This window comes from Nicotiana tabacum, chromosome 20 (genome assembly GCF_000715075.1).
Source record: "Nicotiana tabacum cultivar K326 chromosome 20, ASM71507v2, whole genome shotgun sequence".
Lineage (NCBI taxonomy): Eukaryota > Viridiplantae > Streptophyta > Magnoliopsida > Solanales > Solanaceae > Nicotiana > Nicotiana tabacum.
Window position 1 is genome coordinate 158260348 of NC_134099.1, and position 72089 is coordinate 158332436.

At 39.4% G+C, this 72089-nt stretch overlaps 3 protein-coding genes across 4 annotated transcripts in view; 2 read left to right on the forward strand and 1 right to left on the reverse strand.

The window, feature by feature from the left end:
• Window positions 1-34603: 34603 nt before the first annotated feature.
• LOC107805817 (uncharacterized) lies at window positions 34604-39176 on the reverse strand. The gene is made up of 9 exons (XM_075240840.1): window positions 38504-39176; window positions 38237-38386; window positions 38095-38139; window positions 37746-37781; window positions 37407-37451; window positions 36858-36962; window positions 36111-36362; window positions 35639-35898; window positions 34604-34958 (listed from the first exon to the last, which is right to left on the reverse strand). The coding sequence occupies exons 1-9, from the start codon at window positions 39129-39131 to the stop codon at window positions 34938-34940; spliced, it is 1542 nt and encodes a 513-aa protein (XP_075096941.1). The 5' UTR covers window positions 39132-39176; the 3' UTR covers window positions 34604-34937.
• An 11213-nt stretch (window positions 39177-50389) lies between these two features.
• On the forward strand, window positions 50390-55800 carry LOC107820471 (O-fucosyltransferase 16-like). Of its 2 annotated transcripts, none has more exons than XM_016646759.2 (10): window positions 50390-50729; window positions 51178-51228; window positions 51321-51420; window positions 51571-51647; window positions 51990-52078; window positions 52224-52407; window positions 52929-53110; window positions 53557-53659; window positions 54576-55009; window positions 55147-55800. In XM_016646759.2, the coding sequence occupies exons 1-10, from the start codon at window positions 50562-50564 to the stop codon at window positions 55475-55477; spliced, it is 1719 nt and encodes a 572-aa protein (XP_016502245.2). In that variant the 5' UTR covers window positions 50390-50561; the 3' UTR covers window positions 55478-55800. The 2 variants fall into 2 exon arrangements, with proteins under 2 accessions (XP_016502245.2, XP_016502247.2); XM_016646761.2 differs by having other exon boundaries at window positions 54576-54907; window positions 55147-55612.
• Window positions 55801-69505: 13705 nt separating this feature from the next.
• LOC107820470 (glucan endo-1,3-beta-glucosidase 4-like) overlaps window positions 69506-72089 on the forward strand; it is a 2586-nt gene continuing 2 nt past the window's right edge. The window contains exons 1-3 of the mRNA XM_016646758.2: window positions 69506-70060; window positions 70734-70767; window positions 71655-72089. The exon at window positions 71655-72089 is cut by the window's right edge and continues 2 nt beyond it. Coding sequence (XP_016502244.1) covers window positions 69742-70060; window positions 70734-70767; window positions 71655-71886 — 585 coding nt within the window. The 5' untranslated portion in view covers window positions 69506-69741 and the 3' untranslated portion in view covers window positions 71887-72089. The remainder of the gene's footprint in view (window positions 70061-70733; window positions 70768-71654) is intronic.

A 72089-nucleotide genomic window follows, 5' to 3' on the forward strand; every position in this document is an offset into this window, starting at 1 on the left:
CTGTTCATGGATCTCAGAATAATACACAGTTGAAAAATGTTATCCGGTTGGAATATTAAGATTATTACATATTTTTCATGCATTTCATCCATTTATACATATGCATTGACCCATGACCAGATGGCATTATATACGCGTATATATGTATATTATATTATACTGGATACGAGAAAAAGGTTACGGCATTATATACGCACCACCGCCTGATCAGCTGGTATATGATGATGATGTTGCCCACAGTGGCTGAAATATGATTCAAACGACGTTATATATGCGTATATGATTCAAACGGTTTTATATATATATGTATGTATAAATATGTATATGGGATATGGGAAAGGTTATGGCGTTATATACGCACCACCACCTGATCAGCTGGTATACGATGATGATTTTGCCCACAATGGCCGATATGATATGATGGGATGCCCTCAGAGGCTGATGATGTTATGAAATATGTACCTATGCACGACATGACATTCATACGCATATACATGACGCTAAAAGTAATTTATGATTTACAAAGTTATTCAGACTTACAGGTTGAGTCATGTACTCTATATTTCTTCCATGTCTCTTATGTACTTATTTATGTGCCTTACATACTCGGTACATTATTCGTACTGACGTCCCTTTTGCCTGGGGACGCTGCATTTCATGCCCGCAGGTCCCGATAGACAGGTCGAGAGCCCTCCAAGTAAGCTATCAGCTCAGCGGAAGATGTTGGTGCGCTTCATTTGCTTCGGAGTTGCTTGTTTGGTTAGTATGATTTAGACGTGTATTGTTTGGTATGGAGGGACTCTATCCCGACCTTTATGACATTTATGTAGTCTTAGAGGCTTGTAGACATATGTTGTATACGTGAAAGATTGTACGGCCTTGTCGGCCTATGTTTTGAGTTTATAAATGATTATGTTGGCCTGTTAGGCCCGTATGTCACGTGTATATGATAATGTAATAAGAAAGATATGTTACGTTGGTACTTGGTCGAGTAAGGTACCGTGTGCCCGTCGTGGCCTATTGGTTTGGGTCGTGACAGAAACACCAGAAAACTAGCAAAACACAATAGTGCCAAATGAAGGAAAAATAGCCCGAAACACGCCCGAGCCCCTCGGGACCCCGTCCTAACCTACCAACAAGTCACATAACATAACACGGACCTACTTGAGGCCTCTAAACACACATAACAATATTGAAACAATGAATCACATCTCAATTCGAAATCATTGAACTTTGAAACTTCAACTTCCACAACCGATGTCGAAACCTATCAAATCACGCCTGATTGACCTCAAATTTTACACACAAGTCCCATTTCACATTACGGACATGCTCCAACTTCCGAAATCGGAATCCGACCCCGATATCAAAAAGTCCATTCCCGGTCAAACTTTCCAAAAATTCCAACTTTCGCCATTTCAAGCCAAATTCCACTACGGACTTCCAAATCACAATCCAGACGCGCTTCTAAGTCCAAAATCACCCCACGGAGCTGACAGAACCATCATAAATCCTATCTGAGAACATGTTTTAAAAAGGGAAACTTGGTCAAACTTTTCAAATTTAAAGCTTCAAGCTGAGAATCATTCTTCCAAATCAACTCCGAATAACCTGAAAAATCAAAACCGACGATTAACATAAGTCATAATACATCATACAGAGCTATTCATGCCCTCAAAAAACTAAGCGAAGTGCAAATGCTCAAAATGACCGGTCGGATCATTACATCCTCCCCCTCTTAAACATATGTTCATCCTCGAACGTGCCCAGAGTAGTTCCAAAAGCCAACAAATCGCTGTATAACCTTACCATGCACATACCCGGGGGTGATCCCACGTCACCCTATCCCATATAGGTCTGATAACAAAGCATGATTGAAATTCATTAACACAACCTAGCCCATAAGTCTTAGAATCCAATTTCCACATCCGAAATTTTCTATAAGACCAGAATCTCACATCTTCACATTGTATAAGTCTGAAAGAGCTATGACAAGCCATAGTAATAACCCAAGATGGAATCACATGATATACCACATAGCTCAAACACTCATAGCGATAAGTTCTAATCACAGCAGCTGCTCAAAATAGCCCAATGCCAGTAATAAACCTCTTATCAAACAAAATCTTATTCTAATACCTTCATATACTGCCAATGATGAAAGAAATGTGTAGAAACTCATAACCATTCGTCAGATGAACAAGTTATGGATCTCTCTCTTCTCCGACAGGAGATATAGTAGATTTCTAAGCTAACTTTCGATATTATCCTTCCAACCATGCTGTAATAAATTCTGATAGTATTCATTCTAGGTCCAATGACCTCATCTCATCCAACACGACCACTCTGGTGATATGACACATCAATACAATCCAAAGCCATAACCTATGCAATTCGTGCACCTGATAGCAACATCCCAAATGTACTCAATCAAGAAAATGACTCAAACGAGAGAACTATCCCGCCATCCTATCAAGTACCATCACAACACCATGATAAGAGTGTAGCACACATCGTAGAAACAAAACACATGAATTCGACACCAAGGATCATATCTCAACATAACTTCACTGCAATGCGTGACCCCATTCAAACGCTGGTCCATTTTATCTTCCTCGAGCCTCCCTACTCAAAATCAATAACCGCATGAAATTCGACATCAAGTACCAAAAGTGCATTACCATATCCATGGAGAGAAAATGACATAATGCCACCATCTGAAAAGAACATAGCCAATACGTAACCAATCACACAATACCCGAATACTAATCTTGTTCAAATTTCCGCTATAAGCCCAAATAGAACCGCACCATGTATGCATATAACCAATGTTCACAACTCCTCGTAACATAGAAGGGTAACTCACAGATCATTTCAGAACATGGATAAGCTCAACAACAACAACTGAATGGCACATTCCACAACAATAGTAGTTCAGAGTCAAAAAATCCGACCGGTGCAGAACACACACCCATATTGGCCTACTAATGAACCCCAAATCAACTCTGGTCACCCACAATAGATAAATAACCCTCTGAAAGTCCACAATGACTGAATCACAACACATACTATCCTCTGCCCAACCTTGGCTACATTTTCATAGTCCAGAACTACGAAACAATCTACTCATGAGAATTCCCAGTCTCCAAATCCATAGAGCATATAAATCACCATATCTGATCTCAACTCCATCGCCAGAATGCCTAACACTTCTCCAATATGCGATCATCCCACAAGCAATACTTCTATAACTCTTCTGCGCCACAAAGCAAAATTCGAACATCAGCAGTCGATCAAACAAGAGAATGCCACAATACCAATAAAGTGTTCATAAACCAAAACACATTACCCCTTCTGAAATGTATAATCTCATCACTCTATGCCAAATAGTAATCCCATTTACCTAGTCATCTCAAACTGTCCATGATGCCTAAAGACTCATGACCTTCCCTTCAAAACCGAACTGCGACCTTACACATGTAAATATCAATCCTACACAACACACCACATATACCATTCCATCATACAAAAAGTACGAGAACTTCGTATTCTATTCTGAGTCACAAACAACTACATACTTAATTATCCAAGAACTTTTCCATTTGATCTCATCCAGGAGAAAATCACTATTCATCACATGCTCTTTACACCAGTAGCAAAAATATACATCTCTAACCATGGTAGAAACCATTAAGAACTCTTCGAATCTCATTTGCACAAAACTCAACCGTCAGAACTGAATCCTTCTAACTCAACCAAGCTACGCAGGTCACCAAAACCCAAGAGCATTACCACGAAACACCTGTAGAAACTCATTCCTCATAAGCACCCAAAGAACTAATCATATCCATTACCATGCCGATCCAACCTACTACCAAACTATCCTATTTATCTGAGTTCCTTCTGAATTACCTTCAAATTGATACTTCTCCTTACCATAATACCACAATCATCGACTCATCACACGAGACCCTAACATTAAACCACACCGCCCTAAGGCTCATAAGTCGCTGAATACTCTCGTAAGCACCACAAAAGCACCACAACCAAGATACCCACTTTGAAGAGACCTTTTGTGAATTTCAAGCCGTTCATCTCACCTTCTTGATACTGAAATGTAGAATCCACAACGATGTAGAAATACTATGAGCCTCGACGCCATCCAATGAAACTCTCAGCTCCTAGCCACATACAAATCCGCAAAAATTCTCAATTGACACATATAAATCTTCAATTCATTAGAACCATTCTCAAGAGTCATCCACTAAGCTCAAATCTCAATTAGACTGATCAAACGGGTCGAACAACATGTGCCCCATTAGCACTCCAACACCCAAGGATGTAACCTCATCTTAATGCAACCAGATATATTTCTGCTCCACGCACATTACGTTCTTCACCAATAACAACTCAAATCATTTCATGATTGTCATATACTCATAAAGCCTAATACAACTCGTATCCAGAAATCCCCTCACTTGAGTCATCCTCGATCTCAACCTCTGCACGTCATAACTAGTTCACCAGTATATGTTAAACTGAAACTAATACGACACATAGCCGTGCAATTAACTTATCAATAGCAGACTTACCCACTTGGCTCAAAGCCATAGATCAAAACACACAAAAACTCATAATGCCCATACTTTATTACTACCATAATACCATAGTGAGATTTAACTAAATCCTTCATCAGCTCATGCAACAGAATCCATCTAGTATTTCAAATCATCTGCAAAACTCGCATTCACCTTGTATCAGTCAAGCCCACACTCATCAGCGATCTAAACTCAAATTGCAACACATATAATTCACTGGTAAAAGAGAACTCCCAACAATCAACATAGGGATCACACAAACCTTCGGACACCCCACAGGAGATAACCCACCTACTTTTTCTTAAGCCGACCTCTCTCTATACCCTTCCACAGTCATAAACATTACGCAATCACTAATCTTCCGGAGTCTGAACTCATATCACAACATGAAAAAATCTACTTCACTCCTCAAATAAACAACATGAAAAGGTCCTTCAACATACCCATACCTTGAGACTATACGTCAAATCAAGCACTAAATAGTTCTTTCTACACCTCAAGTAGACTCTTCTCGTCACATTCAAATTATATGAACACATCTCGCAGTCACATCACACTCATCACGTGGCCATCTAGCCACTAATTCCACTAATGGGGATACTACCGGACATATAAGTCCAAAAGTACATGCTCACACAATCAACACCTTTGTGCTCAAACCACAGTCAAAACCCAGCCTCAAGTTCTCCAGACTGGCCCATCATCAGCATACCAAAATCACATCTCGCGCCTCTTCCATGGAATCACAAGTCGTCGATGCACAGCTGATACCAAGAGCTCATATATGCGCATATGAATACGTGGAAGGAATTCAAAGGATTACGCTTCAAGCTAAATCAATGTCGCACGATAAGGAAAGAAAGATGGGAAGTATATCCTAAATGTCCTGTAGCCTCTCGAAGATAGGTATGGACGTCATCATACCGATCCGCAAGACTTTACTAGACACTTGCTCATGACTTATAGAACCTATGAACCTAGAGCTCTGATACCAATCTGTCACGGCCCAAAATCCACTAGTCGTGATGGAACCTAATCCTAACCCGCTAGGTAAGCCAACTACTAACTATCAAATTTCAATATTTCTAATAAGTCAATTAAACGAAATGAATTATCTGGATCTATTACATTTTTCAAGGACTGTTAGTACAAATTATGAGCTTCTAAGAATAGACTTTACAAAGCAGACATGAAAAGAATACATCTTCTGTTTGAGCAGTACATAAACAGAGTTTTATAATCTAAGGCTACCATGAATAAAAGGAAGCTACAGCAGGAATGCAGGTATGCCTTCAAATCCAGTAACCATCGAATGCAGCAACGTCGGCATCTAGGATCTGCACGCACTGTGCCGGAAGTGCAGTATGAGTACAACCGACCTCATGTAATCAAAAAGTAACAAGCCTAAACTTAGGTTGAAAGCACTGATGAGCTGGAACATAGGTTGGGTCCAACACCAATATCCAATAACAATTCATAACAATGTAAAACATATAAATAAGGAAGTAACTCAGAGATAAAGTGTTTAACTTTTTCAGAGTTTTCCCAAAACAGTTCCGCCTTTCAAGAGTATCCGTGAAAACCAAATTCTTTACCGAAAATGTCATGAATTATGAGATAGTTTGAAAACTGTATTTTTCTGTTTCCAAAACTCCTCTTCACAAAAAATAAGATGTTTCATTTTCTTTCCAAATAGCAAGTGTGAGATACCTCTCTATGACCACATATCAATGTGTGAAAAAAATGTCATGAATGATGTGATACCGCACAACTTGAGGAAAATGTGTCTCTATGCATGTATGCCATATGTGCATGCCAATGTCATGTACCTCAAAGATGAATCATGTACGCATACTCTAAAAATACTCAACCTCACTATATCACACCTTCTACTCATCACAATCAACCACTCAGTACTGTATATGGCCCATACAGCCCAGGGAAGATCCATCCCAGAATATATACATCACTGACTATAAGTCACCCAGTACCCAAAAAATAGGCCAATTCAGTCTCATGGAGAAGATCCATCTCCATACCAAGGGAAGATCCATCCCTGAATATAATTAACCACGCTCACTAGGGGTGTGCAGACTCCGGAGGGGCTCCTTCATCCCAAGCAATAACAAGCCAATTATGGCATAAATCAATCAGGCCCTCAGCCTTACTCATCACCAAAACATGTTATGGCGTGCAACCCGATCCCATTATTGTCTCTTATAATTAGGCTCTCGACCTCACTCAGTCATCAATCTCTCCAATCTCACCCACGAACTCACAATGTCATGAAAACTGACCCGGAATAATGATATGATGTATCAATAAGTAACAACTGAGACTGAGATATGATATGAATGCATAAATGTGACTGAGTACGAAATATCAATGAATTCAATGAGATGACAGCAAGAAACGACCACTATGGGTCCCAACAATATCCGCATACAACCTAAGCAAGATATCTAGCATGATGTACAACTCATTTATTTCATCACATGGTGAAAATACAGATATCAATAAAATAGGGCCACTATTCAGTGCCCTGGAAACAACAGAGTCACAATTAACAAAGTACATGCGCACACGCCTGTCACCTAGCATGTGCGTTAACTCAACATCAATGGGGTTTCATACCCTCAAAACTAAGTTTAAAAGAGTTACTTATCTTAAGCAAGTCAATTCTGGCACCGAGCAAGCCAAGCGATGCTCCAAGAATGACATCACGTGCATAGAGACCTCTGAACGGCTCAAAACTATCCAAAAGCAACTCAAATACATCAGATAAAGCCCAAGGAAGCAATTAAAATTGATAAAGATCGAATTATACATCCAATCCCAATTCCGACCAAAAATCATACCCGGGCCCATGCCTCAAAACTCAACAAACTCATAAAATCCAATAGTTCATTCAATTATGAGTCCAACCATACTAGTTTCACTCAAATTCAACTCCAAATCGGTGCTCAAACTCAAAAATTCATATTATGAAACTTTAGGCCAAAACCCTAATTTTCCTCTTTCAATTCATCAACCAAAAGCTAAAAACGAAGATAGATTCATGAAATATAACCAAGACCGAGTAGAGTACACTTACCATAATTCATATGGTGAAAATTACTTCAAGAATCGCCTAAATCCGAGCTCCGTAGCTCCAAAAAATTAAAATTGGTCGAAACCCTCGAAATAGAGTGCTTTATAAAGCTACCCAGGCCTCCTCTTTCGCGAACATGGGATAACTATCGCGTTCACAATGAACAAAGATATCAGCTCCCAATTATGCTCTACGTGAACACGGCATGAGCCTCGCGAACGTGATGAAGAAAGGTCCTCCTACTCCAGCTCCCAGCTCAATGTAAGGCCCCGTGAAAATTTCTACTCAAAAACCCGAATCGCGTGGTGCCAAAATAGGATCATATGTTAAAATTCTTCGCGGTTTGGGCCCTTTGGATTGATCTGTGCATGAAAAAGTTAAGAAATTATGTTTTCCAGAAAAGTGTGTTTCTGCGGTTCACTATGCGGTCGCATAATAGATATGCGGACCGCATAGTCGCCGCAGAGTCAGACAGTGTAATGGTTAATTTGAGGTCAACTCTGCGGTCAATTATGCGATCGCATAATCCCCTTGGAATTTTGTGAGAAGCAGTTCTGCAGTGCATTATGCGATCGCAGAACAGGTATACAGACCACATTTCTGTCGCATACCCAAACAGTTTGTCCAGATTTTGGGACCATTTTTGCGGCCCATTTTGCGAGCTGCATGTCAACTTTGTGATCGCATATGCGACCGTAGATCTGAGTCGGAGCTCTAGATTTCTAAATTTTAAACCCGACCCCTGTCGTTATATCCTGTGCAATAGTTCATTTTGAGCCTATTTTCCTGGTGCTTTTATAGTGAGAGGGAGGGTCTAAGAGAGGGGAAGTGCCTTTCATCAAAATTGATCCACAAATCCTTGTTAAAACATTGAAAATAATCAAGTGGGGCACCTAAACCTTCATCCCAAGAGGTAAGACTTCATCACCTCAGCTCTTAATTTTATACATAGCTATAAGGGGTAATTAGTGAGGTAATTCAAAGGGACAAGGGTGATTGCATTGCATGCATGAGTTCTTAGAAGATATGGGGAAATTATAAATAGAGAGGCATGGGGAATGGGCTAGTGTAATCTTGCATAAAAGGACCATAAGGCCTTAATGAACACTCAATGCTTGATAAAATTCTCAAGTGAGCTTAGATTATGATCTTTTCCTGATTATGGGTTCAATTGTGCTACATTGCTTAAATAGATTGAAGTGCGAACATTCCGGAAAATTATAGGATTATGGAAAGCCCAGTTGAGGTATGTATGGCTAAAACCCCGTCTTTTAGAAATTGAGCTCTGTCGGTGTTTATGTAAATACGGTAAGATTAAAGTTGAATTGTTGTATTGATTGTTGTCTCACATGAAATTGGGGTTGCGACCTTATATGCGTGAAAGATGTGTCTCAATATGATCAATGTGCTATTCTTGATAACTTGAAAGGGTGCAAGGAAAATGAATCATGTATTGAGATTCTTAGAACTTAAGGTGAGATTGAAGCTGCATATATTGTGCCATCTATGTGAAGTCTCATCTATGCTTACAATTTTATTTGCCCTTGTGTGCACATATTATCCTAGACTACAAATCTGACATTAAAAGTGGAAATGATGTGATAATTGTGGCCCTAAGTGCCAATGAGTTGATATGATATATGTGGAATAAAGATCCAAATGAGATGATTAATGAGAAAGGAACAACGCCTAGGTAAGGCGGCCTAGCCGATCGGGCCGTGATCGGACACCATGCCGCACACATGGTGGTAATGTGGTGATATTGAATTCTAGAAAAAAATGAAATGGTGATTGAAGTATATGTCTCAATTGAGGAAACCTAGCCGATCGGGTTGTGATCGGACTCCGCTCAAGATAGCGGTGGTATTGCGAACAATTATGAATAGTATGAAATGCCCCAAACTAAAGGCTATGGAAACATGATGTGAAAATTGTATGATTCTTTTACATTGATAATGTTGTGATCGTTTAAAGCTTTTGAGTTATACTTGTGATTTCCTTATTTTTGTATGAAAGTTCTTTCTAACTAGATGGTGTTTAGTTATACATACTAGTACTATTCCATGGTACTAACGTCCCTTTTTACCGGGGGCGCTACATTTTTAAATGAATGTAGGTGGCTCCATTGCGGATAGTGCCGATCGCGCGTAGAGGACTACCTTCTTCTCAAAGTCTCGGTGAGCCCCTTTTCTCCTTCAAGGGGGTTATGTTGTCCATCTTTTGGTATAGATATCCACTTTTGAGGTATAGCCGGGGCCTTGTTGCCGGCGTTGTCATCATTGTCTTTTGTATCCTTAGAGGCTCCGTAGACGTATGTGTGGGTTATGTACGGGTGTTGGATGGGTCTATGAACTATGTTGTAATTTTAACTCTTGCTTCTCTAAAGTGTAATTGTATGGAATCTTGGAAACTTAACTACGGTTTAAAGTTGTGATATAAATGAACTAACGAGGTTGAATGTGCAATACTTCCTAACGTCTAAATAAACGAATGCATGGTTTCCTTATTCATATTGAGTTGGGTAGGAAGTGTTTGATAAGGCTTGCTCAGTTGGGTTAACTCGATTGAACGCCATTCGCGCCTCCCGAGGTTGGGGTGTGACACTCAACTCTATGCGAACGCGATGCCTTATACGTGAAGAACACGTTATCAACCCATCGTGAACTCGACCGACCAAGCGCGAACGCGAAGAAAAAAACTCTACACTGGCCAAATTACCCTTTGCGTACGCGATGCTCCATCTGCAATAGCGAAGCACAGTTGAAACACCAAAAAATCGGCAAAACACAGTAGTGCAAAATGAAGGAAAAATAACCCGAAATCAACGTGAAACACGCCCGAGCCCTGCGGGACCCCATCCATACCTACCAAAAAGTCACATAACATAACACGAACCTACTCGAGGCCTCAAAACACACATAACAATATCGAAACGACGAATTACACCGCAATTTGAAATCATTGAATTTTGAAACTTCAACTTCTACAACCGATGTCGAAACCTATCAATTCACGCCCGATTGACCTCAAATTTTACACATAAATCCCATTTGACATTATGGACATGCTCCAACTTCCAGAATCAGAATCCAACCCCGATATCAAAAAGTCCATTCCCGGTTAAACTTTCCAAAAATTCCAACTTTTGTTATTTCAAGCCAAATTCCACTACGGACCTTCAAATCACAATACAGACGCGCTTTAAAGTAAAAAATTACCCCACGGAGCTAATGGAACCATCATAAATCTAGTCCGAGGTCAAATTCTAAAAAGTTAAACTTGGTCAAACTTTTCAAATTTAAAGCTTCAAGTGAGAATCATTCTTCCAAATCAATTCCGAACAACCTGAAAAACCAAAACCGATGATTCGCATAAGTCATAATACATCATACTGATCTACTCATGCCCTCAAACAACCAATCGAAGTGCAAATGCTCAAAATGACCGATCGAGTCGTTACAATTATCTTGGTTGGTCCAAAACTCCTTAACAAGATTTTTGAAAGTTGGGTGAGATAACCACTTTCAATTCTGAAGATATGATTGATGTGTTAAAATGTATGAATTGGTTTATGGGGTAGTGGTCAGAATGAATTCTTGTTAAGTGCGTGACATGAGCTTCTTTGAATAAGTTGATCCAAGTTGAGTTTGCTACGTATCTATCCATTCTTTCCATGATTAATGTTCTATCTTTTTTTCCTTTTATTTGTCCAAGTAAATTTTGAACCCTTTATACCCTAAATCAATAAGCCCGCAAAAGTCTAGACAGTTAAGGAATTTCGATGTTCTAGAGTAATTTATAGGGAGTCCTCCAAATTTTTCGTTTGCCTTAGTGACTTCGTTGAAGTCACCTGTGACTAACAAAGGTCCCTTAAAACTCCTAGATACTATTTTTAGGTTATTCCAAATGACCACTCTTTCTTCAATTAAGTTGCTAGCATAAATAACGGATAGTAGGCATGGGGTAGATGAGTTGTTTACCTTTAATCATGGCGTGGATTTCTTGATCAGTGGTTCCAATTTGGTCCACCAGAATATCTCCTGCATTCCACATCATAACAATGCCTCCTGAGTTTCCTTAAGCTGCTACCTTAGCCATGTGGGTGAATCCAAAGTCATTTATGCATGGGTCTGTTATAGTCCAGCATTGACCTAAAAGTTCTCCTAGACTCGTCATTTCCCACTCCCCTACAATTCCATAAAATCATACTCATTAGTATAGATGGGGGTGGGGTGGTCTCCTCCTCCTATGCATGGGGAGGACTTGCCACGTTCATGTTGCCATACATTGTTGGGATCATTACAGCCCCGTATTTGAAGATTGCTAGAGGGGTTAACTCCCATATATTTATCAAGCATTTTCTCAAATTCACCGAGAAACATAATATGACTCAATTTTATTTTATTTCCTTTAGCACCAGCGTTTTTTATGTTTGTAGCATGGCATACTCCAATCTTCGTGCTATTGATGACCTTTGCTCATCTTCCTCCTCGTTCGTCTGTTGCATTGGTTGATAGGGTGTTGTTGTAGTTCCACAGTTGGTTGTATGTTCGATTAGTGTATGTGTGGTGGTGGTTGGTTGTGTTGTGGATTGTTGTGGAAGAGAGGTAGGTTCATGCTTCGAAGTGGGGGTGCTCCTCTGTGTGATGACCTAAAAGGTCATCTTGAAATTTAATAATTATTTCTGTGTTTTGAGACTGCCAATAGCACTATTCATCATTCCTTGACTTGCGTGCATAGTCCGTATAATTTTCTGAAAAGTTTTTATCTGAAAAATTGATTAAAACGTGAAATAGTGCTACAAAACTCATTCGAGTTGATTTTAGTCAACGTTTTGAGCAAACGGATCCGGATAAGTATTTTGATAGTTCTGGTACGTCTGTGGTGATTTGGGACTTTGGCGTATGCCCGAAATTAAATTTGGAGGTCCCTAGCTCAAGTTGTTACTATTTATTAGAAATTAGAAATTTAAAGGCTAAAGATTGCCAAAGTTTGACCATGGATTTGACTTTATTGATATCGAGGTCGGAACCCAATTCCAAAAATTGAAATAGCATAGTTATGTCATTTATGACTTGTGTTCCAAATTCGAAGTCATTCCGGATTCATTTAATATGTTTCGGCACAAGATTTGAAAATAGAATTTTGAAACTCGTAAGTCCTAATTGAGGTGTGAATTGTAATTTCGATTTTAATTGATGTGATTTGAGATCCCAAGTAAGTCTATATAATGTTACGGGACTAGATTGTGTAATTAGAAAAGGTCATGAGTGGCTCGGATGAGTTTCGAACGTGTTTCGGATCATTTTTGTAAAAATATGCAGGCCTGGTTCTGGTGTTTCGCATATGCGAAGAAGGAACCGCAGTTGCTTTTGCGAGAAGCTGGTCACTTCTGCGACTTGGGTACTGTCCAGCTTCTTCACTCCTGTGAAGTATTGAAGCGCAGATGCGCGGCCGCTTCTGCGAAGGTTCAAGTGCTTCTGCGGAAGAGACCGTTTTTGCGGTCGTTTGATCGCTTCTACGATGTCGCAGGTGCGACATTGAAGTTCGTAGGTGCAGAATATTGTCTGGGAGCATCACTCCGCAAATGCGAGCTCGCAGCTGTGAAATTAAGTTCGCATATGCGAAAGTGCTGGACAGAATACATAAAAATCGGGAGATAGCCATATTTACTCATTTTTGAGTTTTTAGTCATTGATTTGAGCGATTTCAAAGGGATTTTTCACGAATTTGACTTGGATAAGTATTCTATATCCGAAAAAGATTACATTTCATAAATCCATGTCAATATTCATCGTTTATTTCGGATTTGGATGAAAGAAATTAGGATTTTTATAAAATCTTCCATAAATGTAAAATGAAGATTTGAAAGCCAATCCGATGTCGGAATTCGATAATTATTGTATGGTTTAATCATATAGGAACAGGTGTTTGGCTTTTGTGAGTTTTTTTGTGATTCAAAATGGTTCCCACTGTCAATTTTTTAAACGAATTTCGAATTTTAATCGGGAATATTAGTAAATTCATTTGGAATCAATTCCTACGAATTGTATTAAGTATATTGAATTGGTTATGTCTAGATTTGAAGCTTTCAGACACTAATTCACGAGGCAAGGGTGTATTGAAATCTTGAATTTTGTTGCAAAGCGAGGTAAGTTTTTGGTTAACCTTGACTTGAGGGAATAGAACCCTTGAATTATTTGTTATATGAATTCATGTTAACGACGTATAGGCGAGGTGACGAGTATCTATACGTCATCAAATTAATTTTTTGTATAATTATTTGAAATCATATTGTTTTAAGACATGAATTAATTATTATATTAATTGTTTCACTCATATTCCTTGCTCAATACCATGCCTTAAATCTATGCTATAATTGTTACATGTTATTTGACTTATGTGATTTAATTGCTACTTGACATATAGTGTATTAGAAATTAAATCGCATACTTTCTCCGTGCTTTCCACAATTAATTGCTACTTGTCATCACTTGTTCCTAAATAATTTATAAATATTGTGTGTATTGTTGTCTAATAATTTCTCCTGAATCTGGTATTTATTGGAGTATTTCTATTATATTTAAGAGTTGTTAATTTATATTGTTGGAGCGGATTGTACGTCGCAAACGCGATTGAATAACGAATATATTAGGGGATCTGGTTGCACGCCGCAACGGATTATGTTTTAAGTTTATATTGTTTGAGCGGGTTGCATGCCGCAACAAAAATTTATTGAAGAATTTTATTGTTGGAATAGGTTGCACACCACAACGGAAATTGATTGAAATAATAATTGGTTATGACTGTCGAGTTGGGTTCCACTGTTGGAATGAGTTACCTGTTTCATTTCTATTGTTGTTATTACTATTATTATTGAGTACAAGTTAATGTAAGTGACCTATCTTAGTCTCGTCACTACTTCATCGAGGTTAGTCTCGGCACTTGCAGAGTACATAGGGTTGGTTGTACTCATACGACACTCTGCAATTCTTGTGTAGATTTCGGAGTTGGTCCCAGTGGCGTACTATAGATTTGCTAGGATTCAGCTACTAGTAGAGACTTGAGGTATAGATGCACAACGTTCGTAGCTATGAAGTACCCTTCTACCTTATTTTAGTTGTGTGCGTTCTTTCAAACAACTCTATTTTATTCAGACCCTTGTTTGTAATATTCTAGAAGCTTATGCACTTGTGACTCCAGTTCTTGGATGGTATTTAGACATCGTTATTATTATGGATTATTCACTTTATTTCCGCATTTGTTTCTTAGTTATTAATTAATTTTAAAAATTTGTTTTAAAATGGCTAACATTATTCTAACGCTGCTTGCCTATAAGTGAAATGTTAGGCACCATCACGGTATCGAAGGTGGAAATTTCGGGTCGTGACAGTTGGTATTAGATCACTAGGTTACTTAGGTCTCACGAGTCACGAGCAAGATTAGTAGAGTCTGAAGGATTGATATGGAGATATCTGTACTTATCTTTCAGAGTCTATGAAGTTTAGGAACAATATCACTTCTTTCTTATTCATTCTTGCGATCTTATTCTATCATCAATGATTGAATCATTCTATTCTTGTTCTCTCATAGATGGTGAGAACACGTAATACATCAACCGATGGACAGGGACCAGAACCCCCGGTGGAAACTATGGCCAGGTTTAGAGGTCAAGGCTGAGGTCACGCTAGAGGCCGAGGCATAGACAGAGGTAGAACTCAGTCTAGAGCTTGCACAGCATCAGCTGTTGTAGAACCTCAGGTGGATCTTCAGGAGGAGGTTCCAGTCCAGACTATACCCGTCTGACCAATTCAGGTCCCGAAAGGATTGATAGCTACTCGAGTACTTCAGGACGCTCTAGTCAATTTGGTGAGTCTTATGGAAGGTGTGTCCCAAAATGATACATTTCTAGTGGCACCATCAGTCTCACAGGCTGGGGTAAGAGCATAAATTCCCACTACTCCCGATCCAGAGCAGATGGCTCCCCAGTATCAGGCTCCAACAGCCCCTCTACTTCGGGTAGTTCAGCCAGTGGTTGCGGTGTGATAGGCCCGCTATGTCTTCTAAGGCCTTATTAAAACTAGACAAGTTTACTAAGCTCTTTCCAGTGCACTTAAGTGGTACACCTTCTGAGGACCTATAAGATTATCTTGACTGTTGCCATGAGGTATTGCGGAACATGGGTATAGTTGAGACCAATAGGGTCGATTTTGTTGTATTTTAGATGAGGGTTCTACCAAGAGATGGTGGAGAGATTATATGTTGACCAAACCAGTTGGGTTTCCTGCATTAACATGGAGTATTTCTTACGGCTATTTCTAGAGAAATTCCTCCCAATAACATTGAGCGAGGATTACCGTAGGAAATTTGAGCGTCTACAACAGGGCAGTATGGTTGTTACTTAGTACGAGACCTGTTTTGTAGATTTAGCCTGTCATCCTCTTCTTTTACTTCCTACTGAGAAAGAGAGAGTGATGAGGTTTATTGATGGACTCACTCACCCTATCGGTCTTTAAATGGCAAGGAAGACCGGAAGTGAGATTTCCTTTTAGGTGGCTGCTAATGTTGCTAGGAGTATCAAGGTGATTCTTGCACAGAAGAGAGGGTAGGGGTCTGATAAGAAGCCTCGTCAGTTCGGTGGGTTCAGTGGTGCCTCGTATGGAGGAAGGGGTAATTTTGGTAGGGGTCATCCTCCCAGACTGTTTCATTCAGCACTTCAGGCATCTCACGGTGCTTTAGGGAGTTAAGGTCCTATTATGTCTTACTTTGGGCAGCCAGCATTTAGTACACATTCAACTCCTATCAGTGCACCACCACTCCAGAGTCACTACAGTGGTTATCCGGCCCATTCATGCCAACTTCAGCTTTAGCAGCCTCGACAACAGGAAGGGTGTTATGAGTGTGGGAACATTTGTCACATCAGGGGGTATTGCCCTAGGTTGTCAAGCAACAGATCTCGGCAGGATTCTCGTGCCATCATACCGGCACCGGTTGTTTCACCGCCTGCTCAGCCAGCTAGAGGTAGGGATCAGGTAGCTAGAGGTGGAGGTCAAGCCATTAGAGGTGGAGGTCAGGCCATTAGAGGTGGAGGTCAGCCAGTTAGAGGACGTCCTAGAGACGTGGTTCAGAGTGGGGGGCCCAGCCCCAATTTTATGCTTTTCCAGCTAGGGCTGAGGCCGAGTTATCTAATTTCATGATCACAGGTATTGTTCTAGTTTGCCATAGATATGCTTCAGTTTTATTTGATATATGATCTACTTATTCCTATGTGTCCTTCTATTTTGCTTCGTATTTGGTTGTGCCTATTGATTCTCTGAGTGCTTTTGTATGTGTGTCCATACCGGTGGGAGACTCTGTTGTAGTAGATCATGTCTATTATTCATGTGTGGTTACTATTGGTGGTGTTCATACTAGCCTGGATCTTCTACTTCTTGACATGGTAGATTTTGATGTTATCTTGGGTATAGATTGGATATCATCTTATCATGTTAAATTGGATTGTCATGCCAAAACAGTGACCTTAGCCATGTCAAGGTTACCTCGACTAGAGTTGAAAGGGACTCTTGGCCATTCTATAAGCAAGGTTATCTCTTATGTGAAAGATCAATGTATGGTCGAGAAGGGGTGTCTAGCTTATTTGGATTATTTTCGTGATCCCAGCACGGAAGTTCCTTCTATGGCTTCAGTCCAGTTGTCCATGATTTTTCATATGTATTTCCTGTAGATTTGTTGGAGCTGCCACCCAACAGAGATATTGACTTCTGTATTGATTTGGCTCCGGGCACCCAGCCCATTTCTATTCCACCTTACTTTATGGCCCCACCGGAGTTGAAGGAATTGAAAGAACAATTACAAGAACTGCTTGACAAGAGCTTTATTAGACCTAGTGTCTCTCCCTAGGGTATGCCCATGTTGTTCGTCAAGAATAAAGATGGGTTGATAAGAATGTGTATAGATTAGCGACTGTTAAACAAGGTCACTATCAAGAACAAGTATTTATTGCCAAGAATTGATGACTTATTCGATCAACTACAGGGTGCCAAGGTGTTTTCAAAGATCAACTTGAGGTCTGGTTACCATCAGTTGCAGATTAGGGAATCTGATATCCCTAAGACAGCTTTACAGACTCGGTACGGGCATTATGAATTCGTAGTGATGACATTTGGGCTGACAAATGCCCCAGCAGCATTTATAGGTTTGATGAATCTGGTGTTCAAGACTTATTTGGATCCTTTGTGGTTGTGTTCATTGATAATATCTTGATTTACTCCGGTAGTCGAGAGGAGCATGAGCAGCATCTACGAATTGTGCTTCAGAATTTGAAGAATAATTATTTATATGCTAAATTTTCAAAATGTGAATTTTGGTTAGGCTCAGTTGCCTTTTTGGGGCATGTTGTATCGGCTGAAGGCATAAATATGGATCCTAAGAAGATTGAGGCAGTTCAGAATTGGCCTAGACCTACTTCATCTATGGAGATCCGCAGTTTCTTGGGTTTGGCATGTTATTATCACCGGTTTGTGGAGGTGTTTTCATCTATATCATCTCCATTGACAAAATTGACCTAGAAAGGTGCCCCATTTAGATGGTCATACGAGTGTGAGTTGAGCTTTCAGAAGCTCAAGATCGCTTTGACTACGACGCTAGTGTTGGTATTACCCACATGTTCAGGATCGTATACGGTGTATTGTGATGCATCTCGCATTGCGCTTGGTGCAGTATTGATGGAAGATGGCAGGGTGATTGCATATGCTTGTGGCAGTTGAAAGTTCACGGGAAGAATTATCCTGTTCATGACTTAGAATTGGTAGCCATTATTCACACGCTGAAGATTTGGAGGAATTTCCTTTATGATGTCTCGTGTAAGGTATTTACTGATCATCGTAGCCTTCCGTATCTGTTAAAACAAAAAGATCTCAATTTGAGGCAGAGAAGATGGTTGGAGTTGGTGAAATAATGTGATATTACTATTTTGTATCACCCCAGAAAGGCCAATGTGGCGGTCGATACTTTGAGTAGAAAGGTTGTGAGTATGGGCACTCTAGCATATATTCTGGTTTTTGAGAGACTGTTAGCGTCAGATGTTCAAACTTTGGCTAATCAGTTCGTGAGGCTAGATGTTTCAGAACCCAGTCGGGTTCTAGCTTGCACAGTTGTTCGGTCCTCTTTACATGAGCGTACAAAGGAGCGACAGTATGATGATTCTCATTTTCTTGTCCTTAAGGATACAGTGCGACACGGTGATGCCAAACAGGTTGCTGTGGGGGAAGATGGAGTTCTGCGGATGCAGAGTCATATTTGTGTGCCTAATGTGGAAGGGCTTTGTGAATTAATTCTTAAAGAAGTACACAGTTCCCGATATTCTATTAATCCAGGTGCTGCCAAAATATATCAAGATTTGTGGCAGCATTGTTGGTGGATGAGAATGAAAAAGGATATAGTGGGATATGCAGCTCGGTGTCTAAATTGTCAACAAGTCAAGTACGAGCATCAAAGACCTGGTGTTTTGCTTCAGAAATTAGAAATTACTGAGTGGAAGTGGGAGCGTATCACTATGGATTTTGTTGTTGGGCTCCCACGGACTTAGAGAAAATTTGATGCAGTTTGGGTAATTGTGGATAGGTTGACCAAGTCCGTACATTTCATTCCAGTGGCAATTACCTATTCTTCATATCGGTTAGCTTAAATTTACATTCGTGAGATTGTCCGCCTTCACGGGTGCTCGTGTCTATTATTTCCGATCGAGGTACACAGTTCACCTCACACTTTTGGAGGGTTGTACAGTGTTAGTTAAGCATGCAGGTTGAGTTAAGTACATCATTTCATCCATAGACAGACGGACAGTCAAAGCGCACTATTCAGATATTAGAAGATATGCTTCGCGCTTGTGTTATAGACTTTGGAAGTTCTTGGGATCACTCCTTGCCACTTACGGAGTTTGCCTATAATAATAGCTACCGGTCGAGCATTCAGACGGCTCCATATGAGGCATTATATGGAAGGCGATGTCGTTCACCAATTGGCTGGTTTGAACCGGGAGAGGCTCAGTTGTTGGGTACCGATTTGGTACAGGATGCCTCAGATAAGGTCAAAATTATTCAGGATCGACTTTGCACAGCTCAGTCTAGACAAAAGAGTCATGCCGACCATAAAGTTTGTGATGTTACATTCATGGTTGGAGAAAGAGTATTGCTCCAGGTTCCACCCATGAAGGGTGTAGTGAGATTCAGAAAGAAGGGCAAGTTGAGCCCTAGGTATATTGGACCCTTTGAAGTTCTTGAAACGGTAGGTGAAGTAGCCTACATTCTTGTATTACAACCTAGTTTATCATAAATTCATCCGGTATTCCATGTGCCCATACTCCACAAATATCACGGTGATCTGTCCCATGTGTTAGACTTCAGCTTAGTCCAATTGGACAAAGATTTGATTTATCAGGAGGAACCGGTAGCTGTTCTAGCCCGGCAAGTCCGACACCTGAGGTCTAAGAGTTATTCTTTAGTTCGGGTGCAACTAAGGGGTCAATCAATTGAGGCAGCTACCTGAGAGTCTGAGTCGGACATGCGGAGTAAATATCCATACCTTTTCACCAGCTCACGTACTTTTCTAATTTTGTTCGAGAACGAACGTTTGTTTTAGAGGTGGTGAATATGATGATCCAAAAGGTCATCTTGAAATTTAATTATTGTTTCTATGTTCTAATACCTCCAATAGCACTATTAATCGTTACTCGCCTTGCGTGCGCAGTTCGTATAATTTTACGAAAAGTTTTAATATGAAAAATTAATTAAAATGTAAAATAGTGCTTCGAAACTCATTCGAGTTAACTTCGGCTAATGTTTTAAGAAAATAGACCCGGATTAATATTTTGATAGTTTTTGCAGGTCTGTATCGTGATTTGGGATATGGGCGTGTGCCCCGAATTTAATTTTGAGGTCCCTAGCTCAAATTGTTGCTATTTATCGGAAACTAAAAATTTAAAGGTAAAAGATTTCCAAAGTTTGACCACGAATTTGATTTTATTGATATTGGGGTCGGAACCTGATTCCAAAAATTGAAATAGCTCCGCTATGTCATTTATGACTAGTGTTCCAAATTTGAAGTCATTCTGCATTCATTTAACATTTTTCGGCACAACATTTGTAAATGGAAAAGTTTGAAACTCTTAAGTCCGAATCGAGGTAAGAATTGTAATTTTGATGTGATTTGTGTAACGACCCGGTCGGTCGTTTTGAGAATTAACGCACTGATCCCCTATTAACTGCTTTCTCCGTGTTGATTTCTGCTATTGTGAGTTGCCGGAAGGATTCGTTTGGGCTTCAGAGTGTTTTGGGACACATAGTCCCTAAATGAGAGCTTAAGCTTTAGAATTTGGACCGTAGTCAGAACAGTGTGAAGACGGCCTTGAAATAGAATTCCGTCGATTTCGTTAGCTCCGTTGAATGATTTCGCGAATAGGGGCGTGTTCGGATTGTGTTTTGGAGTTCCGTAGCTTATTTAGGCTTGAAATGCCAAAAGTTGAATTTTTGAAGTTTCCGGATCGATAGTGAAATTTTGATATCAAGTTCAGAATCCAATTCCGAAAGTTGGAATAGCTCCGTACTGCTGAATGTGACTTGTGTACAAAATTTGGGATCAATCGGACTTGGTTTTGTTGGTTTTGTCATCGGGTGTAGAATTCTTAAGATTTCAAGTTCATTAGGCTTGGATTGGAGGATGAATCGGGGTTTTAGTATTGTTTGATGTTATTTGAGGGTTGGACTAAGTTTGTATGATGTTTTATGATTGGTTGGCATGTTTTGTTGAGGTCCCGGGGGCCTCGGGTGAGTTTCAGATGCTTAACGGAAGTTGAATTTGGACTTAGGCTATTCTGAAGTTTGTTGCTTCTGGCAAGAGGTCGCATGTGCGGTATAGAGCACAAAGGCTAGTGACAGCATATGTGGCTCAAGAACAGCATAAGCGGACTACATCTGCGGAGAAGGAAGCGCAGGTGCGGTGCCTAGAGAGTTAATGAAATTCTGCAGATGCGGAGCCCAAGCTGCAGGTGCAGTCCCAAGATTGCAGAAGCGGAAATTGCTGGGCAGAAATATGAAAATCGAGGGTTTGAGTTCATAACTTGGAAAACTCAAATTTGGAGCTCGGGGTAGGGCGATTCTGTGGGGATTTTGAAGATAAGATCATTGGGTAATGATTCCTAATCCCTTTTTGGTTGTATTCCATTAATCTAAGCATAGTTTTGTCATTTAATTTCGGATTTGGGGTGAAAATTGGGAGAATTGAGGAAAAGTTCCCCAACCAAGTTTTTTGGGTTTTGATTGGGTTTTAGTTGTCGGACTAGAGTGATTTTTGGATGAGTGTTCTCGTGAGTGAATGGTGTTCTAAATTGGTAACTTTTACACGATTCCGAGATGTGGGCCCGGGGAGGGTTTTTGGGTGTTTTTCTAATTTCTCGTCGTAGCTTTAAATTCATTAGTTAAATTAGTTGCTTGTTGTTTTATTTATGTTATGTAATTAATTTGATTAGATTTGGGCCACTCGGAGTTGGATACTCGTGGCAAGAGCGTGATTTCGGATTGATTTTGAGCTGGTTGGAGGTAAGTCGCTCGCCTAACCTTGTGGGGGGGAACTCCCCTTAGGATTTGGTATTGTTGATATATGAATGTCGTGTACGTGAGGTAACGAGTCCGTACAAGTGCTAATTGTTGGAAAACCTCGTTTTTCATTAAGTAAATATCTGTGTTTCCTTTTTGTTGAACATTACTTGTATTTTAAAGCCCATTGTTTAGTTTAGAAAAGCATGCTTAAGTGAGTTAACTATTTTACCTGCTTAAATTGCTTACTTGGATCCTATGCAGCATGTTTAGAGTAGAAATTCCTATTTTCTTGGTACGAACTTGAATAAAACTGTATATCTTCTTTCTTGAGACTGTTGTGTGTTTAATTTGGGACTACGGGACGATATCCCGGAAGATCCCCTTGCATGTTTACTTTGGGACTACGTATTGGTATTCCGGGAGATCCCCCTGCACATTTATAATTGGGACTACGGGACGAGATCCCCCTATACTAGATATTTATTTTGGGACTACGGATTGATATTCCGGGAGATTCCCCTGCATATTTATGATTCGGACTACGGGACGATATACCGGGAGATCCTTTACACATTTACGTTTGGGACTACGGGACGATATCATGGGAGATCCCCTGTTGCTACCTTTGTATATTGAGTTATATTCTTTCCATGATTTTATTCTTATTCGACTGCTAGTATTTTAATTATACTGTTGCATTTCATACTATTTTACCTTGTTTTATATATATATAACCAGTAGGGCCCTAACCTTCCTCGTCACTACTCGACCGAGGCTTGGCTTGGCACTTACTGGGTATCGCTGTGGTGTACTCATGCCCTTTCCTGCACATGTTTCTCATGTGCAGATCCAAGTTCTTCTGTTCAATCGCTCTATCAGTGAGGCGGACGATATCAGAGACTTCGAAGTATATTTTCCACATCCACAGACCTAGAAGTCCCTCTCTATTCTTCCCTTTAGCTTTAGACTTCCTGTATTTTTCTTTTGATTAGACATTCAGGAGTTAGAATACTGTGTAGTTTCTATAGTTTGTGATTTCATGAGATTCCGGGTTTTGGGAGTTTTGATTCAGTTTTGAGAATGTATATTGTATATGCCGAGCAGCATTTTTAAACTCTTTTATCATGTTTTACCCTCAACTTGCTAGTTTCGTATTTCATTTCCTTTTTTCTTAATTTATTAGGCTTACCTAGTCGTAGAGACTAGGTGCCGTCCTGACAGTTCACGGAGGGAGAACTTGGGTCGTGACAAGTTGGTATCAGAGCTCTAGGTTCAAAGGAGTCATGAATCACAATCTAGTTTATTAGAGTCTTGCGGATCGGTATGGAGACATCTGTACTTATCTACGATAGGCTATGTAACTATTAGGAAAAATTCCACTTCATTTCATTTCCTTGTCGTGCGAGATTTTGATATCAAAATTCTAAACCTATGTCTTCTATTCTCTCACAGATAGTGAGGACACGTGCTACCGGAGATGACCAGGCACCCGCGCCCCTGCTAGAGCTGTTAGAGGTCGGGGCCATGGTCTGAGGACGCGCACGTGGTGCAGCCAGAGCACCCGCGGAAGTTGCCATAGAGGAGCCACTAGCCGCTCCAGCCGGAGCCCAGGCACCTGATACGCCTATTGCTGCTACTACTCCAACTCTCCATGAGACTTTTGCACAGTTCATGAGTACGTACAACACTCTAGCTCAGGAAAGGTTGTTTCCCCTTGCTGAAACTACATCTCAGGCAGGGGGAGGGGCACAAACTCCCGCCGCTCGCACTCCTGAGCAGCGAGTATAGGTCGAGCAGGTCCTAAAGGTTATACCGGTACTACCTGCAGCCCCAGCTCAGCCCGAGGATAGGGCAGTAGCTTCAGAGGAGGAGCAGAGGAGGCTTGAGAGGTTCAAGAAGTACCAGCCTCCTACATTCAGTGGTCTAACGTCAGATGATGCTCTGGGATTTCTGGAGGAGTGTTACCGTATCCTCTGTACTATGGGTATATCAAGATCGAGTGGGGTTTCTTTCATTGCCTTCTAGCTTCGAGGAGCAGCCTATCAGTGGTGGCGTACTTGTGAGTTGGACAGTCTAGCTGAGGCAGCTTCCCTGACATGTACTTAGATTTCAGATATGTTCCTGATAAATTATGTCCCTCAGAGCCTCAAGGACGCATAGCGCATAGATTTTGAGCATTTGCGCCAGGGTACTATGACTGTTTCAGAGTATGCTGCCCATTTCACTAACTTGGCTAGGCATGCACCAGCCTTGGTTTCTATGGTTCGCGAGAGAGTTCACCGGTTTATTGAGGGGCTTAGTCCCAGTATCAGATCTAGCATGGCCCGAGAGTTGGAGATGGATATCTCTTATCAGCAGGTGGTGAGTATTGCTAGGAGAGTAGAGGGCATGCACGCTCGGGATAAAGAGGAGAGAGAGGCCAAGAGGTCTTGAGAGACGTGCCATTTCTCTGGTGCCCGTGCCTTAGCTGTAGTTTGTCATGGTAGGGGTTATATGAGTTTCCCCGTTCATTCAGCTCTTCCAGCAGCCAGTGGTATTCTAGCTCCTCCTAGACCTCGGGAGCCTTATTATGTATCTCCAGTATCCAGCGCGCCTCCTACACGAGGTGCTTTCAGTGGTCAGTCCAGCAGACCTAGCCCGAGCTAGTCACAGCTGCCACGTCCTCCTAGAGCTTTTTTAAGTATGGCGACACACTCCATGTGGTGAGGGATTGCCCTAGACTTAGGAGGGATACACCTCCACAGACTTCTCAGCCACAGCGTGCTCCGTAGAGTTCCCAGGCTATGATTAACCAGTTACTACCCCACCTGCCCAACCAGCTAGAGGTGGAGGTTGGGGAGGTAGAGGTTGCCCTAGAGGGGGAGGCCAAGCCAACTATTACGCTCTTCATTCCCGTACAGAGGTTGTTGCCTCCGATTCTGTAATCACAGGTATTGTCCTGGTTTGTCATAGAGATGCATCAGTTTTACTCGATCCAGGCTCCACTTATTCTTATGTGTCCTCTTATTTTGCCCCGTATTTGGCCATATCTAAGGATTCTTTGAGTTCCCCTATTCATGTTTCTACTCCTATGGGAGATTCTCTTATTGTGGACTACGTTTATTGGTCATGTTTGATTGCTCTTAGTGGTTTTGAGACCAGAGCCGATTTATTATTGCTCAGCATGGTAGATTTTGATGTTATCTTGGGCATGGAGTGGTTGTCGCCCCATTATGCTATTCTTGATTGTCGCGCCAAAATTGTGACACTAGCCATGCTAGGTGTACTGCGAGTAGAGTGGAGGGGTACTTTAGATCACACTCCCAGTAGAGTTATTTCATTTCTTAAAGCTCACCGAATGGTTGAGAAGGGGTGTGACGCGTATCTAGCTTATGTGAGAGATGTCAGTGTTGATACCCCTATAGTTGATTCAATCCCAATAGCGTGGGACTTCCCTGATGTGTTTCCAGCTGATCTTCTGGGCATGCTGCCCAATAGAGATATTGATTTCGGCATTGATTTGTTGTCGGCCACTCAGCCCATTTCTATTCCTCCTTATCGTATGGCTCATCCTAAGTTGAAGGAGTAGAAGGAGCAATTGCAAGAATTGCTTGACAAAGGTTTTATTCGGCCTAGTGTATCACCTTGGGGTGCTCCTGTCTTGTTTGTAAAGAAAAAGGATGGTTCTATGTGTATGTGCATTGATTATCGCCAGTTGACCAAAGTTATAGTGAAGAATCGATATCCTTTGCCACGTATTGATGATCTGTTTGACCAGTTACAGGGTGCACGAGTGTTTTCTGAGATTGACTGGCATTCATGTTATCATTAGTTGAAGATTCAGTTGCTAGATATCCCGAAGACTGCTTTCAGGACTCGGTATGGTCCTTACGAGTTCCTTGTTATGTCATTTGGGTTGACCAATGCCCCAGCAACCTTTATGCATTTGATGCACAGCATGTTCCGGCTATATCTTGACTCGTTCATCATTGTCTTTATTGATACTATTCTGGTATACTCCCGGAGTCAGGAAGATCATAAGCAACACCTGAGGATAGTGCTTCAAATTTTATAAGAAAAGAAGTTATATGCAAAGTTCTCGAAATGTGAGTTATGATTGGATTCCGTGGCATTTTTGGGTCATGTGGTATCGAGTGAAGGGATAAAGGTGGATCCAAAGAAAGTGGAAGCAGTGCAGAGTTAGCCCATACCATCCTTAGCTACAGAGATCTGTAGTTTTCTTGGCTTGGCGGGTTATTACCGTCGATGAGGAGAGCTTCCAAAAGCTCAAGACAATCTTGACTGCAACCCAGTATTGATATTACCTACAGGTTTGTGGTCTTATACTGTCTATTGTGATGCCTCAAAGATTGGCCTTGGAGCAGTATTGATGCAGGATGGTAGGGTGATTGCCTATGCTTCCAGAGAGCTGAAGGTGCATGAGAAGAATTATCTGTCTATGATCTCGAGTTAGCTGCTATTTTTCACGCCTTGAAGATCTGGCGTCATTATTTGTACGGTGTTCCTTGTGAGATTTATATTGATCACCGGAGTTTGCAGCATATGTTCAAGCAGAAGGACCTAAATTTGCGCTAAAAGGAGGTGGTTAGAGTTGTTGAACGACTATGATATCACTATCTTGTATCACCCGAGCAAGGCCAATGTGGTGGCCGATGCTTTGAGTCGTTGGGCAGAGATTTTGGGAAGTTTGTCTTATCTACCAGCAGCAGAGAGGCCTATGTCAATAGATGTTCAGGCCTTAGCTATCCAGTTTGTGATATTGTACCTTTCGGAGCCTAGTCGGGTCCTTGCTTGTGTAATTTCTCGATCTTCTGTGTTTGATCATATTCGGGAACGCCAGTTTGATGACCCTTATTTGCTTGTCCTCAAGGACAAGGTTCTGCATGGCGATGCTAGAGATATGACCATTGGTGATGTTGGGGATGCATGATCGGGTTTGTGTACCCAATGTTGATAGGCTTCGGGAGTTGATTCTAGAGGAGGCCCACAGTTTGCGGTATTCCATCCATCCGGGTGCCGCGAAGATGTACCAGGATTTGAGACAGCACTATTGGTGGAGGCGGATGAAGAAAGATATAGTTGGGTTGTAGCTTGGTGCCTCAACTGTCAGCAGGTAAAGTATGAGCACTAGAGACCAGGTGGTTTGCTTCAGCAGATAGAGATTCTGGAGTGGAAGTGGGAGCGGATCACCTTGGACTCCGTAGTTGGACTCCCACGGACTTTGAGAAAATTTGATACCATTTGGGTGATGGTGGATCGGCTAACCAAGTCCGTGCATTTCATTCCTGTGTGTACTACCTATTCTTCAGAGCATTTGGCGGAGATCTATATCCGGGATATTGTTCGTCTGCATGGTATTCCAGTTTCCATAATTTCAGATAGAGGTACTCAGTTCACATCATGATTTTGGAGAGCCGTTCAGCATGAGTTGGGTACTCGGGAGGAGTTAAGTACATCATTTCACCCTCAGACGGACGGACAGTTCGAGCGCCCCATTCGGATTCTTGAGAATATCCTCCGTGCGTGTGTGATGGAGTTTGGAGGGTCTTGGGATCAGTTCTTGCCACTGGCAGAGTTTGCCTACAACAAAAGTTATCAGTCCAACATTTAGATGGCACCGTATGAGGCTTTGTATGGTAGGCGGTGTAGATCCCCGGTGGGTTGGTTCGAGCCGGGCGAGGCTAGATTATTAAGCACAGACTTCGTTCAGGATGCCTTGGAGAAGGTTAAGGTGATTCAGTATAGACTCCGTACAGCACAGTCCAAACAGAAGAGTTATGCGGACCGGAAGGTTCGTGATATTCCCTATATGGTTGGAGAGCAAGTATTGCTTCGGGTTTCTCCTATTAAGGGCGTTATGAGATTTGGGAAGAAGGGGAAATTGAGTCCGAGGTTTATTGGTCCTTTTGAGGTATTGCGACGTGTTGGGGAGGTTGCTTATGAGCTCGCCTTACCTCCCAATTTGGCAGGAGTTCATCTGGTATTTCATGTTTCGATATTTCGGAAGTATCATGGTGATCCGTCACACATGTTGGATTTCAGTTCAGTCCAGTTGGATAACGATCTATCTTATGTTGAGGAGCCAGTGGCGATATTGGACAGGCAGGTTCAAAAGCTGAGGTCAAAGAACATTGCATCAGTAAAGGTTTAGTGGTGGGGCCATCCGGTCGAGGAGGCGACTTGGGAGACCGAGCAGGATATGCGCAGCCGTTACCCTCATCTTTTCACCACTTCAGGCATGTCTCTATGCTCGTTCTAGGATGAACGGATGTTTTAAAAGGGGGAGAATGTATCGACCTGGCCGGTCGTTTTGAGAATTAACGCCCCGATCCGCTATTAACTACTTTCCCCATGTTTATTTCTACTATTGTGAGCTGCCGGGAGGATTCGCTTGGGCTTCGGAGTGTTTTGGGACACTTTGTCCTTAAATGAGAGCTTAAACTTTAGAATTTGAACCGTAGTCGGAATAGTGTGAAGACGGTCTCGGAATAGAATTCCGTCGATTTTGTTAGCTCCGTTGAGTGATTCGGGCTTAGGGGTGTGTTCGGATTGTGTTTTGGAGGTCAGTAGCTTATTTAGGCTTGAAATGCCGAAAGTTAAATTTTTGAAGTTTCCAGATCGATAGTGAAATTTTGATATCAAGGTCGGAATCTGATTCCAAAAGTTGGAATAGCTCCATAGTGTTGAATGTGACTTGTGTGAAAAATTTGGGGTCAATCGGACTTGGTTTAGTTGGTTTTGTCATCGGATGTAGAATTCTTAAGATTTCAAGTTCATTAGACTTGGATTAGAGGGTGAATCGTGGTTTTAGAGTTGTTTGATGTGATTTGAGGATTGGACTAAGTTCATATGATGTTTTTGGATTGGTTGGCATATTTGGTTGAGGTCCCGAGGGCCTACTGTTCAGTTTAGGAAAGCATGCTTAAGTGACTTAACTGTTTTACCTGCTTAAACTGCTTACTTGGATCCTGTACATCATGTTTAGAGTAGAACTTCCTGTTTTCTTGGTATGAACTTGAATAAAACTGTATATATTCTTTCTTGAGACTTTTGTGTTTTAATTTCGGACTATGGGAGATCCCCCTGCATGTTTACTTTGGGACTACGGATCGGTATTCCGGGAGATGCCCCTGCACATTTATAATTGGGACTACAGGACGAGATCCTGGGAGATCCCCTTGTACTGGATATTCATTTTGGGACTACGGATTGGTATTCCAGGAGATTCGCCTGCATATTTATGATTCGGACTATGGGACGATATCCCGGGAGATCCTCTGCACATTTACGTTTGGGACTATAGGACGATATCATGGGAGATACCGTGTTGCTACCTCTATGTAGTGAGCTATATTCTTTCCGTGATTTTATTCTTATTCGACTGTTAGTATTTTAATTATATTGTCACATTTCATAATGTTTTACCTTGCTTTATATGTATTTAACCAGTAGGGCATTGACCTTTCTCGTCACAACTTGACCGAGGTTAGGCTTGGTACTTACTTGGTACCGCTGTGGTGTACTCATGCCCTTTCCTGCACATGTTTTTCGTGTGCAGATCCAGGTTCTTCTGATCAGTCATTCTATTAGTGAGGCGGGCGATATCAAAGATTTCGAGGTATATCTGTCGTGTCCGCAAACCTAGAAGTCCCTCTCTATTCTTCCCTTTAGTTTTAGACTTCCTGTATTTTTCTTTTGATTAGACATTATGGAGTTAGAACACTGTTTAGTTTCTATATCTTGTGATTTCATGAAATTTCGGGTTTTGGGAGTTTTGATTCAGTTTTTGAGAATGTATATTGTATATGTCGAGCGGCATTTTTGAACTCTTTTATCATATTTTACCAGCAACTTGCTAGTTTCGTATTTCATTTCCATTTTCCGTAATTTGTTAGGCTTACCTAGTCGTAGAGATTTGGTGTCGTCACGACAGTTCACAAAGGGAGAACTTTGGTTGTGACAATTTGAGACCCCAAGTAAGTTCGTATTATGTTATGGGACTGGTTGGTATAATTGGACGAGGTCCTGAGTGGCTCAGATGTGTTTTGGACGTGTTTCGGAACATTTTTGTAAAAATATGCAGGCCTAGTTCTGGTGTTTCACATATGTGAAGAAGGAGTTGCAAGTGCACAGCCACTTCTGCGAGAAGCTGATCGCTTCTTCGACCTGGGTACTGGCCAGCTTCTTCGCTTCTGTGAAGAACTGAAGTGCAGATGCGCGACCGCTTGTCGAAGGTCCAAGCGCTTCTGCGGAAGAAACCGTTTTTGCGGTTGTTTGATCGCTTCTGCGATGTCATAGGTGCGACGTTGAAGTCCACAGGTGCGGAATTTCGTCTGGCAGCCTCACTCAGAAAATGCGAGCTCGCAGGTGAAATATTAAGTTCGCATATGCGAAAGTGCTTGGCAGAATACATAAAAATCGGTAGTTAGCCATTTTGACTCATTTTTGAGTTTTGAGTCTCGGATTTGGGCGATTCCAAAGGTAATTTTTCATAATTTCGACTTGGGTAAGTATTCTATGACCAAAAGTGATTACATTTCATATATCCATGTCAATATTCATCGTTTATTTCGGATTTAAATGGAAGAAATTGGAATTTTTATAAAATCTTCCAAAAATATAAAATGAAGATTTGAAAGCCAATCCGATGTCAGAATTCGATAATTTTTGTATGGTTAAACTCGTATCGGACGGGTGCTCGGGTTTCGTAAGTTTTTTTGGGATTTGAGATGTGGGTTCCACTATCGATTTTTAAAATGAATTTCGGATTTTAATCCTGAAAATTAGTAAATTCATATGGAATCAATTCCTACGATTTGTATTGACTATATTGAATTGTTTATGACTAGATTTGAAGCTTTCAGACACTAATTCGCGAGGCAAGGGTGTATTGGAATCTTGAATTTGGATGCAAAGCGAGGTAAATGTCGTGGTTAACCTTGACTTGAGGGAATAGAACCCTTGAATTATTTGTTATATAAAATTCATGTGAACGACGTATAGGCGAGGTGATGAGTGTTCATACATCGTCAAATTAATTATTTGTATAATTATTTGAAATCATAAATTATTTTAAGGCATGAATTAATTATTATATTAATTGTTTCTCTCATATTCCTTGCTCAATACCATGCCTTAAATCCATACTATAATTATTACATGTTATTTGACTTGTGTGACTTAATTGCTACTTGACATTTAGTATATTAGAAAGTAAATTGCCTACTTTCTCCCTGATTTCCATAATTAATTGCTACTTGTCATTACTTGTTCCTAAATAATTTATAAATATTGTGTGCATTGTTGCCTAATAATTTCTCACGAAATGTGATATTTATTGGAGTATTTTTATTATTTTTAAGAGTTGTTAATTTATATTAGTGCAGCGGGTTGCATGCCGTAACGGAAATAAAAAATGAATATATTGGGAGATCGGGATGCACACCGCAACAGATTATATTTTAAGTTTATATTGTTGGAGTGAGTTGCACGCCACAACGGAAATTTATTGAAGAATTATATTGTTGGAAAGGAAATTGATTGAAATAATAATTGGTTATGACTGTCGACTTGGCTTCCACTGTTGGAATGAGTTACTTGTTTCTGTTCTATTACTATTATTACAATTATTATTGCATACATGTTAATGTAAGTGACATGTCTTAGTCTCGTCACTACTTCGTCGAGGTTATGGTGAGTTCATGGGTCAAAATAGCATTTGGGCTAGGTAACTCGGATTCTCTATTTGAATAATGATGTTCTGGCCCCCGAGTTGTAGTTCATGTTTAGTGAAAATCCCGTTAGGCCGTACTCCAGCCCTGATAATGGGACATGGTTTGTGGCAATGGTGGTGTTTTATACACTATTGGATGACCTTGCCTCGTTGCTTGATTGTTCAGTTGTTGGCCTCCTTGGTGTTGCTCGCATGTCCACACATTTCTCGCGTGGTTCCTTTGGTGCCTCCTGTAGTAACTGTTGGTGGGAAGTCTTGGCATCTTTTGTGAGTTCCTTGTGTTGTTTCTCTAGGTTTTCCTTTGCTTGGTTTACGATGTTGTTGCTAGGTAATATGGGTAAATAACATATGTTTTATTCTGCCCTTGTTCTATATTGCTTTCTAGTATATAAAGGACATAGTTGTTAGAGTCTAGAGAGTTGACATTCTCTAGGGAGTCGTTTTGATTTGTACTATATTTGTTTGGAATGATGTGAATTTTGGCTGCTAGAGGTATTTTGTCTTAGTGGTCTGAGTTTTGTTGTCATTAATTAATGAAGTTTTGACAACTTCTTGGATGTTGCAAGGGTCAACGTCTATTGTACCATTATCATTGCTAATTAAGGCAGAGGGTGGAGTGTTGCTATCCGTTGGGGTTCTTCGAATTAACAAGAATTTGTGTTATTTGGTTTGTTGGTCCATTGGCTTTTTCTGGAAAGAGTGGATTTACGAAGGAATTTATGCTTCTAGGTCTTTAGTTATTGAAGGGAGGAATTAAGTGCATTGATGGTATGACTGTACTTGATGGCTTATTAATCCAGTGGACTCTTTGGATGGTTTGTTGATGTATGTGTTGCCTCTTCTAGGGTTTCTATTTTTTCATCCATCTCGTCCGTTATTGCATTTAATGCCATGAATTAATTGCCGTTGCTTTTGTTTGTAGAGATGCTATTATCCATTGGTTGTATCTTTGTATAGACTTTGTTGATGGTTTCAGTGTTTTTCCTTCTGACCTCTTGCCTTGGTTGAAGGTTTTGGCCGGATTTTGTGGCCTGAGTAGAGTCATGCATCGGAGCTTTCCCCTGCATTCTATAGTCTTCTTTTGGTTGTCTTTGTGGAGGGGTCTTTTGCCTTCCTATTTGTTCATCCCTTTTCTTAGTTTTCTTATGGGAGACGATGGTCCAGTGGTGTATCTCTTCTACTAGAGACTCAACTTCTTCATTCTTTTGGTGTTTATCAGTTTTCCCTTTTTCATTTGTTAGATTTGGGTTAGGGCAGTTTGTTTGGACATGGCCCAATCTACCACATTGTGAGCAAAGCATGTTAAATCTCTCGTAGGCGATCTTTTGATATTGTCTTCCTATAATAACATGTGTTTTAAGAGGTATTTCTATGCGCACTAGTATACATACTCACGCATATTTGCCCCTAGTGGTTGAGGCAATGCAAGCATTTATCTTTAACAACTTCCCTAGTTTTGTTCCTATTTTTTGGAGTATTTCGTAGTCGTAGAATTTTGTTGGTAATTCCGGTAATCTAACCCAGATGGCTAAGTATGTTTGTGAGGCTTCTGAGGCTATGAATTTTGGTTCCCATTTTCGGATAGTGAGGAATTGATTTCCAATGAACCATGGTCCTCCATGAAGGACTTTGTCGTAGTTTTCTAGGTTTGAAAACATTATTAGGTATTAGTCATGACCTAGGTATATTAGTGTAATATTTTCATTTGGTTTCCATATTACTGTGATTTTGTTTTGTAGAAAGGAGTAACCTACTTTCCTGCCGAAGATTTTTAGAATAACAGTGTTTGTCCAATTTGATTAGAACCACCGATTAATATTGAGCAATTGAAATACTTGAAATATAATTAATTACTCATGATTAAGGTTATATTTCTTTCAGACAAATCACATTAATCTACTAGAGTAGAGTAGGAAACTCTTCTTGTTAGATCATTTGAGTTTTCCTATCAATACAAGTTATGAACTATCAAAATACCTAAAATCTAAATATATGTTTGATTGGAAATAACGATTGACTTTATCTGACTAATTTGACCGATAACAAGATATATCCACAATCATTGGGATCCCGTCTTGTTAGATTGTTTGATTCTTTTTATCAATACAAGCTCTAGAATATCGAAATACTTGAAATGTAATTATATATTTAACTGAAACTAACGATTGATTTTATTTGACTAATTTAATCAATAATAAAATATATACAATATCATACATAATTAAATACTCCCTCCGTTTCATATTATATGAGGTAGTTTGACTCGGCACGGATTTTAAGAAAAAAGAAGAAGACTTTTGAAACTTGTAGTCTTAAAAGCTTAAGGGGTAAAAAGTTTGTGGGGCTATGATATTTGTGTGGCTATAAAAGCTTCTCATTAAGGGTAAATGGATAAAACGAAAGAGTTTAAAGTTGAATTATTTTCAAATTCAAAAATGTATCATTTGTTTTGGAACAGACTAAAAAGGAAAGTATCTCACTTAATATGAAACCGAGGGAGTAATGTTTAAGGTTATATGATTTTGGGGTTTAGGGTTTGGAGTTTGATTAATAATTATATTTCTATTAAAATTAAAAAAAATCCAAATTTAAATGATAAAAGTAAATGGTACAGATATCATTTAATGCAATATTTTACTATCCCACGAAAAGTGGCGTACAAAGTGAATTATCTTGTCCAAAAAGTCAATTATCATCATAAACTCCATCCATCACAATACCTTTTTCCTTATTTAATGATTTTTTTGTCCAAAAAGTCTATTGTCATCATAAACTTCCCATCAGAATATATTTTTTCTCATATTTTTTTCTTGCCCAAGAACGTAGACAAAGAAGCCATTCTCTCACTCTCTCTGCTTCATCTCGACTTTCTGTGAATCCATAGCCGGAAAAATTCAGAATTTTTCTTCACCCAATATCTCTTAAAATGGCTTCCTCAACAGCTGTGAAACAAAAAGGAAAAGGCATTTCAAGACCAACAAAAAGTGTTGCATCAGAATTTGATGACAAGCCCTTATGGTATCATGTTAAAGTTCTTTTAGTTCCTCCTAATGGTGGTGGAAAGAAAGTGTGGCCTTCTAATTTTTTAATTCTAAGTTCTAACTTCTAAAGTATGTTTCATTTCTTTTGTATCTCTAAATCTCTTTATAACTTTTATTTGTTACTATATTTTAACAAGTTTATAATAACTTATTTTAATACTTTGTTGTGCGAGTTGTGGGAAAATTAGTGAATCATGCCATTTTGCAGAGTGTCTACATGCCTGCCTACAACTTGAAAACTAAATGACCCAGTTACTACCCTCTAATAATTACGCATATCTCCCCACAAGTTACAGCGTAAGTTTTCCATATAATCTCTCATAATTATGCATATCTCTATAGCTATATTTCTAGATTTTTAATTTATTTCCCCGTACCCGTACTCCTCGAATCCTAAAATTTAGAACATGAAGGATCCGACTTTTGGATTCGCACCCGCACTCGAGTGTGAGTAACTTAGCGTATGATTGCTTTGGCAAAGTGTGCTTCACATACTGCATTATGATGGGTAAAATTCTTTTAACGTATCTAAGTTTAATCCTTACAGATATAAAAAAGGATGGTTGTTAGAGATGTCTTACCTTGTACCACTTCCTTTCGCGTTGCAACGGTAACGCAGTACAAGGGATGCGCGGCAGGACGCATTCTGGATAGTTTTGTCCTATTATCCAGTAATAGACGGCTGTTTGCCTATGCTCTAGAGCCAAAAGCAAGATATTCTTCCCGTCAGAATCCGTATCTTGAATGGCTATTGGGTACTGTTTAAGGATCTCCTTCACCATCTCCACGATACCCAGCTTTGATGCCACTAATAGGGGTGTCGCCTTGGTCTTCGACAACTCTGTATTTAGAACTATAGTTACTCTAGTTGCTTTTAGGGAACATATAGCTTCAAAGAAAATTGATCCTAACTTGGAATATTAGAACAAAATTTACAGCATTTTGACGTGATAGATTTTGAGTTTTTAAAATTGCAGAATCTTGATGACACAGAACTAAAGTTTTCAGTGCCACACAGCAGGTATGACCAGAAAGAGACAAGAGATTCTTTACCAGACTTGATCTGTGCAATGTTACTAGGTTCTTCTGCTTTTCTTAAATAAATATCTGTTAGAGGAGGTGCTGGTGGAGGTTTTCCAATTTGCTTATAGATTCCTTGATCATAGAGGTCTTTATCTTCAGGCTTCTCCCCGGTATTTGCATAGAATTTGTAACTACTGTCTTTCTCAACCATCAACTTCATAATTTTAACTGCCCATTGATGGTGCTTCTTCTTTTCCTCTAATTTCTTTGTCCTTTGGAGTCCTGCGCAACAAGATTTGAGACCTTATGACATGATGTGGAAAGAAAAGAACATAAAAGAAAAGGCAAACTTGTTAAAGTTTCATAAAAAAAATAATTAAAATGTGATAAAGAATGGGATTGCTGAAGAATCATTTTCAAGGGTCTAGGTCTTGTACCCAAGGTTAGTGGTCAATGAAGTGGTTTAAGAATCATGAGGTCTCAGGTTCAATTCCCTGTGGAGGCAAAAAATACTAAGTGATTTCTTTCCATCTGTCCAAGTCTTGGTAGATAGAATTACCTGGTATTTGTTGCTGGTGGGAGGTAGCAGGTATCCCGTGGAATTAGTCGAGGTGCGCGTAAGCTAGCCCGGACACCACGATTATTAGAGAGGGGGAGGGGGGGGGGGTCTAGGCCTTTGAATTTGTCAAACCAGTTTCTTTCTTACTTTCTCATAGAACACTCAATAGTTAAGAAATGTATGCAGGATTAAAGAGAAATGTTTTAAGAAAATCTTACCAATACCCATTATAATTAGCAAAATCTTCATTAGTAATTTTTTGACGAAATTGATAAAGGTGGTGTAGTTGGCTGGAAATAAGTTGCCATTCCTCTTCCCTTGAGCTGAAATTCCAGAGATTAGTTATTAGCACAAATATGTCGGAGAATTTCTTGATTTTTTTTTATCATTGCTCTTCACCTAGAAAATGTTCACATGAATTGGAAATAAGTTAGCTCAATGCTTTGATTTCAATAAAGAATACTCTAAAACAGAATAAGCAACGAAAAGCCTTTCCCAAAAGAAAAGTTGAAGGGAATATGTTTTGAAAAATGGCATGTAAAGAATTATTGGTGTAACCATATGAAGAGGCTCAAGAAGTAACACACACATACATACACTCTTCCTGTTTTAATTAGTGTGCTACTAATCTACTAATCCATTTAATAATAGATTTTTTATTCGTCCAGTAGATGTTCATTTTAATTCTTGGTGGATTTACTCCGGCTCCTCAATTTGTTTGACAAACACCTGCTTAAGTCAACATAACCTGAAAGGTTATCACATACCTCGAGACTTCTTGTCTTGATTCACATTGGTTACTCCAGTAGTTGCTGGAATAGAAAAGAGAATCAGTCTTTGAATGTGTAAAATTCTTAGTTACAAAGTGTCAACAACGCACTCCTAATGAGATGCTCAAATCATTTGGTTAGTTCATTTTCCAAAAGAGATTGGTCTACTTCTTAATTTTGATCTAATGAGTTAACAAACTGGTAGATTCCTGCATAATCGCATGCACCTTTTCTTCTTGGTTATTTGTGTGCATATTTTGATGGATTATATTTAATCATCATAGTTGGGGGTAACATTTAGTTTCAACTGCAGTGTATACATGCGTATGCCTTCACCTGAGATTGGGGGATTCTCGGGGTCATCTTGATTGCCTTAGTGCGAAGAAAAAAGAAAAATAAGTTAGTACTAGTAAGAGTTCTCCTCATGAAAAAATATTATATATCATAGTTTCTGGACACTTAAGTAACCTGGTTAAGTCCATATAACCTGAAAAGTTTATTACATATTCACATACCTGGAGACTTCTTGTCTTGATTAAATAAGACATCGATCATGTGCGGTAAATCTACCCACCAAGAAAATTTGCGGTCCCATTCCAAAGTAGTTCCAAGAACTCCACCAGTGTTTGGTAGTTATCTGGGAGCTTCCAGTTATCTGGGAGTCTACGATATGTGTCTTCTATGCCTTCAGTTTTATATTTCTCTATCTTTAGCTCTTCGACAGTTATGCCTGGACAAAAAGAACCCCGATATGTATCGGTGTATTTAAATCCTTGTAAAGGGCTTATCTATGCCACTTATTGACCAAAAAGACTATAGAGACTTACAGTAGTAGATAATGCTATCTATGTACCGAAAATAGCTTCCACTTTTGAATACTTGAGGCATCCTAGATAGAATGTGTAGAGGAGACATGCCCTCTGAGTTTAAACGGTTGACAAGTAGCTCATACTGATTTATTATCTGAAAAGCCAACTCTGTTACAAGAAAATTAAGTTGTTAATATCACTATCCCACAAGAAAGAAGACATTGTATACTAACTTATGTAACAAAATGTTTGATAATTAATAAGAAAAGGGGATTTGGCTCTTACTAAAGTACTCTCCAGAGATGGCTGCGTGTAGAATGTTATCCCCATCACCCCTCCTGCAAAGTACAATTGGATCTTTTCTGCTCTTTTCATTTTGGCAACACTCATGTAGGTAGAGAAAAGCATCTAGCCTGCCTCGATAAGCAGCTACGAATAAAGGGGTTTCCCCTTTTGAATTGGTCTCCCAGATGAGTTCAGGTTCTTGTGGGTTTACCAAACACGCAATAATGGAGACACTTCCGAGTTCTGCTGCAAGGTGAAGAGGTGTGTTCCCTTTTTCATTCTTCTGTTTTAAGATACGGAATCGATTTTCCTTTGGTATATTAGCCACCATATCCTTAATACAATCAAGATGAGTTTGCTGTGAAGAGTCTTCTCGATGTGGATGGTAAGAAGAGATAGCTAAGTGAAGAACAGTATCCTCAGATTTAGTGAGCTTGGATTCTTGGACAAACTTGTCGTTGATGTACAGTCGATTAACCTCTGTCCACCTATTCTCCATGCAGGCTTCAAATAATTGATCTTTAATTAATGTTTTCTTGATTTCTTCCAACATATCGGAAGGTCGTACCGAAATCTGTGGTTGAATTTCTTGTTTTCCTCTATTGCTCAACCCACCTGAAGGCTCCATTCTCACTACTTGTTATAACTGCGGATTATGTTTGATGCCACTCACCAGTCACCAATGGCTTTAATTTATACTGCTAGGAGGGGCATATTCTTGAGAAATATTTGTTCACAAGCCTCTATACTGGTGCATGTGTAATGGCTTTCTAATACCCAAAGTATTAAAGAATCTAATGTTTCTACACTCATGGTGGTGTAAAATAACTTTTATTCTATCATTTCACCTAAAAAATAGATACTAATAATCAGAAGCGGACCCAGAATTTGAAGGCCGTGGATATACTTTTTGATTCAACAAAAATTTGCTTTGTATATAGGGTAAACCACTACTATTATATCATTATTTTTTAAAAACATATACATGTATACATAGAATTTTGCCGAACATTACGAGTGTCGGTGACCCCTCTACCTATTGCATAGGTCCGCCTCTGCTAATAACTGTTCATAATAAGTGAGCTGAATTTAGCTCATATACCAGAAATTTAACACCATCACTATCATTGTAATATCTATTACTACAAGTGATTACTTTATTTCTAAGTTGATAAATACTGTAAGTGTTATTATAGCCCGTTACATGTTGTATGTCCTTGATGGTGTAGGAAAAAAGTCTTCTGCCGCCAGTGCATATAACTTAAAACTCTGAGTGAAATTGGTGATATAAAAATAAAACAGGTGATCTCTTACCACGGGTTTGAAGACATGATTATGTAAAATTTTCATATATTGTCAGGTACCTCTTACAATAGATTTTAGGTGAAATTATGGTACTTTATAAATATTATCATTGCATATAAGGTAAATCCGATAATAGGTGTTGGACAAAATCACAGAAATACTTGTCGCCTATTTAACTTTTGAGCCTTATAGTTTTTCACTGAAAGATTACTCGTGCAGACGAAAAGCTTCCATGACTTTTTTTTTTTGTGACATTGTGTGGCTATTTATCTAAAAGTTTAAGTTGTTAAAGAGCGTGCATTTTAGTTTACTTATTGGCTTAAACACACCCTTTCATCACGTGGAAAGTCTTTCTGATAGTGGATGGCGGTGAGACTTGAATCTGGGACGTCTGCATGGTGTGATAATCTCATCTAAACGTTTAAGCTGTTCAAGATGGTATACTTTCTATTTACTTAATTTTATCTTCTAACATTGTTAAGTGTTCTACATTGGTTGAAGATACAAGGAGTTGTCTCCGACAATCGTGATGGTATGCTTTCTATTTATTTGACATTTTAAGTGTTCTATATTGGTTGAAGATATGAGGAGTTGTGTCCGACAATCGTGATGGTATGCTTTCTATTTACTTAATTTTATTTTCGACATTATCAAGTGTTCTATATTGGTTGAAGATACTGGTTGTTGTCTCCGACAATTCTCGCATCACGAGCTAGTTGTTTTGGACGAGTTAGGTCCAATGTTCATTTTCTTTACACTTTTGTCATGCAAAACACAAGGGTAATCTCCTATCTCTTTGAAGCAAGACCTCTAGTCATTTGTTCCCTTCTTGCTGCTATCACCAAGCGTCTCTCTTTCGCTTTTGACTTTATAGTACACTAGAATTGCTACTCTAGTAGAAATTCTTTGTCCTGCTTGAATCATAAGCCTTTCTTGCTTTTTCATCTTATTACAGATCCGGCTATTTTCTTGGAATAATAGCTTGTTTCTATACGCTGGTTTAACCTCACAATGATCTAATTACTATACTCATTTGATAAATATTCTCATTTATGATTATAGTAGTATGAGTCGAGGGTCTACCAAAAACAACCTTTATACCTCACACAAGGTAAGGGTAAGGACTGTGTACAACCCACCCTCTCCAAACCCCTCTTGTGGGATCACACTGGCCTATGTTGTTGTTGTTGTTGTTGTTGCGGAAGCCAAATGTATATAGTGTGAATAAGTCACAACTACTATACCAAAAATTATGACAGCCACCAAATAATAAATAAGACAATAAAGCAACAATAAAGGGAACACCAGAATTTACGAGGTTCGGCTAATTTTGCCTACTCCTCGGACACAACCAATATTTTATTTCACTCCAAAAATACAAGTGAAATAATACTAAAGAGAGAAGATACAAATGCCTTAAACAAATGAGAAGGCAAATGAGAGGTGTGTTTCAATCCTAAACATTAGGCCTTCTTTTATAGGGGGAAATCCCCCCCCCCCAACTTAACTCCCAACCGATGTGGGACTTTGGCATTTTGCCAAACTTCAACAAATCTCCACCTTGGCAAAATTCCACATTTTCAATTCTCTCTCAATAACAAATTTTGGTTGTGTCTTCATCTTCAATCTTCAGTGTTCAACAATGTTGATCAAATCCAAACAATGTTGAAACTTGATCGCAGTCACCACCTTAGTTAGCATATCAGCAGGATTTTCCGTAGTATGAATTTTCTTCACTGTGACTCCTCCTTCTTCTATGATTTCTCGTACGAAATGATACCGAACATTAATATGCTTCGTCCTTGCATGATAAGCTTGGTTCTTCGCTAATTGAATAGCACTTTGACTATCACAAAAAATTGTGATACCTTTTTGTTCAGCACCAAGCTCCTTTAGCAATCCTTGAAGCCAAATTGCCTCCTTCACAGCCTCTGTAATAGCCATGTACTCTGCCTCTGTTGTAGACAAAGCAACTGTTGACTGCAAAGTAGACTTCCAACTAACTGGTGCTTTTGCAAAAGTAAACACATAACCAGTAGTTGATCTTCGATTGTCCAGATCACCCGCAAAATCTGAGTCACAATATCCAACTACAGACTGATTGTATTCCTACTCAAAAACTAGCCCGATATCTACAGTATTATGAATATACCGTAGAATCCACTTCACAGCTTGCCAATGCTCCTTCCCTGGATTGTGCATATATCTGCTAATAACTCCAACAGCTTGTGAAATGTCAGGCCTTGTGCAAACCATTGCATACATCAAGCTACCAACAGCATTTGCGTATGGTACCTTTGACATATACTCTCGTTCAGCTTCATCCATTGGCGACATAGTAGTACTTAGCTTAAAATGGGGAGCAAGTGGAGTACTAACTGGCTTAGTCTTGTCATCTATGCCAAAACGTTGTAGTACTCTCTTCAAATATTCTTTCTGAGATAAACAGAGTTTCTTTGAACGTCTATCTCTAATTATCTCCATGCCAAGAATTTTCTTTGCCTCACCCAGATCCTTCATCTCGAACTCCTTCTTCAGTTGATTCTTCAATTTATCAATTTCTTCCGAATTCTTGGAAGCTATCAACATATCATCAACGTATAGGAGAAGATATACAAAGGAACCATCTTTAAGCTTGCGCAAATACATACAATGATCGTATTTACTTCTCTTGTACCCTTGCCGCAACATAAACTCGTCAAATCGCTTGTACCATTGTCTAGAAGATTGTTTCAATCCGTACAACGATTTTTCAAGTTTGCATACCATATTTTCTTTTCCAGAAACTTTGAATCCTTCTGGCTGAGTCATGTAGATTTCCTCCTCCAAGTTTCCATGTAAAAACGCAGTTTTTACATCCATCTGAACTAGTTCCAAATCCAATTGTGCTACCAAAGCCAACATAATTCTAATGGAGGAATGTTTTACAACTGGAGAAAACACTTCATTGTAATCAATTCCCTCTTTTTGAGCATATCCTTTGGCCACCAATCTAGCTTTGTAGCGAACTTCTACTTGGTTAGGAAATTCTTCCTTCTTTGCAAATATCCATTTGCACCCAATTGCTTTCTTTCCCTTCGGGAGATTGGCCAATCTCCATGTATGATTCTGATGAAGGGACTGTATTTCATCATTCATGGCAATCCTCCACTTATCATTTTCTGAACTTTGGACAGCGTCTTTATAAGTAGTAGGAACATCATCAGCTACAATTGAGGTTGCACAAGCAACCGTCTCTATGAGACGAACAAGTTTCGTTATTGTTCTTTTTGGCCTGCTGGTTGCTATTGATTCAAGTTGTTGTTGAGGTTCCTGAGTTGGAATCTCCTCTACTGGCTCTCCTTCCAGAGGGTAATCTTCATTTGTTTCCTCCTCTGCTTCTTGTGTAGGAAAAATAAATTTTCCCTCAAACTCCACCTGCTTAGAAGCACCTTTATTTTGTTTGGTGTCTTCTGTTACCTTATTTACCATAGCAGATTCATCAAAGGTAACATCTCTGCTGAATATTACTTTCTTTGTCATAGGACACTATAAGCGATATCCTTTGACTCCAGAAGTAATTCCCATAAAAATAGCCTTCTTTGCCCTTGGATCCAATTTTGACTCCGTCACATGATAATATGCAGTTGAGCCAAACACGTGCAAAGAGTTATAATCTACAGCAGATTTTCCATACCATTTTTCAAATGGTGTCTTGCCATCAATAGCAGCAGATGGTAGACGATTAATGAGGTGACATGCATATGTAATTGCCTCAGCCCAAAATTCTTTGCCCAAGCCAGCATTGGACAACATACACCGTACCTTCTCCAGCAAGGTCCGGTTCATACGTTCTGCCACTCCATTCTGTTGTGGTGTATGTCTAACAGTGAAGTGTCAGACGATGCCATCATTTTCACAGACCTTATTGAAATGATAATTTTTGTATTCACCTCCATTGTCTATGCGAATACACTTGATCCTCTTGCCTGTTTGATTCTCCACCATCGTCTTTCATTTGAGAAAAATTCCCAACACTTCATTTTTGCTCTTCATTGTATACACCCATACTCTTCGGGAAAAATCATCAACAAAGGTTACAAAATAGTGTTTCCCACCCAATGAAGGTGTTTTGGAAGGACCCCAAACATCAGAGTGTACATAATCCAAAATGCCTTTAGTATTATGGATCGATGTACCAAATTTAACCCTTGTTTGTTTCCCTTTAACACAATGCTCACAAAACTCCAAGTTGCAAGCCTTGACTCCTTTTAACAATCCTTGATCTGATAGAGTTTTCAAGGATTTTCCTCCAGCATGTCCCAAGCGCATGTGCCATAGCTTGGTTGCTTCTGCCTCTTTGTCGTCACTGGATGTCACTGTCGCTATCCCAATAACTGTACTGCCACGATAGCGGTACATATTATTATTCTTCCAATTAGCCTTCATTACCACTAGTGCACCGGAGCATACTCTCATCACTCCATTTTCTGCAATGATTTTGAACCTTTTTGATTCTAGGGCTCCCACAGAGATGAGATTCTTCTTCAAATCCGGTACATATCGAACATTTGTTAATGTTCTGATCATTCCATCATGGTTCCTTAATCGTATTGAACCAATGCCATATGAGGTAAGAGGGCTGTTATCCGCTGTGTGGACGACTCCATATTCTCCTTCTTGAAATTTCACGAACCAGTCCCTGTTGGGACACATATGATAGCTACAAGCCGAGTCCATCAACCATATGTCTGATGATGTTGATGACTCTGTTGTAACTAATGAGAAGTATGAATCATCACAATCCGCTACATTTGAATCCATAATGGCCTTTCCATTGTTATGTTTGGTCTTATTCTTCAACTTCGGACAGTCTTTCTTCCAGTACCCTTTTTCTCGACAAAAGGCACATTCATCTTTGCTGGGTCTGGATTTTGACTTGGATCTTCCCTTTTTTGTCCTCGTTTGACTTTGAGGACGACCCCTCATAAATAGTGCTTCTCCTTCTCCGCCCTTCTGTTTTTCTCGCTTTCTTTGTTCATAGCTGTACAAAGCCGAACAAACTTCTCTGAGAGAAACTTCGTCATTTCCATGGAGTAGAGTAGTTTCAAGGTGCTCGTACTCATCAAGAAGTGACGACAACAACATCAAGGCCAAGTCACCATCATCATAAGTTGTATCCATATTTTGCAAATCTGTGACCAACTTATTGAAACTGGTGATATGTTCATTCATCGTGGTACCAGGAACATAGGTGAAGTGAAACAGTCTCTTCTTCATGTACAATTTATTTTGACTATTTTTCTTCAAAAATTTATCCTCCAGTGCTTTCCATAATCTACTTGCAGAAGTTTCCTTTGTGTATGGATATTTCTGCTCTCTAGCAAGGTAGGATCGAATGGTACCGCAAGCAACACGATTGATAATTCTCCAATCTTCTTCTCCAATAGCATCTGGTCTCTTTTCTTCAATAGTAAGATCTAGCCCTTGTTGAAAAAGGACATCTAGAACCTCGCCTTGCCACATCCCAAAATGTCCGGACCCGTTAAATATTTCTACCGCAAATTTCGCATTTGACACAATTCTTGTCATAAGCAAAGATGTCAATGATGACGTATTGTTGACACTTGATGTAGATTCTTCTTGTTTATTGTCTCCCATCTTTGACACAAATATTATTTAATAGCTGACGACACAAATCAAGATTATTTCCTTTCTGGTGTGGAAGATCAGACTAAGCTGCAACCACAGAGCATACTAAGACAGAATCTTGACACAGTTACCAAGATAAATCTTTTCTGATGTGGAAGATCAGACTATGTTGCAACCACAGAGCATACTAAGATAGTATCTTGGCTCTGATACCAATTGTTGCGGAAGCCAAATGTATATAGTGTGAATAAGTCACAACTACTATACCAAAAATTGTGACAGCCACCAAATAATAAATAAGACAATAAAGCAACAATAAAGGGAACACCAGAATTTACGAGGTTCGGCTAATTTTGTCTACTCCTCGGACACAATCAATATTTTATTTCACTCCAAAAATACAAGTGAAATAATACTAAAGAGAGAAGATACAAATGCCTTAAACAGATGAGAAGGCAAATGAGAGGTGTGTTTCAATCCTAAACATTAGGCCTTCTTTTATAGGGGGAAAATTCCCCCAAACTTAACTCCCAACCGATGTGGGACTTTGGCATTTTGCCAAACTTCAACAGTTGTTGTTGTTGTTGTTGCTCTGTGTGATTACAGTTGTGTAATCTTGCACTTCTGGTATTCCAGAAGTCGCTTAGAGTTGAAAAATCGAGAGATCTTTTATGTTATATATATAGAGAAGAACCATATAAAAATAAAAATTTATAGGTTGACAAGTTTCAACATGCAAATTGTGTGACTCGTGAATTTCATGGGAAGTACTTATTTTTTAATCTACCTTCACATGTAAGAGTAAGGTATGCGTATACACTAATACCTTCCATAGATCCCGCTTGTGGGATTATACTGAATTTTTTATTGTTGTTGTTTGTAAATCCATAATGTGGCAGGGCCAAAACTGGATGTTGGACATAAAGATATGCATTTTATTTGGTATATTCTTTGCTCAAATATTATGTTATTCTCCTTTTAGTTTCTTTCTCTACACTTTCCTGTACTTTGAAGTATCGTAAATGTCGAGTTTCAACACTTTGGCTGCACTTTTTTTTTTAACCTTTTTTCTGCGTAAAGGGTTAAGGAGCATTATCTGCACTTTAGCTTTTTTTAACCAAGGAGCAAAGGATCCAAATGTATTAGAGATTGTTAATAATGTTTAGCAAATTGGATAATGTTTTCATGACACTTGTGAGCAGTCTGATAATAATTATTTAAGGTTGATTAATCAGTGATAATCTGAAGTAAAGAGTTGAGATAACTGCGGAAAAAATGATTTTCCCCAAAAAGTCATTTACCATCTTGTGAGAAAAATTTCTTCTGGCAATTAAACAGCAAAATATTATTCCGGTGCATAAGGCATTCTGCGTTCACGTAGGGTCGGGAGAAAGGTCGCATAGTGACAGCTTTCACGGTTCGAACCCGTGATCTATAAGTCATACAGGAGATAATTTTATTGTTGGTTCAAGGTTTCCTTCAAACAACAAAGTATTACTGTACTTAATTTTTGGAGAAACATTTTAATACATAGTAAAAAAGAGAGATATGGAGCTCAGAACTCTCAATATTCACTTGCTTTTTTTTTTCCTTTAGAATGTCCATAGGTTAACATCATTCTAGTATCCTCTTCTTCTTTTTTACAATTCTTGATATGAAAGGAAAGAATAAATGAAGAAGTTGAAAGCAAATGATTAGTAGTATTGAAGGACCCGTAGTTAGCGGCGGATGTAGCTCTTTGGTAGTATTTTTTATGCGAGATATAAATATAAAAAGGGTAGTCTGGTGCAAAAAACATCTCAACATTCACGTAAGGTCTGAGGAAGGGCCGCACCCAAGGGATGTGATGTAGAAAACATACCCAAAGACAATACATTGAAAGTTTTTGGTTATTAAAACCAAAAGTTATTGAGATGGTTATTTTGCACAAAAAAAGAAGAAGCAGAATACGACACTTTTTTGGGTGGTTTTTTAACTTTTGGTCTCTGCTTGTCCCATGGACAGAACTTTAAGGTCAAGAGTTAAAAGTATTGCTCATGAGTCAAGCGAGCGGTAATACTTATAAGACTTTAAAGTTCTACCCATTGAGCAAGCGGAAAGAAAAATTCAAGACCATCTACTTTGAGGGGCTATTTGTGTACTTCAATCACCCAAATACATTGTTGTTTATGGGCCAGTTGCATCTAAGTCCAAGCCATAATTGGATTGTTGTTCATAGGCCAGTTGCATCTAACAAAAACAGATCATCCAAGCTGTGTTTTGATATCTTAAAAGTAAATTAAAAAGGAAAAAAAGAGAAAACACCAAGTATGTGTGTGTTCTTGATTTTGTAATAATGTAAATGGATACATCCTTAGTTATAAATATTGGGATCAGATTATTTTCAAAGAAGTGCATCTAATAATTGATCAAGACCATCATTTTCTAATAACCCTTCTTGAATCTTGACCATATTCTCAGGAAATATTGATTTTGAAGAGCTCGATGCTTGAGATGCATTAGCCTTGTCTAAATTACTAGCAGAAATGGCTCGTATTTTCGGCCCGTGAAGGGAAGCTATTGTACCATTCATGGAGTTATTAGCCTTTAATTGATTCTTCAAATCTGCTGTATATATATGCTGTTGTATCATATGCAAAACCTGCTGTATCAAACGTCCCTAACCATACCCTTGTTCTCTTTACTTGGTAACCTTATTAGAGGTCAAAAGTCAAAATTATTATCTATGATGTAAGTGTGGGCAACACTTGTTAAATACTTCACTCAAGTTCACTTCTGTCGTCCACGGAGTGTGTACGGTTAAAAAGCCAATATATTTGTGCAATCACCCTTTTATTTTTAAGGTCTGGTAGCTCCCACCGACCAGGTCTTCGAGTTTCAACTTGGAACAGTCCAATTTGGTATCGGTGCAATGAGCCCTTTTGTTTGGGATAATGACATTGTATAGTCGCTCTCAAAATAATATATATATTGTATATATATACATTCTGTATGTTATATATAAAAAATATATAAATTTTATTCACTTTTTCGGCTACAAAATGTAAATAATTTCGACGCATGCTAAAAGTAAAAAATCCCCTTTTGTTTCCATGTGGAATAGCCCATCCATGCAACGAGCCCACACAAGCTAACTCTCCAAAAAATTAAAGAAATATGACACTTTTTGAATGACCTTTAATTTTTGACTCCCGCTTGCCTCATGAGCGAAATTTTAAGGTCAAAAATTAAAAGTATTTTTCATGGGACAAACGAGGCACAATACTTATTTTTGCCCATGGGGCAACCGGGGATAAAAATTCAAGACCATCCACTTCAAGAGTTATTTGTGTACTTCAACCTTGACTCTCAACTCTCCACCAACTTTTTTTTGTTCATTTTTGGAAAATTATGCAGTAGGAAATAGACCGTTTACATTACACTCCCTTGGGGTCAGAGGCTGATCTAGGATTTCATGAACATGGGTGCACCACTTAAAATAAATAGAAAAAAAAGTATTGAGTGAGAATCGATCCATGTTCCTTTGGGAAAACCCCAAAATTCAACTAAGTGCACCATTCAATATTTTTGGAGCATGGGTGCCAACACATAATATTAGACAAATTTTAAAAAATACGTGTATAAAATACCTAGTTTGACTGAAAGACCATGGGTTCACGTGCCCCATGATTTGGGCTATACATCCGCCCCTGCTTGGGGTGTAGCCCTTCTTCAGATTATGTGTAAATGCAGGATGTTTCGTATACCGAATTGTCCTTTTATGTCTAACTTAGCAGCTGGCAACTAGCAAGTGTGTGCTTAGAAGAGAGGCTTAGTTAAAAAATTGCTAGTCTTCATATTCAATTTTTTCTTTAAGCATTGGTATCCAAAATTCACTTTCTCAACTATAGGGAAAAAGAGGGAGAAATTCAAAAATAGCCAGATTTATAATTGGTCGTTCAAAAATAGTCCAGTTTCAAAAGTAATAGAAATTTAGCTATTTTTCATGTAAAGATAAATTTGAGCGAAAACATTGTACAAAACCCTAAAAATTCCGCAGTATATTATACTGGAGTTCCAGCATAAGTATGTTTGAACTCCAGCATATTATACTGGAGTTCCAGGATAAGTATGCTAGAACTCCAGCATAATATGATGGAGTTCCAGCAAGTATAATTGTCCAGTATAATATACTGGAGTTTGGAGCACCGGTGCTCCAGTCTCCAGTATATTATAATGGAGTCAGCAAAGTATACCGGTCCAGCATAATATGTTGGAGTTCATACACAAGTGCACCGAACTCCAGTATATTATGCTGGACCGATCTCTGTTACAACAAAATAGTGGCTATTTTTCATTGACTTCGTAAACGCTGACTATGTTTGAATGACCAGTCCAAAAACTGGTTATATGGTGCTATTTTTACGGAAAAAGAACTAAAGGGAAGAACCACCGAAGAGGATAAAGTGTTCTCTCTTAAAACGGACTCAATTTTCAGCGTTTGAACTATCTTTTATACACAATTGGGTTCCCCCTAGAAATATCAAGAATAGACTATATATCTGATCTCTTCTTTATAACATTGCTGGGCAATTATTTTCAATATAGAAATAATCTGGGCTACAGTTATATGTACGAGTAAAAAATTAGCTGCACTGAGTGGTTACATTAACCTAATGAACACGTGACATCTATTTTCACATATTCCATCCGTCCCAATTTATGTGACGATGTTTGATTCGGTACAGAGTTTAAGAAAAAAAATTAAAACTATAGTCTAAAACAAATCATAGATATTTGTGTGTTTAAAAATCATATCATTAAGGTAATTAAAATAGAAAATTTAAAGTTAAATTATGTATAAATAAGTACTATGACATTTTTTTTTTGAACAACTAAAAAAAAATTAATTGTATAGTTGGTTTTTATAGTAGTTATTAATGTATATTTTTGCTCTATTTTATTACTCAAGCATGATATGTAATATAGTATAGTTTAATTTTTTTTGGTAATGTAGTACGTGCGATGACACTCGTATAAGCAGTCTAGAGATTTACGTGTTGCCCAACTCCCTCTCATCTTCATCGGCAAATTAAGGCAAACTGGAGGAGAATCAAAACTTCCTTCTTTCACCACCGTTCCCATGGCCTTCTCTCGGCGGCGCCACCACCATTATAGCCGTAGACGGTGGCTAATCCCGGCCATCTCTGCTGCCTTTGGTTTTCTTCTCATATTTATCTTTTTCCTCTCCATTCTCGCTCCTTCTCCAAATGGCAATCGTCTTTTTCATCTTCCCCGTCGCCGTTCCTCTGTATGCCATTCAACTCACTCTAGTTTCTCCCTATATTATTTATATTATTCGACCTGTTATTGCATTTCCATTTTCTTTCTAGAATTTCCACGATAGCAGGTATTTGATGGAATAGCCGAGATAGCTCTATATATTATATTTGTATATATATATACACACATATAATGCATGTCCATTAATTTTCTCGGTAGAATTTTTGTATCTGATGGAATAGCCGAGATAGCTGATATATATGCGTATACATATATATACACGCGCACTCACACATATAATGCATGGTATCTGATGGAATAGTCGAGATAGCTTCCCATACGATTATACATATGTAATGCATGTCTATTTTCTCAGTAGATTTTTTGGCATAGCATGTATCTGATGGAATGGTCGAGAGAGCTGTGTGAGCGCGCGTTTTTGAAGTATTAATTTGATTGTACTTTTGTATTTGCAGGGAGACAATGATGCTGATAATGAGATTGAAGATTCTCAATCTCATGTTCCGGTTAATTTCCTGTCTTCTAGTTTTCTCTACTAAGTTTCTATTTATTGATTGTATTTAAGCTTTCTAAACTTTTGTGTTGATTGATTCTTGAGATCAAGGCCGGATCAGGAGGAGTATCCGATCGGGATATCTGGAGTTCCAGAAATTCCAAGTTCTTTTATGGATGCAGTAATGCTAGCAACGAATTCCTAAGTGCGTAAAACTCCATCCCTCTTTCAATTAGTAGAATTTACGTTATTGTTGTATTGCTTTAGCTTTTGGAAGAAACTAATCTGTACTGTATTTTTGGTAATCTCATTTTACTCTACGATTTCTTAATTAGAGTCATTGTAAAATTTGCAGAAGCACAGGACATCACTCATCCAAATCGTTACTTGTCGATTGTAACAAGCGGAGGTCTTAACCAACAAAGAACCGGGGTAAGCAAACGTGATTTGCACTTGCTTTCAATAAGAAATCTGATTGCTGTTTATCAAACTCATCCTAGAGGAATTGCATAAACCATAACTTATGAGTCTATGGTTGGAAATATTTGTACATTTTTAACAATTGACTCTTCTATTTTCACCAGAAAGAGAGATAATATTTCCTTGAAAAATGACACATGTGTATGCCTTTTGTAATGTGTAACAGTTTGTATAGCATTCCTGCCATTAACTACTGCATAGTTAAACTTCTTCTCACATCGAAAAACAATGATTAAACGGAATGTAAAAGGGTTCTGTATTTTAATGGTGTAAACTCTCTCATCTCAATGGCAGATAACTGATGCTGTTGTTGCTGCTCGCATTTTAAATGCTACTCTTGTTGTTCCGAAGCTGGACAAGAGTTCTTACTGGAAAGACTCAAGGTGAGAAGCTGAAAATGACACTCTACTTTACTTTTTCTTTTTATGTTAGTTACTTCTAATCATCTTTTAGCTTATTGACTGTGTAAATTTTAGAGCTGGTGATCTTACTAGTAACTGCAAAGTGAACTATGCCTTTTCCTTGCAGCGGCTTCTCTGATATTTTCGATGTTGATTGGTTTATAAAATATCTAGCAAAAGATGTTTCAATTGTAAAGGAACTACCACTCAGAAGAGGACAGATCTGGTCACCTTATCGAATGCGAGTTCCTAGAAAGTGCACTGACCGTTGCTATATAAACCGTGTATTGCCTGTACTTAACAAGAAACATGTGAGTATATCAATACATTAACTTCAAATATTCTTTTCTCAACTTCAATACAAATATCATCCAAACGCATAATCTTTTCCAAGACACTTGTGAATATCAATCATTGATTCATGATATAGTAAAATATATTGAAACATTTGGTGGAATAGCTTGGATGCGAGTATAAGCTCATCGTCAAGTGAGAATACTACTAGATGCATGAGAAAACTTCCCATTAAAAGACAGTCGTTTCCAAATATCCACTTTTATTCTTTATATCTCTGTAGGTTAGAGGTTGAGAAGATTATTGTTGCTTAGTTGAATCAGGTTAACTGGTCTGTTAACAACTCAACTTGAATCAAGTTTACTCATCTTCAATTTAGTTTTCGAATTTGGTTTTCAGACGTAGATAAACTGCCAAATTAGGAAATTCATTCTTCAACTGTATAAATCATCCTGGATGCGGATATCTCTATGCTGTATATAAGATATGTTTGAATGCTGATATTTCTATACCTATATAGCATCTGCTTCTGTAACAGGCTGTACAGATCACCAAGTTTGACTATCGACTTGCAAATAAGCTGGATACAGATTTGCAAAAGCTTAGATGCAGAGTTAATTATCATTCATTGAAATTTGCTGACCCTATACTTCGAATGGGTGAGAAATTGGTCCAGCGAATGAGGATGAGGAGCAGCCATTTTATCGCTCTTCACCTAAGGTTAGTCTTTTATTTAATTTTCTCATTTATGTCACATACAGTTAGTATTTGATTGTTGTTAATGTTATGGTTTTTTCCCTTTATTTTCCACTTTTCCTTTGTCCTGTTTGATTTCCTTATGTTTACTATAAGTGTTGTGCTCAGACTTCTGCTATTTAGTTTGTCTATTGCCTCTTCAGGAAGTTAAATAGTTTACATAGCCAAGATTATGGTGTATGGATTCTTGGGTATAAGTTATGATTAAGATTGCAGGAACATTTTATCATACATGAGAATTGTGGCTAGGAATGTCGATAAGAAGCACCATATCATTTTGATTACGACAATTTATTTTTATTCCTTGCTTTATTCTCTTATATTGCTGACATGTTAACTTTTGATGGATGTTTTAACTAATATTAGACGCACAACTTAGGTGCTGATGGTGAATATACTTCCATTAACAGGTTTGAACCCGATATGCTTGCATTCTCAGGATGCTACTATGGAGGGGGGGATAAGGAGAGGAGAGAACTGGGGAAGATACGGAAGAAGTGGAAAACTTTACATGTAAGTACCCATGTATCAGAGTCCAATCATAATCGTCGTAACTGTGAGCTTCAAATATTTGATTGTTTCATTTATGCACTGAAGTTTTGCCTATCTATATCTGAATTTTGGTTCTCTCTTCTTTGGATAGTTTAAATCCCCTGTAGTTAGCCCATCTCTGGTTTGCAAACAAGTTAGAAACGCGGGGGATATGTGCCTGTCCCTCTACCTTCCTTCCACTTAAATACCAGCATGGTTCGAGCTTGTGATGTGCACTTGCCACACATCCTGGGCTCTACTTTCTTTACTGTTGAACCTATGCCCGGGGCTGCAATTTTAGGTTCATATCTTTCTTTATCAGAAAGAAAGAAAAATGCACTTTTGGTTCAGATTTTCAATTGTGTACAAAGAGGGAACTACCTATCAGAAAGAGAAGAGTCCAACACAACGGGATTGTTATATTTTGGAATTAAGGGAAACAAAGCTTCAACGAGTAGAAGCTTCCTGTCAAAGCTTCAAACGAAGAGGTTGGGCTGTTTACTTCGTTGATTTGACTTCACTTTACTTAAGATTAGAGATTGGGGCCGGGCAGTCAAAGCTCATTAAGCGGACAGCGAGCAAGCTGCAACCACCGACTCCTATCAAAAGGAAAAGGAGCAAGCGGGACTTGAACTTGAAGAAGCAAGCCTCTATCAGAGAAAGCCATTGCGCGTTAGCCCCTTGTATAGTGTTAAGCCTGTTTTTGATGTGTGAAGCGGCTATGCTACATAGTCTGGGGTAGTACACTGATTTTAGTCATCCTTGTCTTTGTATATACACACACATACAGATACATACAGTTTGCAGTGTAAAGAACATGTTCTTACGCTACGAGCCAATTTTTAGCCCTACTTTCATACAATGTGATACGTGAACTCTATGTCAAATATACTTTCAGGACAGTGACCCAGATAAGGCAAGGAGGCATGGAAGATGCCCTCTAACTCCTGAAGAAGTCGGCTTGATGCTGAGATCACTTGGATATGGCGAAGATGTTCATATATATGTAGCATCCGGTGAAATATACGGAGGAGAAGAGACATTAACTCCATTGAAAGCCCTCTTTCCAAACTTCCACACAAAGGACACCCTTGCCACCAAGGATGAGTTAGAACCATTTTCTGCGTTTTCGTCTAGAATGGCCGCTCTTGACTTCATAGTTTGTGATGAAAGTGATGTATTTGTCACTAACAACCACGGAAACATGGCGAAAATTTTAGCAGGGAGAAGGTCTGCCGCTTCCCTTTCTGATATTTCAACTTTGTTGTGCAATTGGTACTCTGGAAAGTCACGGGTTCAAGCCGTGGAAACAGCTTCTTACAGAAATGCAGGGTAAGGCTGCGTACAATAGACCCTTGTGGTCCGGCCCTTTCCCGAACCCCGCACATAGAGGGAGCTTACTGCACCGGACTGCCCTTTAATATGTATTCTGAAGGCTGACGAATATGCTTTTTTGCTTTTGGTTACAGGAGATATTTTGGTCATAAGCCTACCATTCGCCCGAATGGTAGGAAACTATATCGCTTGTTTTTAAACAGAAATTACATGACAGAGAAGGAATTTGTATATAGAGTTGGTAAATATCAGAGAGGTTTCATGGGGGAGCCAAAGGAGGTTGGGCCAAGCTGGGGTGTGTTTCATGAAAATCCATCTTCATGCATATGCGAGAAAGTAGATAATGCTACAGTAGAGATTTCGCATAGTACCTCTCGACTTGAAACTTCGCCTAAGGTAACAAGTAATGACTATGACACTGACATATCGGAGAATCCGGAGTTGGACATGTTGCTTTCAGATTGAGAAAGTATCGACAAGAGCTTTTCAAGAGAGTACTTTTGCTTTACATACACCATTCTTTTGAGCCTTGATCAGATCTTCAACAAGTGCAATTTTGAAACATGCTTTGGCCGCAGTTTGGTTGGCTTCTGAAGCCTTGGCATGACTATATTGCGGGCCTTGAATTCAGAATGATTAGGATTTGAAGAAGCTCCAACAGTCATTTGTTTCAGCTACTGGAATATCGCTGATTGTTAAAAACCAACTGCTGCTGAGGCAGATCCAGACGGGTTCAACCTTTAGCTTCTTACCACGGAACTCAATCTACTTTTGAAATTATGGTTTCAGAGTTTCATATTTGTTACGTTTTTGATGATTTTTCATATGTCTATATCTATAATACGTGTCGAAATCCACTTGAATTGGCAAATGTTGTGAGTGGATGAGCATTGGAGTCCGACTATATCCGGATTCGCACCGGGTAGGACCCCATTCAGAGGTAAGCGCTCTCTACCAAGAATTTTTTTCATACCCAGAGCTCGAACCCGAGAACTCTGGTTAAGGGAAAAAGCAGTCTCATCCAGTGCACCATATCATTTGGTGGTCCTATACTTTATGCTACATTGCTACTATTCGTTTATTACATTCTTTCTACTTTCTCCGGTTCATAATAAGTGACCACTTTTTTTTAGCACGCCCATTAAAAAAATGCTAAATCCTATACAAAAATACCTAGTATGACTAAACTACCCTTATTAAATATTGGTCACATAGTTATAGTGAGGAGTGAGAAAACTTTTTAGGGATATGCACATAAGGGTAAAAGAGTAAAAACAAATTGAATTTTTTCTTGATTACCTAACTGGACACTTATTTTGAACCAAAATGAAAAAGTAAATTGTGAACTGGAGGGAGTAATATATTAGGTATTTAAATCAATTTTGTCTTATTTCGACATTTTTAAATATTTTTGACTTCATTAAAGAACAAGTTTAACAACTTGATTGGTTCTGCTTTCAAAATCATAGTGAAAGTCGTTAAAAGTCTTGGAGACATCGTCATAATATGTTGTTCTGATAAAAATATTCTAATACTTTTATTATTGTATTGGTATGACATGTGGTCGGAAAGTAAAGGCGAAATGGGTCAACGGGATGTAAAAAGTCATTAAACGTAGTGGTCGTTTGACACGTGAATATAGGGTAATAATCTCGGGATTAAATGTACGAACATTTTATCTCGTATTTGATTGAATTTTGTATTTGGGATTAGCAACCTCCGTATTAATTAAATCTCACAATTGGATAATATTTCATCCTACATTGGAGGTGGGATAATAATCTCGAGATTAATTAATCCTGAAATAAACACTAAAATAACAAAGACATTATTCTCCAAGGTTCTTTCCCAAAGTCTTTTAAACAATCCAAAATTAAAATTAGAAATAAAAGTTTATCTCAACTTATCTAATATATAACAAACTCATATTTATATATACCCCGTATATTTCATTTTTAGTCCAATGAACCAAACATCTTCAAATAAACTATTTGGGTTAATTCTTTTAAATTATATTCACTAAATAATTCCATCAATATTATATTTAATTTTCGTATTATATTCTCATCATTATAATTCCGGGATAACTTGTTCCCCTGCCAAACAACCACTTGTTCTAAAAGTACTACATTATTAATACAATATGCTCTACCACGTAAAAAATTATTTTTAGTGACTATCATCATCGTGTAATATCGCGATGCCGCTTTTCACCTTACTCTACGACTGTATATATCAAGTTTATGCTTAATAAAATACGAATTCTGCTTTTACGAAATATTCTATAATATAATACATAGAATACTTTTATCAGAACAATATTTTATGTCTTAGCTAATTGGGGCAAAGTCACGTCTCCAAGATTAGCGTGTACGGATTTGTAAAAAAAGTTTCAATTATTTAAACGACTTTAACTATGATTGTCAAAGCAGAAAGTGCAATCAATTTTTATTGAATTTTGAATAAATGATGTAATATAGGCCAACGCTAATATATAAAATAATTTATTTTATCTAACTCAAAACCAAACACACGTTAGATATCCAGGCCATTTAATTTTTTTTTAAATGATAAAAAAAAACATGGTAATAAAATAAAAAATGCAATGTTAATTTGTAGTTGTATGGATCCAAATTTGGACGACCACGACTGTTGAGTACGACAAGCGACGAGATCCTCGTAGCTTGACATCCTGCAAGGGACGACCGTCGAACAAGAGACTGTATGACCTATGCAGTAGTGTAGGTCCATTAGGGGCATTAGGAATAATCTTTCGAATATTCCCTATGATTTGTCTTTTAGGGCTTAGAAGGGGTTTGTCCCTTATGTATATTGCGTAAAGACAACCTTGTAAGGAGCTGCTTCTGCATTTTTCTAACTAAGAACACTTGTTGTAAACACTTGCTTACAAAACGATTAATATCAGTATTGTTCGATCATTCTTGAGAAGGTCAAGAAATATTATCCTTTGTATTCATCTCGTATATCTTTTGTTCTAGAGATTATTATATTTAGCTAATATTTATCCCTTCATTTTCTTTAATTGATTTGTTCGAAAAGATCCCATTTTAGTCAAACAATTTGGCGCCGTCTGTGGGGATTTCTATAGCTGAGATTTTAGTTTCGTCTAGATCTTTGAAAGAAATAATCTCTCCTTAGTCTCGCAAAGACCGACAATGGTAGGAAAGGGAGAAGCAAGATTAAAGGCAATAGTAGGTGTCACGAACAACCTTCTGGACTCCCTCAACGAAGCCGACAGGGAAGACAATGAAAATGCAATGTCAAGTGCTACACCTGAAGGAGATATCTCACCCCTCCCGCACAAAGGTGTGACTGTCACGCGCGAGAGGGAAACCTCAACATCCGCAACAGGAGAAACACCACCGGCTATGAAAAGACTATTATAAAAGTGGTTGACAAACACCTTTAGCAACATACTCGACAAACCCACTCAAAGGGATATCGGAGGCACAATACCCGCAACTATCGCCGATGAGCCAGAAACTCCACGCATAGGTAACACTCATACTATCAATGATGCAGGTAATGATGCACTTGCGGCCATCTTAAAGAAAATGGAGGAGATGGAGAACGAGAACAAAACGCTCCGCAATCAGATGAAGGAGCATCAGGAAAGGGTCGATAAAATACCAGGCGTTCCGAAGCTGCTACCAAAATGTGACATAGGTCGATTTGTCGAACAGCCATACAGTGAAGGGGCAGCTCCCCACTATATTCCAAAAACCTTTAAAATGCCACCATATTTGAAAATATATGATGGCACCATGGACCCGGAAGATCACTTAATCCATTACGTCACTGCAGTAAAAGGCAATGATCTATCGAAAGAACAGGTGTCATCGGTGCTGCTAAAAAAGTTCAGCAAAACCCTGACAGGGGGAGCGCTGACATGGTATTCCCAACTACCAGCACGATCGATATCAAAGTTCGAAGAAATGGCAGATAAATTTGTTACCGCTCACGCGGGAGCGAAAAAGGTAGAGGCCAGGGTAAATGACATCTTCGCCGTCAGGCAGACAACAGGCGAGGGACTTCGGGATTTCCTAGCCCGATTCAACAGAGTAAGAATGAGCCTACCAAATGTATCAGAAGGGATGGAGGTAGCGGCCTTCCAAAGTGGGTTTAACAGAAATAGGTCAAAAGCAACCAAAAAGCTGCTAGTAGACTCATGAAGTACCCTCCCACCATGTGGGAAGAAATCCATAATGCCTATTGTGCCGAACTAAGGGCAGACGAGGATGACCTAAATAGCCCGATCCAACGGCTAACATCGGTCCAAACCAAAACAAGGAAAGATCGCCGCAACGATGGTCGAAGTGACCAACTATCCTGTTTCAATCGAGAAAGGCATCAACCCTATATCCGAACATCCAATCCACCTCCTCCACAACATGCAGACGTCACGCCTCGACATACCGCGCCACCTCGAAATGAAAGAGGTATGCCTACACTATTATCTACTCATAACTTATGTGTTTCTCCTTCAAAAATAGTGTATATGCTAGAAAAGCTCGGCACAAAGGTGTAGTGGCCGCAAAAAATAAAATCTGATCCGAGCACTAGGAGGTCGAACGTTCTGTGTGAATTCCACCAGGAAAGAGGACACAAGACCAAAGATTGCATAGGTATGCGACAGGAAGTGGTAAGAATGCTAAATCAGGGATACCTGAAAGAACTTCTGAGCGACCGAGGACGGGCTAACTTCGCTCGCGGACGCGATCAACCTCAGGGACCTCCAAAACCACCATCACTAGCTCGTACCATACAAATAATCATTGGCGGCGGTGACGATACGATGATCAACCATGTGAAATTCACCACCACACACAAACTCAAGCGGACAGTCGCCCATGAATGGTATGACGACCTCGAAGATAGTATCATCTTTGATAAGTCGGATACCAACGGTTTGTCTTTTCTTCACTATGATGCTTTGGTTATAATTTTACGTATCGCGGATACCGATGTAAAAAGAATAATGGTAGATGACGGAAGTGGCACGTGTATTATTCACATATGAGTCCTCATATAGATGTGACTCGAGGATAAGATAGTACCATATTACATAACACTAACGGGTTTTAATAATGAAGTGGAAGGAACCTCTGGAGAGATAGTGCTACCCGTTCTGGCATGAGGATTCACCCTAGAAACGACGCTCCACGTCATGAACCAGGAAACAACCTACAATGCCATCATAGGGCGTCCGTGGATACACGACATGCGAGTTGTCCCGTCAAGTTTCTACCAAGTAATCAAATTTCCTAAACCATGGGGGATATTCAGCATTCGGGGCGAGCAACGCACTGCCCAGGAATGCTACCGAATCGCCCAAGACTGCACACACACCCAACTACTAAAAGGGGCAAGTGCAGAAGCATAGCAATCAACCATATCGGGAACCAAACCCGACATACAAATAGAGGCTATCAAAGACCCGGATGTCGTAGAAGCCTGCAAGGCAACTGTAGAAGACCTCGACCCCGTTCAACTGGACAACACCGACAACACAAAAAAGTCTTATGTCGGACACAACCTCTCAGAACCAGGTAAGTTCCATGAGTTCTTAACTAACAATGCCGATTTGTTTGCCTTTTCCCATTCAGATGCCGAGAATCCAAGGGACATCGGTACACACAGGTTGAATGTCGACCCTCTATACCCGCTAGTACGGCAAATGAGGAGAAAATTCAATGCCGCCATCAATGAGGCGGTCAGCAAAGAAGTTGATAAGTTGCTCGCTAACGGTTTCATCCGAGAATCGAAATATCCTCAGTGGGTCGCCAATGTGGTCATGGTAAAAAAGAAGAACGGGAAATGGCGGATGTGTGTCGACTTCACCGACCTGAACAAAGCATGCCCGAAAGATTCCTTTCCATTACCACATATCGACCAGCTCATCGATGCAACGGTGGGACACGAACTACTACACTTCTTAGACGTTTATTCTGGTTACAACCAAATTCTAATGGCTGAATAAGACCAAGAAAAGACTACTTTCATCACTCACCAAGGAACGGGCTGCTACAAAGTCATGTCATTCAGACTCAAGAATGCAAGGATGATGTATCAAAGGTTAGTCACCAAGATGTTCAAAGAAAAACTCGGTAAGACTATGGAGGTTTACATCGACGACATGCTAGTGAAGTTAAAAAAGAAAGAGGATCACATTGGTCATCTGAAGGAAGCCTTCGAGATATTTAGGCGATACAGAATGAAACTAAATCCCAAAAAATGCGCCTTCGGCGTAACCTCAGGAAAGTTCCTTGGTTTTCTGGTGTTACAAAGGGGTATCGAAGTCAACTCGAATCAGATCAGGGCCATCGAAGAAATACCAGAGACATTAACCAGCAAGAAGCAGGTGCAAAAATTAACAGGACGAATAGCCGCCCTGTCGAGGTTCATTTCACGATCATCAAGCATATGCCATAAATTCTTCAATGTACTAAGGAAAGACCACAGGCTATAGTAGAATTCAGAATGCGTCGACACCTTGAGAAAACTGAAAGCGTATCTGTCCTCGCCTCCACTACTCGTCAAGGCAGACCCGGGCGAATGCCTCCTAGTGTACCTAGCTATCTCCGAAGTCGCGGTAAGTGCAGCTTTGGTCCGCGAAAACAAAGGTACGCAATCTCCGATTTACTATATCAGCAAAACCTTAATTGATGCCGAAACAAGGTACCCTCACCTTGAGAAACAAGCTCTGGCATTAGTCGTAGCTTCATGAAAGCTTAGACCATATTTTCAACGTCACCCCATAAAGGTGGTGACAACCTTCCCCCTCAGGGGCAACCTACACAAACTTGAGATATCGGGTAGGTTGGCCAAATGGGCCATAGAATTAAGTGAGCACGATATAACATATGAATCGCGAATTGCTATAAAGTCGCACATGCTCGCTGACTTCGTAGCCGATTTTAGCGCTGAAATATTTAATAAAGTAGAGTAGGAGGCGCTCCGCACTTCCACACATTCCAACCTCTGGGTCCTCTATACCAACAGCGCATCTAATACATCGGGATCAGGACTGGGACTCGTCCTTGAGGTTCCTATGGGCGAAGTAATTTGCCAGTCCATACGATGCCCCGAGAAGACTAGCAACGAGGCCGAGGATGAAGTTGTGATTGCAGGATTGAAATTAGCCCTCAAATGTGGCGCTCGACGACTCGTCCTCCATTGCGACTCTCAACTCGTGGTGAACCAAGTCACTGGGACTTTCCAAATCAAAAAACAGAGACTACAAAAGTACCAGTCAGAAATCCACAAGATGCTGCTAGAATTCGATGAATACCTCCTCAACCAGATACCCAGGGCGCAGAATACCGAAGCGGATGGTCTCGCCAAGCTAGCGGCAGCCACCAGAAATATCCACAAGGAAAATGTGGTAACCCTTCTCCATTCCTCGATAGACCAGGTCGAGGTACATTCTGTAAACCTAACTTGGGACTGGCGCAACCGTATCATAACATATTTGCATGATGGAACGCTCCCACAAGATAAGAAAGAAGCCAAAAAGCTTCGAATAAAGGCAGCCAGATACAACCTCATAAACTGTGATCTTTATAAGAGAACGTTCGGCGGCCCCCTAGCCAAGTGTCTTGGGCCAAATCAAACAAGGCGAGTACTAGAAGAAGTACACGAGGTGCACTGCGGATCCCATACAGGAAACTGCGCCCTTATCTGATACCTCATCCGTACCAGATACTACTAGCCTACCATGAAAAAAGAAGCTGCGAATTACGTCAGGAAGTGTGAACAGTGTCAAAAGTATTCCCATATGATATACCAAGCAAAAGAACTCCTGTATTCCGTCACTTCGCCATGGCCATTCATAAAGTGGGGGATGGATATTGTTAGACCCCTCCCGGTAGGATGAGGTAAGGTACATTTTCTTTTGGTTTTAACTGACTATTTTTCTAAATGGGTGGAAGCAGGTGCATACACTCAAATACGTGAGTAAGAAATTATTGCGTTCATATGGAAAAATATAATATGCCGCTTCGGCATACCCAAAGAAATCAGCTGTGACAACGGACCTCAGTTTGTCGGAAAGAAAACGACCGAGTTTTTCGAAAAATGGCATATCAAGCGAATACTCTCCACACCATACCATCCCGCCAGTAACGGCCAAGTTGAATCCTCCAATAAAGTGATACTGAATATATTGAAAATGAAGCTCGAGGATGCTAAAGGGCTATGGCCTGAATTGCTGCCAGAAGTACTATGGGCATACCGCACTACGCCAAAAACTAGAACAGGCGAGACGCCATATTCATTAGTCTATAGGACTGACGCGGTTATACCCGTCGAAGTCGGAGAACCTAGCTTGAGGTACTCCAACGAAAGTGGACCAAGCAACGACGAAAGTAGGCTACAAGATCTGGATGAAGTCGAAGAACGAAGAAATATAGCCCACATAAGAATGGTATCCCAAAAGCAACAAGCATAAAGGTACTATAACAAGAAGGCCAAAGTACGACCACTCAAGGACGGAGACTACGTCCTCAAAGCTAAAACACAAGCAGTCAAAGACCCTAATAAGGGAAAAATGGGAACAAATTGGGATGGGCCATACAAAATCACGGCGGCATTAAACAAAGGAGCATTCCAGTTAGAGACAATGGAAGGAAAACTACTTCAAAACAATTGGAATGTCGCCCATCTCAAATACTTCCACTTCTAAAAGGAGGAGCCACCTAAGTCGTACTCTTTTTCCCTCATTCGGGTTTTGTCCCATTCGGGTTTTCTCAGTGAGTTTTTTAATGAGGCAGCGAGGGAGATGTCTCGGGGTCCGAAGTATTGTTCATTATCCCGCCCGTCGACGTAATCTCCAGGCCAAGTAATGAAGGGACTGGATATAGATAATCAAATCTCCATTATTTGTACAAAGTCGACATGTATCTTCTACAGGAATATAATCAAATCTCCATTGTATGTACAAAGTCGACATATATCTCCTACAGGAATATAATCAAATCTCCAATGTATGAACGTACATCCCAATGGCTAAGGCCATCGACGAAAAACGAGTTTGACTTCACTCGAACTATGACGGGATCCTACTTCGACGCCAGTTCGAAGGTAACATCCCAATGGTAAGTCCATCGACGAAAAACGAGTTCGGCTTTACTTGAACTACGACGGGATCCTACTTCGACGTCAGTTCGAAGGTAACATTCCAATGGCTAAGGCTATCGATGAAAAACGAGTTCGACTTCACTCGAACTACTGGGATCCTACTTCGACGCCAGTTTGAAGGTAACATCCCAATGGCTAAGGCCATCGACGAAAAATGAGTTTGACTTCACTCGAACTACGACAGGATCCTACTTCAATGCCAGTTCGAAGGTAACATCCCAATGCCATCGACGAAAAACGAGTTCGACTTCACTCAAACTATGATGGGATCCTACTTCGATGCCAGTTCAAAGGTAACATCCCAATAGCTAAGGCCATCAACGAAAAATGAGTTCGACTTCACTCGAACTACGACGGGATCCTACTTCCATGCCAGTTCGAAGGTAACATCCCAATGGCAAAGGCCATCGAAGAAAAATGAGTTTGACTTCACTCGAACTACGACAGGATCCTACTTTGATGCTCGTTCGAAGGTAATATCCCAATAGCTAAGTCCATCGATGAAAAATGAGTTCGACTTCACTCGAACTACGACGGGATCCTACTTCGATGCCAGTTCGAAGGTAATATCCCAATGGCTAAGGCCATCGACGAAAAATGAGTTCGACTTCACTCGAATTATGACGGGATCCTACTTTGACGCTAGTTCAAAGGTAACATCCCAATGCTAAGGCCATCGACAAAAAACGAGTTTGACTTCACTCGAACTATGATGGGATCCCACTTCGATGCCAGTTTGAAGGTAACATCCCAATGGCTAAGGCCATCGACGAAAAATGAGTTCACCTTCACTCGAACTACGACGGGATACCACCTCGACGCCAACTCGATAGTAGCATCCCAAAGGCTAAGGCTATCACCAAAAAGAAAAGGGCCCGACCTCACCCAAAGCAAATTCGGCTCAACAAATCGACAAGTATCCGGGATGTCATAAAAATTACAAAGATTATCACCAAATCGACAAAATGATTTCTTCATTACAACAAAATATTACTAGCATCTATCTTTACAACATGCTCAAACATGCCCTTACAAAAACCCTGAAGCAAAAAATGTGTACAAACCAAAAATTACACATCATCCTCGGCAGAATACGCATCTTCATACCAAGAGTCAGAGGCAAGACGATTCGCATCATCAGAGTTTATATCATCCCCATAGGGTGTAAGTGGGTCATATCTGTATGCCTCTCGAGCTACACGAGCTTCTGCACGCACACCCTGGAGTTCTACTTCAGATGCCCTCCTGTCAGTATGAAAAGCCTTGTACACATCGAGTCGGGCCTCAGCATGAACCTACAACTCATATAAACGACGAGGCACGACAGGGTCAGCCAAGGCACGAGACGTAAAAGGTTACGAGCGTCGACTCGCGTCCTCAGCTCTCAACGATGCCACTTGTCTGTTTAGTACAGATAGCTCCGCCTCCAACTCCTTAACACGTCTCTCAAGACCTACTACCTTAAACTCAGATGCCTCCTTATCCTTGGTCAGCTCCGACCTACAGACACGGAGGGTATTTTCCAAGGCCGCCGTTTTAGAAATAGCAGTCGCCAACTTATCGGCACTAACACTCAACTCACCCTTAAGCCCATCAATCTCCACCGCCTTCATACCCAATTCAGCGGTCAAACTGGACACCTTTGCTTACAAGTCGACATTCTCAGCCATCACCCCTCTACTTAACTCAAGCTCATCTTCCTTCACCCTAAGGGAGGCCTCAAGTTCACTGTTGCGGGCGACGACCTTCATAAGTTCCTCATCTTGCTCCCTCAGCTCATCGACCTTGTGCGCCAGTTGGTCTTCCCTTTGTTTAAGTCCCTCACGGAACAGTTGAAAATCAGGGTCTTGATTTTAAATGTCGGCCATTGCATGATGCTTAGTGCGATATTGTTGATATTTGGAAGATATTTTCCCATAGATGGCCGTCCTTTTACTTTCCCGGCGCTCGCGCTCGGTCTCCATGATAAGGGTCAAGCATAAGAAGAAAGAAGTTAAGACAAAACGACAAGTCGACAATAATTACGCAGACCCAACGACGAAAAGGAAAAGAAAGACACCTACCCGCAAGGCCATGCCGGCAACGTTCTGAGACAACTCCATGTCACTCATAACTCTAAGCACCTCACTTTCGGGGCCAACACACAGAGGGGATAAAGCAGACGCCACTTGATCGCAGTTCGATAACAGGTTATAGTCTCTTAGGACAACTATATGACGATCAGACCCTTCCACTCTGACCTCCACATAAGTATGGTGCCCTACAAACTCACGAACGTCCTCTGGGTCGATATCTAAACCTGAGCCTTCGCCTTTAATGTGTAGGCCTCCTCTAACGTTGGATCACGTGTCACCCTCAGCAGAGTGCACGGAGCCGGCTCCTAGGTAAACCCCTTCCGTTATAGGAGATCTCCCCGCTAATATGGCGTCGACCATAAATGTGGGCACAGGTGCCGTCTATGATGCACCCACCCTACTTCTACCAACATCCACGACCACGTCCTTCCCGAGCTCCACTCTCCTCCTTTTTCTTAGTAATAACTCATCCTCGTTAGAGGATTCGTCCAAGAGGTGAAGGGTCAGTACGGAAGAAGCCTCCTCTCTCATGACCATATCCCAAGAGGAACCTTCCATTTGAATCGGCTGAGGACCACCCCCTCGAACAGATTCAGTCAAAGTAAACTGCATTCCGGTAACAGCGACAACCTGTCGGAATGCAGGGACTAAGGCCTTCCGCCTGGAAGCTCATCTACTTGCCGTCATGAAGAGTCGAATCAATAGATGACAGTGTATAACCAACGAAGTTATATAGGGTAAAATATTTACCAGATAAAACTCTTGGGCCGTAACGTTTTACGAAGGTGGCCCAATCTCGGGTCTCTTCTGCATGGGGCAACAGATGGGATACCTAATCCCTTATACCCACAATAGGGCGGGGTGGACGCCCTATAGCTGCAAACGAGAAGCAAACAAACCCTATAATGAATGAAGAGGAAAAGAAAGAGTAAAATAAGTGGCGACACTTACGAGTCTCGTTCCACCATTCCGGGAACCTGGCGGGGTCAAAAACAATGTGTTCAGTTTTGACAAAGAAGTATTTATGCCAAAACTTGCGACTTGCTCGATCGTCAGTCCCAACCACCGGCCCATTTTTTTCACGGTGCTTCAAATGCACCATAGTGCCCCTGTGGAAGCTGGGCTAGAACAGGTGCAAGAGGTGGTAGATAGTAACCTCGCATCCCGCCAACTCCGTATACTTTGTCAACAGCATGAGTATCTTAAGTGTGTATGGTGAAAGTTGCACCGGAAAAACTTGATAGAATCTAGAGAACTCTTCCACTAACGGAAGGAGGGGGAAAGAATGACCAATCACAAAAGGGTACTCATAAAAAGCATAGTACCCAGGCCTATGGACTTCCACGAAGTCCCTTCTCGCTGGAACCATATCAACATGAGCGGGGATGTTATACTTTATATGGAGAGCATCAATGTGAACTTGTTCCGTTTCAGAGAGCACGGGGGAAGGAGTAGGAGGACGATCCTTGAGGAAGTCGCTTCGAGACATGGGGTGTCTCGGCAGCAACTCCTCCGCGGTGGGAAAACTATCTCCCTCCTCCACCATCATATCTTCACCGCCAGAGGGGAGCGCCATAGACAATAGGGTGGCCTCAGAAACCCCCTCACAAGATTGATGTGTTCTTGGCATTTCTTCGATGAAAAAGGTGCTAAAATACTAGAGAAGGTTGTGAACGAAGAATGGGAGAAGAAGAGGCAGAAGGTTGTTAGAACAAACTCGGGAGGAATGAGAAAGGATGACCAGAAATGAAATGGCCAAGAGTTTTTGAAAAAACAAATCCTCCACCTATTTATAGGATTGGGTGGCGCCAGAATCGAAGCGGAAGGTTGCAGAGTGGCACCGAAATCGAAGCGACAAGCCCTCAACCCCTGTCTCGAAAAGATGCATATGATGACGCACGTGGAGATGACGTTATTTCCCAATAAAATACACTATACGGTGTCTTGCTGAGCACGCTGACTGCCCATTATTGGACAAGCCGTAACGCCTTGTAAGATTAAATTTCTCCATAAGAGCGAGTGGTATCCGCTTATCCAGGACGCACCAAGTTGCAACCTCGACAAGCGGAGGGACTAACTGTATGGGTCCAAATTTGGATGACCACGACTATTGATGAGTACGACAAGCGATGAGATCCTCGTAGCTTGACATCTTGCAAGGGACGACCGTCGAGCGAACAAGAGATTGTACGACATTTGCAGTAGTGTAGGTCCATTAGGGGGCATTAGGAATATTCTTTCGAATATTCCCTATGATTTATCTTTTAGGGCTTAGAAGGGGTTTGTCTCTTATATATATTGCGTAAAGACAACCTTGTAAGGGTCTGCTTCTGCATTTTTCCAACTAAGAACACTTGTTGTAAACACTTGCTTACAAAACGATTAATATCAGTATTGTTCGATCATTCTTGAGAAGGTCAAGAAATATTATCCTTTGTATTCATCTCGTATATCTTTTGTTCTAGAGATTATTATACTTAGCTAAGATTTACCCTTCATTTTCTTTAATTGATTTGTTCGAAAAGATCCCATTATCTTTTTAGTCAAATAGTTGTACATTTATATAACAGTCATTCACTATGTGTACCTTAGAGTTTAAATCTTTGTACATGTAGGACAAAGTTTTCATCTTTTATAATATTTAAGATTCGAAGAATTTAATTTTAGTTGCTTTAAAATGTGTACCTTAGAGTTTAAATCCTTGTACATTCAGTTATAAATTTATTAATAATATATTAACTTTTTCTAATATTTAATTAGTGAAATATGTATATCTTTTGAGATTTTAAATATTTTTTTTATCTTTTATATGGAACATTAAAAAAGGAAAAAATATTTTTTTCATAATTTTTATCTATAACAACTACAAAATATTTAAAATTCAAATGTTATTTTAGATGTATAACGGTCATTCACTATAAAAATCTAAAAATATCATACTAAATAATATTGCTATAGAGATTTAATTGTACGTTCTATGTTTACAGTATATTATAAGAGTTTAGCTTATATGCAAGGCAGTATAAACTGTTACAATATCATGTCATATTTACTTATTAAAATATATAAATCTATCATATTACTTTAGTAGTATGTGTATAATCTTATTGGAAAGTAAAAGCTCCTAAAGGTTCAAACTCCCAACGCAGAAAAGCAAATTTGAAAAGATAAAAAGAAACAGATGACACAACGCACAACACCCATAAAAGATAAAAAGAAAATTACATAAACAGGAAAGGAAAATAAATAAAGAACACAATATATATCTCCATTCCACTTAATTCTCAGTCTGCTTTGTCCACAATTGTAAATCATTCCTCTCTTTTTTTTCCTCTCTTTCTTTCTTTACCAAATTTCAGAATTTAAAAGTTGTGAGTGTTAAGTTAAGAGTACGGATTCTGAAATGTATATCTAACTCTTATCTCTAGGTCAGAAACATTTTATCGACCGTAAACTCTAAATCTTGAACCCGTGGTTGGATCCGTCACTGTATATATGTTCATGGAAACACCATCAATATTATCCATATTTGTAGTCATATTTTGCAGCCTAAATATTATTATTGTGACAGTAGAAGCAACATGGTGTGTTGTTAGAAGTGATGCAAGTGCACAAGCTTTACAAAGAGGTTTAGATTATGCTTGTAGCTATGGTGCTGATTGTGTACCTATTCAATCTTCTGGCCTTTGTTATCTCCCAAATACTATTCAAAATCATGCTTCTTATGCTTATAATAGTTTCTATCAGAGGAAAAATGAAGCCCCTGGCTCTTGTGGATTTTCTGGCACTGCTACTATTGCCAAAACCGATCCAAGTAATTTCTTTCTCCATCTCTTATGCACAAGTTCATGCATTTTCTTATACTTAGATCTTTATTACTACATGTTCCTTTCGCTTCGGTTTCCTTATCATCGTATCTTGCTGTAGTCAGTGCTTCCTTTTTTATCTTTTCTTTAGTCGAGGGTCTATAGAAAACTGCATTTTTACTTTTACAAGTTAGTTCTAAGATCTGCGTACCCTACTTGGGGAATATATTGAGTTTGTTGTTGTTGTTTCATCTCTTATGCACAAGGATATAGTTTAATTGATCATATGCACCGATAGTGAAAATAATTTTACACTTTCAGTATAGTTTGATATGTGATAGTTGGTTAATTATCTGCCTTTTCTTATATAACTAGTTCCACCTATTATGAACAGTGTAAAAACTTATCGCATCTGATATTTACAGGAAACAAATGAATGTATTTAACCATGGTTAAGGGATTGTATTGTCATTTTAATTTATAACTGATAAAGGTTTCGCTATTTAGTTTGATGCATGTAAATACTGAGTACGAGTAAATATTATTCCTATTATTAGTTTTAGGGTAATTTCATAGAATTAAAGTTCTCTTACTATATTATATAAAAGTTAAAATCTATACAAAATAGCTAGAACATAGGCATTAATGGGCTGAGTTGTGATTTATTCTGTATTTTCTTAGGCTATGGATCTTGTGTTTACCCAGCTTCTCCAAGGTATGTTGTTTTAATTAAACTTGCTTTATTAATCATTTATTTTCCATCTTTTTTCTGTGTTGTTTTTACCATTCATGATTTTCTACTACGTTTTCTTTTCAAAGTTGTGTTTCAGTTGTAGTACGATCTATCCTTTTCAGACCTTACATGTGGAAATTTACAGGATTTGTTGTTGTTGTACGCTTTATGTTTTCTTTTCTTTCCTTTTTTTTTTGGTGAATTGAATTTTTGAATATACATATAACATATTGGTGTTCAAAATTTAAAGGGAAAAAGAGGTATATAATACACCGATAAATATGAAGAAAGAAGACAATAGGAAAAACATTTGTTTCCTTAAAAAAAAGTACTTTTTCTTCCACTTTAGCTCCCTAAATAATGCTACTTTTCTTTTAAAAAAAAGTAGAACAGCATGAGCAAACTTTTATCTTTCTTCCTTTTATATAGTGCTTTCTTAGTGTGCATGACTGGGACTGTATTGGTGATGTTCCTGCTGTTCTTAGGTTGTCTTTCTTTTTAATTCTTGTTTTTATTTATATTACGATTTAATTTATATACACCAACACTGTAAAAATAAGTGTAATTTAACTTGTTATAGCATCATATAATTCTTGTCTGACTTTTGAGGTTGCTAGTGCAACTTATTATGAATGGTTTACCCGTACATAACAACTTTTTAGGTAATCTGAAAGTATAAACGAATTTCGTTTAAACCGTTAGCTAGCGTAAAAGAAGTTAAAATTAATGTTCAGAATATTGTCGTTATTTAGACTTGAATTTTAATTTCTATGGATATGATTGTCTCTATATAGCCTTGTCAAACATTAATTTGCTACTCCTTGTATATATCTCAAGCGCAATGCCTTGGATTGTGAATTTTTTATTAGGGCTGCTGGTGGGCTGATTCCTCCCGAAGCGGGAGGCCGCAATAACACAAGTGGAGAAATCTCGACCATCCCAGTTTTGTATCCACCACCACCAACAAATATAAACGCCGTGTACGGTAATGGATCGGATATTCCCAACTCTCAAGATTCTAAAGCAACTTCTCCCAAATTTTGGACGATGGCAAGCTTAGTTCCGGGGCATTTGATGCTTCTCTTCCTTCATATTTTTTAACATTTGTAGGCATTCTTGGTCCTAGAATGAAGACTTAACTTAGTGCAGTTTAATAACAATTTGAAAGCTTTATTTTTGGATTTTAAAGACTAGTGTCATCAAAATTAAAATATCGCTTCGCTGCTCAAAGCAATGAAACAGTGTAAAACAAGGAATTAATTATCATTTCATGAGTGAAACCATGCGCTTCAAAGAAGTGCGTG

Coding starts and splice junctions, on each gene's coding strand:
- LOC107805817 (XM_075240840.1), bottom strand. CDS start 39,131: ATGGAGCCTTCAGGTGGGTTGAGCAATAGAGGAAAACAAGAAATTCAA. Junction 38,387..38,503: donor CATCTCTGGAGAGTACTTTA/GTAAGAGCCAAA, acceptor TTCTTGTAACAG/AGTTGGCTTTTCAGATAATA. Junction 34,959..35,638: donor GCGAAAGGAAGTGGTACAAG/GTAAGACATCTC, acceptor TTTGTTTCACAG/CTGTTGAGGAAGCCATTTTA.
- LOC107820471 (XM_016646759.2), top strand. CDS start 50,562: ATGGCCTTCTCTCGGCGGCGCCACCACCATTATAGCCGTAGACGGTGG. Junction 53,111..53,556: donor TTTATCGCTCTTCACCTAAG/GTTAGTCTTTTA, acceptor TTCCATTAACAG/GTTTGAACCCGATATGCTTG. Junction 55,010..55,146: donor GCTTCTTACAGAAATGCAGG/GTAAGGCTGCGT, acceptor TTTTGGTTACAG/GAGATATTTTGGTCATAAGC.